This window comes from Arachis stenosperma, chromosome 8 (assembly GCF_014773155.1).
Source record: "Arachis stenosperma cultivar V10309 chromosome 8, arast.V10309.gnm1.PFL2, whole genome shotgun sequence".
NCBI lineage: Eukaryota > Viridiplantae > Streptophyta > Magnoliopsida > Fabales > Fabaceae > Arachis > Arachis stenosperma.
Window position 1 is genome coordinate 40,741,066 of NC_080384.1, and position 72,089 is coordinate 40,813,154.

At 32.3% G+C, this 72,089-nt stretch overlaps 7 protein-coding genes across 21 annotated transcripts; 1 reads left to right on the top strand and 6 right to left on the bottom strand.

The window, feature by feature from the left end:
• Positions 1-17,630: 17,630 nt before the first annotated feature.
• On the bottom strand, positions 17,631-20,435 carry LOC130945992 (uncharacterized). The gene has a single exon (XM_057874674.1). It carries the CDS (start codon positions 20,433-20,435, stop codon positions 17,631-17,633), a length of 2,805 nt encoding a protein of 934 aa, XP_057730657.1.
• A 2,716-nt stretch (positions 20,436-23,151) lies between these two features.
• LOC130943622 (probable ubiquitin-conjugating enzyme E2 25) lies at positions 23,152-27,633 on the bottom strand. 3 transcript variants are annotated; one of them, XM_057871579.1, is made up of 8 exons: positions 27,466-27,633; positions 27,175-27,283; positions 26,144-26,275; positions 25,040-26,056; positions 24,863-24,926; positions 24,650-24,789; positions 24,245-24,556; positions 23,152-23,640 (listed from the first exon to the last, which is right to left on the bottom strand). In XM_057871579.1, the coding sequence occupies exons 1-8, from the start codon at positions 27,543-27,545 to the stop codon at positions 23,356-23,358; spliced, it is 2,139 nt and encodes a 712-aa protein (XP_057727562.1). In that variant the 5' UTR covers positions 27,546-27,633; the 3' UTR covers positions 23,152-23,355. The 3 variants fall into 3 exon arrangements, with proteins under 3 accessions (XP_057727562.1, XP_057727561.1, XP_057727563.1); XM_057871578.1 differs by having other exon boundaries at positions 26,138-26,275; XM_057871580.1 differs by lacking the exon at positions 27,466-27,633 and having other exon boundaries at positions 26,138-26,275; positions 27,175-27,422.
• A 2,474-nt stretch (positions 27,634-30,107) lies between these two features.
• Positions 30,108-37,747, bottom strand: LOC130943623 (thymidylate kinase-like). 6 transcript variants are annotated; one of them, XM_057871582.1, is made up of 10 exons: positions 37,355-37,746; positions 36,750-36,906; positions 33,752-33,830; positions 33,593-33,646; positions 33,296-33,353; positions 32,601-32,954; positions 31,874-31,985; positions 31,660-31,719; positions 31,044-31,148; positions 30,108-30,608 (listed from the first exon to the last, which is right to left on the bottom strand). In XM_057871582.1, the coding sequence occupies exons 5-10, from the start codon at positions 33,331-33,333 to the stop codon at positions 30,489-30,491; spliced, it is 789 nt and encodes a 262-aa protein (XP_057727565.1). In that variant the 5' UTR covers positions 33,334-33,353; positions 33,593-33,646; positions 33,752-33,830; positions 36,750-36,906; positions 37,355-37,746; the 3' UTR covers positions 30,108-30,488. The 6 variants fall into 6 exon arrangements, with proteins under 6 accessions (XP_057727565.1, XP_057727564.1, XP_057727570.1 ...); XM_057871581.1 differs by having other exon boundaries at positions 32,601-32,957; positions 37,355-37,745; XM_057871587.1 differs by lacking the exon at positions 33,593-33,646 and having other exon boundaries at positions 37,355-37,747.
• A 1,630-nt stretch (positions 37,748-39,377) lies between these two features.
• LOC130945993 (uncharacterized) lies at positions 39,378-39,863 on the top strand. The gene has a single exon (XM_057874675.1). It carries the CDS (start codon positions 39,378-39,380, stop codon positions 39,861-39,863), a length of 486 nt encoding a protein of 161 aa, XP_057730658.1.
• A 3,404-nt stretch (positions 39,864-43,267) lies between these two features.
• Positions 43,268-44,003, bottom strand: LOC130946341 (cytochrome c oxidase copper chaperone 2-like). Of its 2 annotated transcripts, none has more exons than XM_057875037.1 (2): positions 43,797-44,003; positions 43,268-43,709 (listed from the first exon to the last, which is right to left on the bottom strand). In XM_057875037.1, exon 2 carries the CDS (start codon positions 43,684-43,686, stop codon positions 43,471-43,473), a length of 216 nt encoding a protein of 71 aa, XP_057731020.1. In that variant the 5' UTR covers positions 43,687-43,709; positions 43,797-44,003; the 3' UTR covers positions 43,268-43,470. The 2 variants fall into 2 exon arrangements, with proteins under 2 accessions (XP_057731020.1, XP_057731021.1); XM_057875038.1 differs by having other exon boundaries at positions 43,268-43,697; positions 43,797-43,990.
• A 2,787-nt stretch (positions 44,004-46,790) lies between these two features.
• LOC130944848 (uncharacterized) lies at positions 46,791-48,351 on the bottom strand. Of its 5 annotated transcripts, none has more exons than XM_057873407.1 (3): positions 48,109-48,351; positions 47,722-47,778; positions 46,791-47,464 (listed from the first exon to the last, which is right to left on the bottom strand). In XM_057873407.1, exons 1-3 carry the CDS (start codon positions 48,119-48,121, stop codon positions 47,079-47,081), a joined length of 456 nt encoding a protein of 151 aa, XP_057729390.1. In that variant the 5' UTR covers positions 48,122-48,351; the 3' UTR covers positions 46,791-47,078. The 5 variants fall into 5 exon arrangements, with proteins under 5 accessions (XP_057729390.1, XP_057729389.1, XP_057729392.1 ...); XM_057873406.1 differs by having other exon boundaries at positions 47,719-47,778; XM_057873409.1 differs by lacking the exon at positions 48,109-48,351 and adding an exon at positions 47,904-48,102.
• A 16,016-nt stretch (positions 48,352-64,367) lies between these two features.
• LOC130943584 (probable hexosyltransferase MUCI70) lies at positions 64,368-70,648 on the bottom strand. 3 transcript variants are annotated; one of them, XM_057871517.1, is made up of 10 exons: positions 69,875-70,648; positions 68,758-68,809; positions 68,519-68,676; positions 68,148-68,394; positions 67,857-67,966; positions 67,582-67,781; positions 66,871-66,974; positions 65,670-65,860; positions 65,331-65,530; positions 64,368-64,759 (listed from the first exon to the last, which is right to left on the bottom strand). In XM_057871517.1, the coding sequence occupies exons 1-10, from the start codon at positions 70,143-70,145 to the stop codon at positions 64,514-64,516; spliced, it is 1,779 nt and encodes a 592-aa protein (XP_057727500.1). In that variant the 5' UTR covers positions 70,146-70,648; the 3' UTR covers positions 64,368-64,513. The 3 variants fall into 3 exon arrangements, 2 of the variants coding, with proteins under 2 accessions (XP_057727500.1, XP_057727499.1); XM_057871516.1 differs by having other exon boundaries at positions 68,519-68,809; XR_009071854.1 differs by having other exon boundaries at positions 64,735-64,759; positions 65,639-65,860; positions 68,519-68,809.
• Between the last annotated feature and the right edge of the window lie 1,441 nt (positions 70,649-72,089).

Here is a 72,089-nt window from a genome sequence, read left to right on the forward strand (position 1 = left end):
TGTGTCATTATATAATTGGATGCATGTGTAAAACTATTTTACATTGTCAGTGCATCAAAATTAAATTCTTAAAAATATTTGTAATTTATATTTTAAGTTAATTTTATAAGTACGCCATTCCACAAGTCAAAGGCAATTCTTTTTAATAGCTTTGTAGAAGCTAATAGTTTTTATATTTAATTTATTTTGTAGTACAATAAAATTTATTGTTCAATCAAGAACTATTTGATAAAAATGTTTGAGAATAAATTAGTGTAAAAAGAAGGTCTATGTCTTCTCAAATTTTGAGATTGAAGAATCAAGCGGAATTTAATTTCTTATATTATTCACTCATTTGTTCTTAATTTGGTACTTTTAATTTAATTTTTTTTGTTTAATTAGATGTTATTGGACTCTTGAGTGAAAAAAAACTTATATCATGGTAAAAAATAAGGAGAAGTGACCAATACATTGTAATTGATCTTCATGATTTACATTACGTATGTAAAATTTTAATGTTTTAATGTGAATATTTTTTTTGGTAATAATTATGTGTTGTAGTGCAAAATCTTTTTTTTTATATATTACTACTTATTTCTCTTAATTCTCTCTTTTATTTAGAAATGAGAAAAAAAATAAAATGCACACTATGATATCAATTTACAATCTAATTAATTGATCATCTATGTGATCACTAAACAACCGAATACATAATTATTCTCTAATTTACAAAATTTAACAAAGACATCGGTAAGCATATTGGTTTAGCATTTATTTATATATATTATTTATTTATGTTATATTTATAATTATATTATATCTATTTTTATCAATATATGTTTTTTAAAAAATATCGTTAGTGTTAGCACATGATGTATTAAATAAATTGAATGATAGAAACATGTAATTATTTTTTTTCAGTCAAGATTCAGAAAAATATTGTAATGTAAACTTGCAATATTAGTATATTAATAGTGAAGTGGAGAAAAAATGTAATATCATATCAATTTTTTTTAATCATAATTATAATTTATGATTGAAATCATAATTTAAATATTTTAAATAGGATAATTTTATTTAAAAAATTCATAATTCAAACATAATTCTTATACACCTAATAGTTACATTTGAGTTAATACACTTAATATCATATTTAAAAAAAATGAACAATACACATCATATTACTTATTTATTAATTAAATAATTATAATTTAAATTAATTTTAATAGAATAATTTAAAATTATAGTTTCAATCTTATCACGTGCATAGCACGGGTTAATACACTTATATCATTATATATCCTGGTTTAATCATTTAGTGTAATATGATTTTACTATAATTTTAGAGAAATTATAAATATCAATTTCAAATTATTATAACCTAATTTATTTAGGAGGGTTAATGATTAAATTAGTCCTTAAAAGATAGATTATTTTCCAAATTTGTCTCTAAAATATTTTACCAATCAAATTAGTCATTCAAAGATTAAAAATTAATCATTTTTATTTTTCTATCACTCAATTAATAGTTTTCATCAATGATTGATGATATAAAATATTATCTGACAACATACATGATACCTAGCATGTCTAATTAAATGTTGAATAAATATGTTTATGAAAATCTATCAATTTTGTCTATTTTTTTCAATTATATAAATCCTAATCCAAATATAACCTAACGACACTAAATTAATAAATTTTCAAAAGCATATTTGTTCAGCATCTAATTAGATATACTAAATGTCATGTATGACGTGAGTTACATGTTCTATGCCATCAATCGTTTACAGAAACATTAATTAATGACTGAAGGATAAAAATGATTAATTTATAATCTGTGGAGAACCAATTTAATTGATAAAATCTTTCAAAAACGAATTTAAAAAATGAACAATTTTTTAAAAACTAATTTAACTATTAACCCTTGTTTAGGAATCACTTAAACTTTTTACTTAGCTTACTTAGCCTAACAGAATTCTCTGTGCTATCCTAACTTCCAAAGGAAATTTTAACTTAGGTCCATCATCTTAGAAAACATTACATCAAAATTGATATAAAAAGGCTTTTTTTTCTTAAAAACTATCTCTCATTGTATTTTTTTTTTTGTTAACTTTTTTAAATATCTCACATAATAGCTTTTTTTTTCATTTCACAAAAAGATAAAATATGAAAGGCATGATATTCAAACAATAAAATATGGGAAAAGATGAACGAGAGAATGCTAAAATATTGCTAAGAGTGTGCTCTCTTTCTTTTGATTTCAAAATCTAGCTACTTGCCACTTTTATATTAGAGGGAATGTTTCCAAAAATTAATTCTTGCATTTCTTTAAAATCAAAACGTGGCTACATATAACATCCTAGTTTTTGTGTTAAAACCGCATATGCGAGTTTTACGTTTTATTCGCGTAACGTCTATAAGACTATAATAAATTTTTCTGCGATGTTTAAATAAAATGAATAATAATGTAATATTAATATTATGTTATTATTTAATGAGTAAAGTGTTGTTTTTGTCTCCAACGTTTGGGGTAAGTCCTATTTGTGTCCCTAACATTTAAATCGTCCTATTTGTATCCTTAACATTTATAAAAGTGATTCAATGTTATCCTACTATCAATTATAGTAACAAATCAGATTATATTTTTCAATTATTCTCACTTGCATGTATTCATTCTCAATTAGGTCTCATTTGAATGTGTTCGATTTTAATATTATACCCACTATTTGTGTTTAAATTCAATTATATCCCTAGAAAAGTGAATTATGTAAATGTTGTAGGAATTAGTTTCAACTTTTGATGAGCTATTTTTCGGAGTGGATCATCGATTCTATCCCAGATATTTGTATTATAACTTCAAGAAGAGATTTTTAAAACTCAAACTAAAGCGTTCATGATGTATAATTGACGGCAGGATAATATTGAATCACTTTTACAAACGTTAGAGATACAAATAGGACGATTTAAACGTTAGGGACACAAATATGATTTACCCCAAACATTGGGGACAAAAATGATACTTTACTCTTATTTAATTTTGTTTGACGAAAGACGGTCACTTAATATTGGATTCAGAAGATTTAAAAAACTCGGCTTTACTAATGTCATTTACATTAGTAATTTACCCTATCTTTATTCTAATTAAATACCACCACTTAAGATAATTATTTAATTTTTTACCATGTCCAATTACTTCTTAGCCTGGGATATGAGTCAACGAGATGTTATTTGTGAGACAAATTGTGTGGAAGTGTTTAATCTTTGTTACTAATCACCAAGATAGTTTTGGGTTTATTGATCCATTGGTACTCAAAATAAGAGATATCATGCATTGGAATTGATGTGTTGACTTTTGTTTGATTATGGGAGATGCAAACACGATGGTAGCAGCTTAAAATTGCGACATGTAGCGCTTAATGCTCCACGTGTCGCGACGCATGCCTTCCCTATTTAATTAAGTGATATTAGTCACTAATTACACATTATATAAGCTTAAAAAAAACTCTCTCTCTCTCTCCCTCCCTCCTTCATACTTCAGCTGAAGCCATGCATGGGAAAACGGGAGAGGTTTTGTTAATTTTATAAATTTTTTAGCTTGATTTCTTGAGATCCGTGATCTCCACAAAAATTTTGATCCAATAGAAGTGACCATATCTTCATCCTCTACGCGATAACATGCATTTTGTTCGGTGAAATCGCGAAGTGGAGCTGCCTCTGCCAGGGACCAGTTCGGCCGAACCAAATGAGGGGAGAAACCACCGAGTTCTCGATATTTTTTCTCCGTTTGACCAATCAGAAATCTACTCCGGTAACTTGTGTATATTTTGCACTTCACAAAGGTAGGATTTGACTTTTTAATCGGATAAAATTATGAATTAATTGATATATGTGGTTGGATTATTGTCTATTGATGTCTTTTGCTCAAATTTGTGATTGTTGGCTGTTGAAAATTTAGCTGCATTGCTGTTGAATTTGTTGTTGTGTTTCAGCCATGATGAGAAATAAGGCACCGAGATGTTATTGTTGAATAATTGGTTAAAATCTGAGTTATATGATATTATGCAACTGAGTTCTGATAGTCGAATTTTGATTTGGAACTAATTATAAATAAATGAGTATTTTGAATGGAGATTTCGAGTAAAAAGGAGCAGAGGCTTGGCTTTTGAGAAAGATTTAATGAATAAAATTATTTATTTATAAATATATGAATTTTATTAAAAATTTATTGAGTTTGGGTTTTGAAGAAAAATAATGGGTTGCAATAAAGAGTTTCAAGTGGAAGACGGTTTTAGGAGAAATATTATTTTGATTCAACAAAAAAGGTTTTATTTTGAATCTATTATTGTGTGTTTTGAATTCATTCTTGTGGTTATATGTTATGTGCTATTTGCTCTTGATTGTTGTTTACTATATGTTCATTTGTTTTGGTCTGATTGATCAGGGATACGTAGTCAATTTATAAAAACCAACTTAACTTGTTTTACCATAATCCTACTAAGAACTCCTCAGTTCTTACTCCCTATCTTTCTACCCCTTTTAGATGGAGATGGGTGTCATTTTCTATGAGATCGAGCAGCCTTACATGTGTGAGGATCCTATCCTTCACATCTTCTATATGGTAGTCGTAGAGTCTCGAGTCCGTAAATACATAGTTAGAGATCATTATTTTCAGCACTCACTAGTTTCACCCCTCTTTGATCCTGATGCACCTTATGCTTTTTTGCTATCGTAGTTACATCCTGATTCTGTCCACCATCCTTTTGATTTCATGTATGGAGGTCCTATTCCAGCATAGCAGGATGGTCAAGCGGTGCCTGAACCTGGCCCTATCATCGATGACTACATTCCTGAGTCTTCTCTAGTGGATTTGGACATGTCGATAGAGTTTCTTTCTACTCACTCCTTTGATTCTTTCACTATAGAGCCTATTGGGACTTCAACCACAGCTTTTGGTCAGCCCTTAGCAGTTGCGCAGGTTTCTTCTAGTGGTACAACTTTTGCAGGAGACAATAGTGATGGTAGTCTCCAGAGTACATCAGAGGTCATCGTTATTTCTGACGACGAGGATGTCAACGAGATAGAAATTGTGGATCTAACTACTGAGGACGACGAGGATCCGGAGATGGATATAGATATCGTGAACTTAACTTCTAACACTGACTAGGTAGCGGCATCAACTTTTTTTTAGCATCTCTCCAATCTAGTGTTATTTTTAGACTCTCACTTTTGTTTCTCGAGAGATAACATTAGAAGACTAGGCTAGTCTAGGCGTCAAGATAGGGGCTTCTTATATGGACCAGACCACAGAGATATTTTGAGTTGTATATGTATATAACTATGAGTGAGTAACTAACTTTTCATCTTTTGGGTTATATATATATATATATATATATATATATATATATATATATATATATATTAGTTTACTATTCTATTTGTGTATGTATCTATTTATTGTTTTGGTTGCGATTTTATTTTCTTTAAGAAAGATTTTTCATAAAAATCAAGTTCCCCGCTAACCCGATTACAGGCTTGATATTATTAATAACAGTGTCAGTGTAACTTCTGGTATAAATATACTATACTAAAAATTATGTCGTTACACTACAAATCTCAACAAAGTGGTGCTAAAGAGGATGAGTAAATATCTTTTTCGATCTCTGACTATTTGCTTAAAGGACAAAGAACTCTTCCTAAATTCGAAAACTCTTAATCAGTTCCTAAATATTTAAGTAATTGGTCTAAACGACCCCTGTTATTGGTATAAGTAGTCCCTAACACATCAGTAAATTACCATTTTCAGGGGCCACTTAAACCCATAATAGCAGTTACTTAGACTAATTACTTGGATAGTTAAGAATCGAATATAGATTTTTAAATTGTGGACGATACTTTGTCCTTCGAACAAATAGACCAAAAAAAACATTTACTCTAAAATAATCATGTGAAACATTACATGTTATAAGATACTTAAAATAAGGGAATAAAAAAATATTATATAAAATTATTAACAAAAATACTAAAAAATAAGTTCACATTTAAAAATCATTAAAAAAAATAATATCTAGCTTAAAAAACTAATTTTTGAACTTATTCAAGCATGTTATTTTATTTTATTTTAATATTTATTATTTTAATTCTATCCAATGAAAATATAATTTATTCGTACTTTTCAAACCAGTTGATAATATAAATATATGAAGCTTTAATTTTGGAAATAGAAATTAATAAAGATATAACAATGCTAAGTGTACACAAAAAAAAATCAATCTGCATAAAATACATATTAAAATACAAAATACACATTAAGAATGAAACAACACAAGTATTTATACACAAATACATTGTGGTTATTTTTTATATAAATAACATTTTTAGTAAAAGTAGTCTTGGACATTATCTAAACAATTACGAGTTTTAAAAATTTTATAAATACAATGTATATTTTTATGTGATTAAACTTTCATTATTTTAAAAAAAATAAATTATTCATATTGATAATTACATATTTAAAATTATTTTATAATAATTATTTGTCGTTTTTATACTTTATTTGAGTCCGCATAACACGCAAGTCTTATCTAGTTTTAGTTATCTATCGTTAAAAAAAATTAATAGTTGCATGGATAAGACACTAATTTGTTATTGCATATGTTATGTTTAACGAACCATGATGATTTACAAAGGGTAACTAACCTATGTTACGGTTAACATATGTAATATTTCCAATATAATACAGGTGTATGTTAATTCAACAATATTCCACCCAAATACAGGTTAATAATAATAGTGAATATAATGTGTTACATACTCACATTGCTAACTTCCAAGGATAAAGTAGAATACCTACTTATCTATAATTAGAATAAACAACCAATATCTGAATCAATGTTTATTGTGTCAGAGTCATTAACCATACCGGTTTAATTTAAGAGGCATTTATATAAAATCCATGACATTTAATTTCTATCATCACACTCAGCAAAGTTTCTTCATTGCATAAGGATCTTCAAGACCAAAAAGAATAATATGGCTGAGTTCACAGAACTATTCCCAATGGGAAAACAACTAGATGAATTGAAGTATGTGTATCAATACATCTTCACAATTAATTTTCAAAGTATATTGGTTGTTTGTGTCATAGTCACATTGTTCTTCTTCATATTCTACCAAATATTCCATGGCATGTTCTTTTGGTTCTTGGAACTACGGTTGAATAACGAGTTGCTTGATCTTGAAGGAGCAAATTATCTAACGTCCGGAGCTGCACCCAGTAATAACCATGTTACCCTCTTCCAAGTTCTCCTCCATACCAATAGTTGGAATATGGCAGATATCTTAGAAGAAGGTGATTTCGACAAGGAGAGAGGACCAAAGCTTAGAGCTTTGATGAAATTGCCCCCATTGGTGAGATATGGAATGCATGGTACAACAAAAAATAATGATTGTCCCATTTGCTTGGAAGATTTTAATGCTGGCCAATTTTGCCAAATATTTCCATCGTGCAAACACATGTATCATTCAAATTGTATAGATAGTTGGTTGAAGAAGAAGCTAACATGCCCAGTTTGTCGTAGTTGCATTGTGTCGAGATGATGATTATTATTAGCATAATAATTGTAAAGAATTGTACATATTGATTACGATGTAAAAATATTTTTTCTCGGTAGTAAATTATTAATTACGATGTAAAAATATATATCTTTGTACAGAATGATGATAACTTCGTGTTCTATTCATGTATGTAACTTGTTTTTTTATTTGGTTAATAATGAAAGTGCTAGCAATTACGAAGGACCTAATAATGAACGAACTTTGCTATGGCCTATATATGTGATAAACTTAATCGAATGGTCATTTATTTAGTGTTCAATATATATGAGAAAAAAACAAGGATTAAAAGTTAAAATAATTATAGGGTAATTTATACTATAATAAATTAATTGGAGGCTACTATTAGGCAGATATTTTGAATAGAAATTAGTTACACGTCTGTTCTAAATAAATTTTTATGAAATAAATCAGGCAAATTTAATTTATGTATATATACATAAATTGAATCAATTCAATTTGATTTATACCTAAGCGTTCATATTTAGGTAAATCAAATTAATACAATTTAATTTGCTAAGAGAGAGAGGGGTTTGCATTAATATTTAGGATATGTGTGATTTAAGTATTACTTTTTTATTTAGATTCTATTTCTACAAGAATTAAATATACTCAAGAGATGGAAAGATAAAAATTAAAATGATAATATTTTAATTTCCTTAAATTAAACTTGTTTAAAAATAACTTTTTAAACTTTGAATTAAATATGAGAATATAATATTCTTATTTTAAAATTTTTATAAATTATTTATAATTTCTCCAATCACATACGCTCTTATGGACTTCTATATAGATTTGACCGAAGGGACAACTTAATATGGTTAGTAATAATAGAATTAATTGTTCCTTCTCATAACTTCACTATAACTTCAATTTAGGAATTTTGTAACTTCTCCCAATTTTTATTAATATATTTTATTAATTAAAAACAAAGAGTCAAATATGTGATCATCGAAGTCTTTTTTCTTTAAATTACTGCATAATAGTTAAGAGTTTATAATAACTATGTTGTATCTAACAAAAAGTAATGACTCTAATCCAAGATGTTTAATTTATTATACATTTTTATATTGATCATGTATTATTATTTAATAAATACTTTATGTTTAAAATGAGATTTATTTATTTATTTTAATTAATCTATAATTTTATTTTTATTGTTAGTTTTTCAAGATATTGTGGAGAATTGTTATGCCATTGTTTTTTTTATTAACAACAGGACGTACGGCCCAAAGAAAAACAAACTAAAAGACAACAGTTCTTGAAAATGAGATGCTAATAGAATCGACATGAAAACCTAAACTATCACTACTTGATTGATTCTCCTTCATCTTGGTTTCATTGTACCATCAGAAATGGCTATTGGAGCCTTTGAAAAATCCAAAAACGATGATGCATGCATGTTGCATTAAACCAGACATGTGGGGATTTTTCGCACACACAGAGGAATGTCACGCGCACGCGGAAAATGGTAGCTCACGTGGAAAACTCACCTAAGCGAGAATTGCTAGCCTATGCAAAAAATTCGCTCACGCAAGCATCCAGCAATCTCCACTCTGAATCACTTCCAGAATTTCCTTCTTCGCTCCATTCTTTTCAATCCTTTGAAGGTGTTGATGTATTTCAATCTTGAAACGCTTAAAGAAATTTCATCACGACATCAAATGGAATAAAAATAGAATTAATTTGACATTTTTATAGCATAAAAAGCATGCTTAATCTAGTAAGTACAATAAGGAGAAAATTCACAAAAGCATGCAATTTCAAAGAATACATGCAAGAAAAGTTGATAAATTTCACTCTTTTCAACCCAAAAATTATCATAAAATATGAATTTATCAATACCAATCGGATAACCCACTTGGGATAAAACTGCGCCAATTCCCGATGTTGGACACGTCAGTTTCGATGACGAAAGGTTGGGAAAAATTGGGAAGGAATAATACCGGAGTGTGAACCATTAATTGTTTCAAATGATTAAAGGCGTGATCAGCATTCATTGTCCAATGGAACGTATTTTTCTTTAGTAATTCGGTATGAAGAAACACTAACTGAGCATAGTTGGCAACAAACTTCCTGTAATATCTTGTGAGTCCAAGAAACCCACGTAGTTGCTTCAGAGTAGTTGGACTTGGCTAGGCGACAATTGCTTTAATTTTTTGAAGGATACACCCTCACCCCTTCCCCAAAAATCACATGACCCAAATATTCAATCTACCTCTAGAGGAAAGTGCATTTAGATTGTTTGGGAAATAACTGATGCTCTCTAAGAACTTGCCATATTTGAGCCAAGTGATGCAGATGTTCCTCTCTAGTGCGGCTATAAACTAGAATATCATCGAAGAAGACATCAATAAATCGTCGTAAGAAAGATTGGAAAATCCAATTCATAGTAGCTTGAAAAGTAGATGGCACATTTATGAGCCCAAATGGCATCACAACAAACTCATAATGCCCCATATGAGTTTGAAAGGTTGTATTATCAATATCTTCCTTCCTCATTCGAATTTGTAACCACTCCTGTATCTAAAATTTCATCAATGGTTGGGATTTGAAACTTATCTTTCACAGTAATTGCATTCAAGGCACGATAGTAGTCAAAACAAAATCTCCAGCCTCCATCTTTCTTCTTCACAAGTAATATTAGACTAGAAAATGCACTTTGGCTATCCCTGATTACTCCCGTTTGCAACATTTCAGCCACTAAACACTCCATCTCTTCCTTTTTGGAAGTGAAGGCACTTGTATGGTCTGATGTTAACTGTTGCGGCACCCGACCCGGCGCTAGGTGAATTGGATGATCAACAGCGCGATGCAGTGGTAATTGGGTGGGTTCTACAAAAACATCTAAAAAAGCCTCAAGCATTTCTTGAACAGCCCCATCAATTACTTCCAGAGCCCGGAATGCTACTGAATTGACCGTCTCTAGTTAGAACAGAGAGGCAATGTTGCCACTGCCATTAAGCTTCTTCACCTTTCTGAAATTCAATTCAGTGTCCCTTAATAGCCTCTCTCCTTTGAATGTGATCCATTTTGCCAAAACCTTGAACTTCATAAATAGTTCTAAGTAGTTAATTCAGATAGTGCCCAACCGCATCATCCAATATACACCCAACACAACATCAGCACTTTTTAAATCCAGCAAATAAGTATCTACTCTAAAGCTATATCCTTGCATTAGAACAGAAAAATCATGACATTTCACAGTGTAATTAATAGAATCCCTATTACCTACCATTACTTGAAGTGTTTGGGATGGGGTGAGGTTTAATTTCAATTTCTTAGCTACTGACTCTTTAATAAAATTGTGGGTGCTGCTGCCATCGATCAAGATTAGTAGCGGCCAGTTTCCGTGCATCCCTTTAAACCTTAAAGTTTCTGGATGAAATTCTCCTTTTAGAGCATTTAGACTGATGCGAGGTACCTGCCTTTTCCCGTAGTATCTTCATCCTCTGAATCTGACTCGGATTCCTCTTTTAGCACCAGAGGCTATCTGTGCATTCAACAACTCCTGAAGCTCCTCCTCTCCCACAAGAAGTTGGTAGGAGGCCTTACAGCAGTGTCCTTGTGTATAACGTTCATCACAGTAATAGCACAAGCCATTTTCTTTTCGAGCTCGAATGTCCGCAGTTGTTAATTTCTTGAACGATGGTGGTGGTGTCTTTGGCGTTGAGGGTATTGGAAAGGTATTGGAAGCTGCTGAACTTGTGGTGGTGAGGGGTGCCAAAGAGATGAGATTGAATAGGTTGAGGGTTTGATTAGGTGATAACCGGGTCGGGTTGTGGGGACGTTAGGGCTTAGTCATTCCAATGCGGATCAGGCCCAAGGTAGAAGCATTCTTCTGCTCATGCAGCTTGGCAATAGAGACTGCTTGGATATAAGAAGTGGGTTAGGCTAAGAGCAATCCCAGCTACAAAGAGAAAAATAATCCACTCTTCACTCAACCCATTGTCTCTATTAGTCAATTCTTCGAATTGGTTCTGGTACTCCTCCACCGAACCATTCTGCTTCAGTTCCTTGAGGGCAGTGCGAGGATCGTAGAAAAGATTCTTTCCGAACCTAACCTCCATTGCGTTAAAAAATCTGTCCCAGTTGTAGGTGATGTTATTGTTGATTTCCCACCAATACCATGCATAAGCCGCACCTACAAGGTGGAACGATAATACCTAGTTCCTCTACTGCATTGGTATTTTGAATGTTTTTTCCAAGTATTGGCGAGCGCAAAACACCCAATCTTCAACCCCATCACCATCAAACATAGGAAGATCAACAACTTTCTCCCTCATTCGAGGCCACGATTGCTCAACTCCCAGGCTGACCGAACCAGGACTAGCACCACCATTCGCGACATCGTCCCCGGTGAGGACGTAATCAGTGTTTTTCTGTTTGAACTTCTGATTCTCATGCAATATCTTGTCAATAGAATGTAAAGATGAATCCATGCTTGTGAGCCAGCTTTGCGTGTCGCAATCCGCTCATTTGCCTCTACAAGACCATGACTGAGTGTGGTGATCTATTGCTTGTTGGATAGGGTGAGTTCTTCCAGTCGATTCAAACAGGTCCCATCTACCATTATTTCAATTTACTCTCAACGAAAGCACCAAATTAATAAGGAACTACACAACAACAACTATCATAAAAATAGTAAGAGAAAGAATGTATGAATTAGAATAGGAAGCAATGAAACAGAAAAAACACCCCCTGAATAGCAGGTATCCCTGCACTAACAATTCATAATCATTATCAATAGCTACCTTCCATACAGTAACAATTTTCTTTTAACAACCCACTTTCCCAAGCCATTGTAATCAACTATGACCTCAGCACTAGCTAATTATCACCTGCGAGGCATAACAGTTATACTTACGGAAACGATTCACATATACCGCTGTACTTTAATAGAACATTGTTGTTCCCATCATTTCAACCAATAAGATTTATAATAAAATATAATGAAGGATGAGATGAAAGTGAGAATTTTGTATGTGGGATTGTTTGTTTAAAGAGTATAATAAAAAAACAATTTGCCCTTTCCTTCACCCACATAATGAGAGATAAAATTACAGTCTTGTCCTTTAATACTTTAACCTATTTGTGTTGGAAAGGGGTGAAGGTTGTGAACTTGTGATGGACTAACATGATAAGTGGGTCTCTTAGCTTTTTAAGGAAGTGAATCTTTTCCGGTGAAAAAAAAAATTGGATGGTGTCTAATATTTGATCTCACCCTTTATTATTCTCTCTCCTATTTATTTTTTGCCCTACTTATAGAATTAAATATAAGAAATTACACTTTATTTTCTCAAGTGTTAAAAAAATGGAGAGAATCTATTTTCGCTTTTTAACTAACATTTTTGTTACAAAATAATTATTATTTTATTTAGATTTGTAATATAATTGAAATAGTATTTAATGAAATATTTTTATTCAATAAAATGTTCCACACGCATATATTATTTAAGCTTTTTTAATATATATATATATATATATATATATATATATATATAATTTTTTTCACAATAGATAAATATTTAATTTAGGCATTTGTTATATTTTTATATTTTAAAATATTCTCTTTATAAATTTATTTTATAACATTCATTTCAATATAAATTTTTATATTTATCATCATCTAATAATCTCAATGAATAATATTCACCGGAAGACCAATATTCAAATTTTATTTTTTACCGAAACGTTTTAGATGCAACCATAAAAATATATGTTTTTGTTGTGTTTGAAAAAAATAATAAAATATAATAAAATTTTTTCGTAAAAATAATCTTCATATCACTTTTTATATACATGTACAAGGAAATCATATTTTTGTGATAGAATTTTTTTGTGTTAGTTGCAAAAGAAACTTTACAAAATTTTAATATTATTAAAAGGTTTAATACTTTTATGGTGGTGGGGATTATTTAATTCAGTTTATTTTAAAAATATTATATATATACTAAAAAATTAACTATTATATATTTGTATATAAATATATAATATTATTTTATATATTTTTAATTCATATTCTATATTTTAACATAAGTAATTTAACTCTCTTTTATTTTAAAAACACATTTAATAGTATAATAATTAAAAATTCTAATTTTTTTAATATATTAAATACATAAACAAATAAAAATATATTTTTTCATAATTTTTTAATAAAATATTTTTTCGTGATACTGTTAAAATGTATGTTTCCTTAAGATATATGTTAACAAGATTAAAATTATATTATCATTAAAAAATTTAAATAGAAAATTAATATTGTATAAATATTATAAATGACACAAATATATATGAATAAAAATGAGATAGAAATAACTGAATAATTCACATGTATTTGAATTTAGTTTGTGATGTATATCTATTAGGTTACTTTTTTGAGAAAAAATATTTAGTGCATTCTAAAAAAATGTTATCGTATTCTGTAAAAAGTAAAAAGTGCATCACTCTTTAAATTTTAAATCATAAATCCTAATTTTTGAATCTTAAATTTTAAATTCTGAATCCTAAGTTTTAAATCCTAAATCTTATTAAATTCTAAACTCTAAATTAAATTTGAAATGCTGATATAAAATATAATAATGAAAAACTAAAATTTGTTTAATTGACAAAAATTATAACACTCCTTACTTAATAAGAAAGGTTTAAAAATTACCTTTAAAATAATAATTTTAGTAGTCCAATTTGATGAAAATTCAGTAACAATGTATTTTACATTAAAAATAATATACTAATATATATGAATTTGAGAGAGATATTATCATTTTTTTTAAGGGGCGACATTATCAATTTAAAATTATCAAAATTAACTTGCCATTTATTTATGTACTATTTGCACAAAAATAAAAGATTACAATATAGAACTAAAACATGATCATCACTGTATATAAATCTTTTGAGTTGTAGGTAAAACTATTTTTATAAATTAAAATTGTAAAAATATATAAAATAATAAAAATACCTTGTTTAAATTCTTCTTAAGTAGGTTATATTAAAAATTAATTACTAGAGTGTATTTTTTGTGTATTTTAATTAGACTCTTATTGATAAAATTTAACATAATTCACATAAGAATATAATATATAATTTTAGTAAATGTTGTCCTATTACAATTTTAAAATAATAACATTTGGATAATATTTATGTATCATTTTATGAATTATTATATGTGAGTAAACATTTTCATCATATAGCAACAATATATACCTCCTTATGAATTATTATTTTTAGGTAATGTATCAAAACTATATTAATAATAATCAAGAATAAAATGCATACTTATACTATATGTATATTAAAAATTATTTACTAAATCGATATTTATATAAAATATATATTAAAATATAAAATATACAATAAAAATTATAATATTAATATACGCATTGTAATATATATTAATGTATTCTGCACCTATACTAAGTATTAGTAACATTAATAATTTTAAATTAATAAATATATTCTGTACATTAAGAGAAATACATAAGAAAGATAGGAGACTTTCTTATCGATGTTACTATGGCCGCGTTGAAAATGTGAATTTTTTTTACATTAATATATATATATATATATATATATATATATATATATATATATATAAAAGTATAAATTAATAGTTGACTTAAAACATTAAAAAATAATATTCAAACAATCATATATGTTTTACTTTTTTTTTGCGCATACGGAAAAATAAAAATATTCCAACGAATAAGAATTTTGTTTTTTTTTTTAAAATTTCTCAAACAAAATGATATATAATAAAAAATTGTTTTACACCTAGTCCACCCACTAAAAAAATTTTGACCCATTAATACCTCATAAAAGAAAAATATATTAGATAATATTAATTTAAAAACAAGACAAAATAAAAAAAATATGAACTCCTAAAATTTTTTATACAATAATTTTTTTTCAACAACCTTAAAAAAAACTACATATCAAATAGTCCCTTAAATTTACTGTAACGTTTCATTTTAGGCAAGTTCTATAGTGTCTTTGTTATGATGCCTAAATTACCTAACTTCTTTTTTAAAATAAAAAATAAAATATTTAAAATAAAAATAAATTATTTGAAATTTATTAAATATTATTTATTTACTTCTTTTAATAACTTAAGTACAAAGTGATAAACACTATAACATTCACTTTTATTTTAACACTAAGTTTTTTGCCGTCTTTATCGTTTTTGTCTTTTTTCTTTATTAGAAGACTATATTTGCCATTTAATAAAAAATTATAAAACAAATAAATTTACTTGCAACTTGAAGATACAAAAAATATTGAAGTTCCCAAAACGTACTATGGCATAGGTGATAATTTTCCTATACTTGATAGTATTTCATCCACACATGTGGTTTTCTGACTCTTACCAATTGGATCATTCTTTTTATTGGATTCCTCCGGCCCATTTTCTTTATCATCTTGGATGATCACTCCGACATTTCAGACTGTATCCCTTTATTAAGTTTTACTATTCTTTGTTCCTGCATTTTTTGTTTGTTTTTAGGTCATTTAGATATGCAAAACATGCAGTCCACGCTAGAGTTAGATGGCAATTTTGTTTGTCTGATATAGAGTTATATCGAATTTAAATTCTTTTAAAAGAATATAGAACCATATTAATAGTGTATATTTATGTAATATGTGTGAATGTATAGTGCATAAATATATAATACTTAAGATTGATGGCTGTTCAATCCACAAAAAAAAAAAATACAATAGAAAAGTTTAAACTCTTCTTAATGTATGTAATAACATTTGAAAAACAACAAGTGCATATTAATTTATATTGAATAATAGATATAATCTATTTTATATAGCATAGAAAAGTTTTTAAATGTATTTAAAATATCAGTATTTTAATAATTTTAACAGTTAATTTCAATTAATATATTACATATTTTTTTTTATAATTGAAATCAACAATTAAAATTATTAAAATATCAGTATACTTCATATATTTAAAATTTTTCTTATAATATATGTATAATATTTTTAAATCATAAATTTTAATTTTATATAAAATACTGATTTTTTTCTGTTATCTATTATTTTATATTAGAATTTCATACAATTTTTTGTTTTATTCAGTGATAAATAATAGATAAATTGATGTGATGTTTCTTATAAAACTAGTAAAATAAAAATTTCTGAAGGATTCTTTTGTTTAGAAAAAAAAAATCATAAACTTGGGTTCAGCGGCAGCAAGTCAACAACCATAGATTGGAAGGAACAATAATCCAAGAAATATTTCTAAATACTTTGTATTCTTTTTTATTTTTATCTTTTTGGCTTTAAATTAGTTTTGGAAGAATGATAAAGGTCAATACTTTTAGTGAAAAAAATAGATGACTAATTTGTATTAGTTAATTGCCTTTTCTTTTAAATAAATATAAAATAAATTTTATTAAAATAAATTTCAAACTTTTTTCAACTATACAAAAGCTTAGTTGTAAAATCACTTTCTTAAAAGTAACAAATGAACGCTACTTTTAAAGTCTGTTTGGGAAGTTTTATAAATTATTTTTTGAAGTTTTGACTTATAAAAAATAGTAGTATTAATTTTAGTGTAATTTTTAAAATTAAATTGTAACCTTTTAAAAAGCTATTTAAGTACTTAATTGAAAAAATTAAACAAAAATAACTTCTCATACTAAAAATTTTTTTATCATATTTTTTTAAAAATAAGCACTTTAAAATTTAAAAACTAAATACAAAAAAATTTAGTTATAAACTATTTTTAATATAAATATTTATTATTTAAACTATTTTTAAAAAAATTAATTAAACTGTATATCTAAACTGAATCTTATATAGGTTCAAAATTTCATAGTATACATGGCTAGCCAAACTCATCAGCCACATGAACAGTCATTTTACAATACCAAATTTATTTTAAAAAGACTAACAGTAAACTCACAACAAAACACAATTTCATAACCACAATAGATTTGTAGAGAACTCTGCTTGTGTTCCCCTAAATACATTACTAAGAAAAAGAAAAACTATAATTCACATTGGTTTCAGAAAAGTGCACATTACATGTTTGTTGTTTGTACTTCTCCTTCTAATTCAGTTTCTGCAGGCACCTTATCATATGCAAATGACCCTTTGAATCTCTGAGGCATTACACAAAGAGCATCAAAACGTTGCTGCAAGTATACAATGATAGCAAACAATATACCCCCCAAAGGGATCACAATATCCCAAGCAGTTGAGTAAAAATCTGTATCAGGATCTGCATACAGGTATGCAAAATTATCTACTTCAGCATAATTGTGAGCCCTGTAGAGATCATAGGCATGTGGCAACACTCTCACAAATGTAGTTCCAATGTAAAATGAGCATGAAAGAATTTGTGCCCTCTTTATGTTTGAGAAAATGTTCAAAATTATCTGTGGCAAGAGAAAACCATCCATTACTAAACCACCATAAGACTTGAAGTTTTCCCAAGAGGAAGGTTCTCGGTTGTAGTACCCTCCGGCGTATATAGAAGCTGGAGCTCGACCTTTCTTCAATTTGAACAGGAATACGACCAATAAACCGGCTGCAAACAAGGGTAAGGCGACAAATGTTGCCTTCTTCTCGGCATTCCAGAAACCTTCCTTGCTTCCGTTGGTCTTTCTTGATGACCAAGTAAGGTATAGGAGCCGGAACTGCAACAAGAAAGCTACCATGGTTGTTAGCCTCACCGCGATTTCATTGACTTCAAGCCATCCAACAAAGCCATATACAATGTTTTTGTTGTTAGGATTTTGGCTGAGAAGAGCTTCAAGGTTCAGAACAAGAGGAATCATGTAGCCAAAAGTGAGAATCGACATCATCATAATTGAGATGAAGGGTAGCACATCAGGGTTCCTCTTTACATGGTAGAGTTGCAATCCAACAAAAACACATGCTAGAGTGGTGGATATCAGTGCTATGATGACCTCCATATCCATTCTCCAAGCATTCCTTCTTAATGATATCACGTAATTTGTTGATGCAGATAGGTCTAAAGGCTTGAAGTAAAGAGGATCTGACTTTTTGCGCGTGCTTTCGATGCTTCCCCTGATGCGCCTCCCATCGATTGTACCTAATGGTGGAAACTGAAAGTTCACCATAATCTCACAGTCCAAAGAATGCGTATTTGTAGCATTTTTTGAGGAAACTTCGCGGCAGCCTACCATACACAAGGTTCCACCTTGAGCATCATAAATTCCTTCGGCAGTGAGCTTCACCGACTCAAATGACTTATTACTGAAGAAAGAATTCTTGTCATCTATCCCTGAGAGAGACAGCGGTGTGAGGCTAATCTTGTAGCTAATGTTGAACAAGCTACCATTATTGTTGCTGTGGATATCAGGATGAGGAACTTGATCTGAGAAGCTTGAAACAGAATCCAAAAACATAGGCATCCCCAAATCATAAAATTGATCAGCAACAAATAAAGGAGCTGAATAACCCCAAGCTACTCTTTTTCTTGACTCTCTAACTGACATATCAAATCTCATATCATAAGAATGTGCCTCTGGATAGCTTTTCCCCTGGCCTTTAACAGGTTTTTGGTTGTGGCATGATTTGTTAGCTATTTCTAGTTGGCTGTACTCATACTCTAAGCCATGACCAACCACCACCGATTGAGCTTCATCATTTCTGAATTTGATCCTCTTGAAGTAGCCTTGTTCATTTGCAGTCTTGTTGCTCCAAATTTCCCCAACTATGCTACTAGTGTTTTTGATCGACCAAGTCGAGGGGAACCTCAATCTTAATCTCACTGAGCAATCGTCAACACGAGTGCCATCCACGGAAGATGAAATTCCCTTGATATGGCAAGCTACTACACACAAAACATTGCTCTTCTTATTCCACCACCCTTCACCTACTAATATGTTTTGGGGAATTTTTCCTTGGTTCATACCATAGTAGTAGTAACTATTATTTGAAAATTCAAGAAGAACCCTCATCGTATGCTTCGGAGAATGAGAACACTGAATGGCTTTCAAAGACATTAGTGTTGGCAATTGTCCAGAACTGCCATCAATAGGAGTGCAATTCTTAGTTGAATTGCATACATCAGAGTAATCCAATGGGAGCATAGCAATGGCTCTTGAGATTGAATATGAGCAAAAACTTAAGGAGTTTGAATCCAATGACAAACCTTGTTCAGCATCAATTCCAGAAGAGCATTCTTTATCTGCCTCTGTGGAATCTAAGGTATACTTGTATGCTTCTTTTGGGAACATGAACACAGAAATTGGTTCAAAGTAACTCTTATCATTCTCAGAACTCAAGCTCTCCAACTTTCCAATGACCATGCTACTGATATTACTTGAACTGAACACATTGTTAAGCTTAAACACAGCTTCAAGGCCAATAGATTCACCTGTTTCGGAAAAACAAGTGCCTCTCCCAACCATGCAAACCTTCCCTGAGGATTCAGACCAGAACCCTTCAAGCTTAAAAGAAGTTACAAGATCACTACCGTGACGAATACTCCTCGACCGGTGACTTCGGCTTTGAACATAGGTGAAGTTCCATGCAAGAGTGCTCCTGAATGAAACAAGGCCTTCAAGTTTGAATAAGTGAGAGTCCTCAGTTGTTTGGATTCTTCTTGGTTGAAGGTAAAAGGAGAATTGGCTCCATGTTTCTCCATTTCCAAGGCCAGTGATCTTCTTCCCTCCTTGGAAGTAACCATTGTGAGTATCACCAAGAGGGAAAGTGTTCACCCTTTTGTTGGAAGGTGTTGAGTATGAGACAAAAGAGTTACAGTGGTTGTTATATGAGAGTTCTGAAGCAGAACAGGCAAACTTGATGGACAAGAAAGTGAAGAGAAAGAAGATAACTGAGAGAAGAGGATCCATAACAATGATCAAGAGTTTGTTTATGTTATGAGAGAGGAGTGGTTGAGGGAGAAAAGAAGAATTGAGTTTACTTATATAATCTCTCTATGTCTCTACTACATAGTAGTAGTTACCAAACATTGAGTTTGAATCCTTTGAAAAAAAAAAACTAGTTAGATAGATTATTATTATTATTAGAGGTATACATGGCTCGGCTTGAAGATTCGCTTCGGACTCGAACACTTTTGGCGCGAATTTGATGTGATTTTACCAGGATTAAGACTGGATAAAGGTCTCAAGAATAGACGCGATCATTATTTAGGACTGGGTCCGAGTCAAGGCGAACCCGGCTTCACTCGGTTCATGTGCCCCCTAAGGGGACTGAAAAAGGGATATATGTTTTAAATTAATTCCAATATTATGTTGTATTAATTATAAATTTATTGGTTTATTTTTAATCATATTTGTTGAATTAGAAAATATATCAAAGAAGCATAAAATTAAAATTTATAAATAAATTCAAGTTTAAATATGGATATCAATTTTTCAGTAACAAATTTTTTTTTATAAATAATTGCATCATAATTTTTTTACATAGAACTTATCAAGAATGAACTTTACCAGTTTAGACCCGATTTTAGTGTGTCTCGAAAGTAGTAAGATTTTACCGGATTTAGAATCGAGTAAGAATCTCAAAAATAAATTCAATCATTATTTAAAGTTTGAGTCAAGATAAATCCAATTTTTATCCGATCCATATGTACACCCCTAATTATTACAGTTATTTAAAGTTAAATTAGTCCATCTCATAATCTACTATAATAATAATCATAATAGTTCTAATCACTAACCCCTAAGCGGTCTCTAATTCACGCCGTTTACTGATTTGATTCCTAAGGTTTCAATTGCATTAGCTCCAAACACTATGGCGGTCCCTCGACCCCAGCAATGACTCAGTAAACGGAGTGAGCTAGCACTCTCTTGTCGTTTGTTTTTGACATCCAATAAAAACAGAACGATTTCGTTTTTATATATTTCCTTCCGAAGTTATCGAGTTCCCATGATTGTGATTTGCGTTGAAATTTGTGGTTCTTTTTATTGGTTAGAGATCACTAGGAGTGGATGTAGTATACTTAAGATAGAGTTGTGACGTTGATTCGACCATCTTTCTACTCATACATTTTCAGGGAAGTTTCCTTTCCTTAGAGATTTTCAACCCATGCATAGTAGAATACGAAAAAACAATTTCTTGGATATTTCAAATGTTATTATTTATTTATTTATTTATTTATTTGTCTTCCCTAGTATGGTTGACCACAAAGACTTTGAATAATTCTTCATCACTCGTTAATACTTTTTTCAATATATTTTATAATATAAGGGTAAAAATTGTCTTTTTATACCATTTCTTTTTTTTTATTTTTCTTTCATCCAAACACATTTAAAGAAAATAAAAATCTACTCAATTTCTTTTCTTTCTTTTCTTTCCTTTCTATTTCTTTTCTCTTTATTTCTTTCCTTCTAATCAAACATAGCCTAAGGCAGAAGAATATGGAGTCAAAGACCAAAAAACAAGTTAGCAATGAAGACTTCTTAGTGCATTCCATCTATCCGTGAACAACGGATAAGATGTTGCCCCCTAGGACAGGGTACATCAGGAAAAATATTATAATTTCATATTAAAAAGGCACGGAACATTATACACCATACAAAATTATATACACAATTTCTTATATGTATATATATATAAAACAATGATTAATCACTTGGACCCTTAAACTTTTAATTAAGGGTTAAAAGTCTGGCTATAAAATGATTTTCATTCGCAAGAATGAGGGATAGAATCTACATCACTTAGTTAATAAGAGACCAAGTAAAGTAACTATTAGATCACATGTTCATGGTTATAAGCTAACAATACTCATTTTTTCTTAAACAAGTCTCGCAATTCTAGTGGGAACTGGGAAAAGAAAAAAAGAACAGAAACTTAACCTTATAATTCAAGTCAAATTAATTAGAATGAGAGGTTATATAGTATACAGCCGGCTATGTTTGAAAAGTCACCAAGAGTATTAAAAACTTTGAATAGTTTGTAACTTAGTAAATACATTCTATGATGATTATGATTAAAGTGGTTATAAAATTTTCACAATACATAAAAATACAATGAAAATTAAAATTCTATTTTTTTTATTATTTAACAACACTTCTTTATTTAAAATAAAAATAAAAAATGCAATCAAATTAAAAATAGGATAAAACACAAAAAAATACACAATCAAATTATTTTGTCTCCAGCAAAAATTCTCCAAATTTTATTATTGACAAAAATATTCTCATTGTTTACAAACGTAAAAAAATGATGTGGCAAACAGTTTTTTGTATAGCAAATGAATCACATCACACATTTTCTTTAATGGAAAAAGGTTTTTAATCACAACTAAGCACTTTTGACACGTTTTAAAATGATTTAAAAACATTTTTATCGATAACAAAATTCGAAAACATTTTTATCAGTGTCAAAAACACTTAAAAATATTACTAAATAGTAAAAAAAATATTGCCTTAATTTTAGTTGCACTTTTTAATTGTTACCAAAATATTATAGCCATCATAACCACTTTAATCATAAACACCATAAAATTCACTATCTTAATATCTTATGTAATGCAGTGTTGTCAACGTAACCCTAAAAGAAACATAGGAAAAAGTCAAAAGCAACCAGACAGAAGCCAAATTGAGATCATGAATAGACATATTTATCTCCTGTGACCTTAGCAATGTCCTTTAAATATTTATCTGCAACTGTAACTATATACATCATCCAAGACTATGTGCAGAAAGCAGTGCCCTGAAAGTGTTAGCCACATAAACATAAACCTTCTATTTAGTTAAGCCTTTTGTATCAAAGTCTCAAAATTGGTAATCACAATGAGAATGTTCAGGCTGCAGGCAAAGACAAAGGCTTGTTCACTATTTTTTTGGTGGAGAGGAACTTCTCACAGTCCTTAACTCCAATTTTTGCAAACTCTTTGACAATCATATTCACATATCCAGTTAGAGATTCCTTGAACTGCTTCGAGCAGCTTTTGTCGCCTTCGTCGACATCCTGAACCCCACCTTTGACCAAACATCCAACTTGTGCACCCTCCATGTACGCTTTGCATGCCACTAGAATATCATGAGCTCGGCTATAGAAATGCCCCGTAACAAAGTTCTCAAAATGCTGAAACCAAAAATAAAATGGACAGTTGAACTTCAAAACCTCAAATGGGACAAACACAAGTTCAAGGAATCCACAATAGAAAATTTTCCTATTCTGGCACTTGCTGGATTCTTCTTCATTGACATGAATTCCATTTTTCGAAGTATACTAAACTACCTTCATCGCTACGTATTGTGAACTCCAGAAATATCATTATAATATAGTAAACATAGCAGTTTCTCAGATGTAGGTCATAATTATTGATGATTCGGAATGGTAATTAAAGGTCAACAACATAGAAATATAACAATCTTCAAAACCTGTCAACCGTACATAAAGTTGGGATGAAGTTCCTCTAAAGTGAGAATATTGGTAAATTGAAAAAGTAAGTATTTAATCACCCTTTAATTAAGATAGTGGGGCTCACTTATGATGGAAGTTACAAATTCAAAGGTGATTAACCCCTCACTTTATCACTATACCAATTTTTCCACTTTAGAAGAACCAAATTCATAAAGTTGAGCTTGATACAAAGACGAGAGATGATACAAGTAAACATGGCAATCAAACTTTTGAAGACAAATATCTTGTTTGAGATATAAGATTACCAAGACTAGAATCATACCTTTGGGGGCCTTTTCATCATATACATCATTGTTCTTAATGAAAGGATGAATGTGTCCTCATTATACTGCAGGGACTTTGTTTCACCATTTGCGGAACCACTCATGTGTGCATATCCAGGTTCGTTAAAGTAAGGCTTCGTATTCAGAATTAGACCTTGTATAGAGACCAGAACCTGCAGAATTGTTGAAACACCTGGAAGCCACTTCTCGTTCTTGTTGCCAGACCAGGTATTAAGCAGGCTAAGGCATACTTTGCCACAATTATACAAGTTCGGGTTGAGTCGAAGACCTCCAGAGTGGTAGTAAACTTGCTGCAGTGAAAAAGTCTCTTGTCTAAGACTTAAATTAAAGAGAGTAGACGACAAAATAGTGTGAACTAGATTTGCTTATCATCAACCACTTACCGGCGGTACATTGGGATAGCCACTGGGGAAGAAAACATCAAAGAAGAAAAGACCATCATGATAAGGAGTCCCCACTGCTCCAATAATAACGGCCCTCAAAAGATCCATCCTTGATTCATAAACTCGGACAAATATTGTATCTGATGAGGAGAAATTGAAAGAATCAGAATATATAACATCCATTTGGAAACTGGAACACAGTAACAAACTGACCTGGCAAATCCTTCTCCAAAATCTTCCACTCGTCCTGGATTTTTTTAGCCCAATTCTTTGGATGCTGTTCAAGAAATAATCAATGGCAAAACAAAATAGTCAATTCATGGTACTATCAAACAATTAACCTTAGAAATAAAACAAAATGTATATCAAAATGCTGACTAAAAAGTTTACCTGCTTCAAGGAAGAGTTATAGCCAACAAAGCGATGATCTGATGGATCTTCAACAGTGTCAAATTGTTTAAAACTTCGAAATTTCATCATGATTTCATCCCGATCCTCATCAGAGATGGCCACAACTGGGCTATCTCCACTATTTCCTTCTCCGGCAGAATTGTTAACCGATGTGTTAAACTGCATATGCCCAGGAGGAGGATGAAGAAAATCAAGTGGACCATAGCTAGTTGAATTGGCATTGTAATCAGAAAAAGTTGGCATAAAATTCTGAAAATTTGTTGACCATGGGCCTTTTGATTCCATTCCTGGTGGATGAAATGATCCATTCTGTCCAATGAAACTTGGATGGTACAAACTGCTACTGCCACCTAGCTTCTTAGCAGTTTTAAATTTCCTCCAAAATGGTGGTGCACCTGCCGGTGGTGGTTTCACAGCCTCTGAATTGCCGACGAAACCAATAGCAGGCGTCTTTTTAACATGGAAAGGTCCTGAAAACCATTGAGACTTAGATGAGTGGGGTCCTGATAACGTGTGCGAACCACGAACCCTGCGTTGTGAATTAGCTACTTTCTTCTTACTAGGAGCAGATTGAGAAGCCAAATTTATTCCAGAGGAGTGATCAACATCACCCATGTTCATTTGAAAATTAGAAGCACCTGTTGAAGATCCTATGATTTTAGATTTAGCTGACTCTATCACCTGAGGAATTTCAGCATCCGATTGTGTAGGATACCAAGGATGCAAAGAACTATTCCCAGTTTGCTTCAAACCTTGTTCATATTCTGGCAACCAAGTAAACGGTGCCTCAATTCCGGGAGGTATATCCACATTATCAAAGTGTGCCTGTAATAAAGCATACTCATCGACTTGTGCGTACTCTTCAGAAATAAAATCAATGTAGTCATCATCAGCATCCTCGTCATCATCATATGATAGATCCGCAACATGAGCATCAACACTTGTTAGGTTATGTGGTACCGAAGAATGACCAGAAGAAGTCTCAAACCCACTTTCCTGGAAATGATTCCAAGCAAAATGTTATACTCGTGTTTCATCTTGGAAAAGATAAATATAAAGAACAAATGTTATACAAACCACAACTTGATTGCCATAGCCATTGTGAATAGATTCAATTGTCTTCCCCTTGTTACTTTTACCAACTTTTTCACCAATTATCATTAAATCCTCGCAATCATCGTCGTTGTCAATTTCAATCACATCCTGTGGAATGGCCTAGTAAAGTAAAATAGAATTATTCTATCTGAGTAAGGAAAATGCAGACCAGAAACATTCATATATTCAAACACAAATTAAGTAGCAAACATTTGCATCAAACATAGCTGCAGTGCCTTCACACCTAAGTGTTTTAGATTACAATTTTGCCATATTTAAGTTATAGCATGGATCACAGATTTCTGACAGGCTTCCATAACTTCACCATGCACGTAAAATTGTTGGCGTTAACTAACCATATTGTCTACTACAAACATAACTATGTAAAAATGAAATAAGATCATCACTAAAGTTTATGTAAAGTCCAAATAGGAAAATCTTAACCAAGCTAAAGGTTGTACAAACTACAAAGCATAGCATAGCCATTATCTGTTTTCAAAGCCCCTTAACTTTCAATCATTATTGAAGACCCAAAAGAGCAATAGAACATAACAGGAAGGCATAATCAATTCCAAAATTCGATCTAAAAAATTGGATACAACCGCAAAATAGCAATGACTCACAACTGAACGTTCTCAGTAAACACAATCAATTCTATGCTCACACACAGAAACAATAACGAAGGGTTACCACTTACCATAAAGTGGCATAACGATAGCAAAGAGTTATGTCATAATAAAAACATGAACAACAGAGCCAACTAAAAAAGGGGCAAAAATGTCGAGGAAAGAGAAGAGCAACAAAAAAACAAGTAAATCCCAAAGAGGACGAAGATCTTCCAATAGGGGATCATAGGTGATCATGGCTGACAAAATAAGCACCCAGATGAAATAATATTAAAAAGATGCAATCTTTGATCAAATTCAGAAAACCTCGCAAAGCCAAAATTATATTTTTAAAAAAATAATAAATAAAAAGGATAGTGGGAGCAGGAGCAGGATCATCAACAAAGTAAAAACCTGATTTTGCTTAACCAATCTGGAAGTTCGGTGAATTGGGGGAAGAATTTCAACAACGTCAGGGTCCATCTCCATCTTCGGAGAACAAGAAGAAGAATATGCTTTCCTTCTGTTATTTTAATTTATTCCACGGCGAAACAAGGAAAATGAAAAATACAAGAGAGCAAAAGAGAGTGAGTATTTTTTTTGTTTTCTTTTTTTCTTCAAGGTGTTTGTTTAGGTAAGCGGAGTAAGGAAGTGAAATAAAATTAAAAACTAAAAAGAGAAAAAACGCAAAGGATAGAGAGAGACTTGGAGGTGTCGGGGGACGCATATTTGGGGATGCACGGCGGCTGATGACACGGCGGCTCCAATTTCGATCGGCTCATCATCGGCGGCGAAGGAGTGCGGCAAGATCTAATTTTTTTTATTTACGATTAGCCAATTTTTTATGGTTCCTGACTCGCTCTTGGTTTTTTGTGTGGGGATTTATGCAATTTTAAATTCAAACTTCGATTTTGAAACCCTATTTTCATTATCAGTATAAAATCACGTGTATTTAATTACATAATATCATATTAATAAAAATAATTATTTTTTATAATAATTATGTAAATAATTAAATAATTATAATTATATGATTAATAAAATATTTTATATTATTAATATATTAAAATTTTAGTCATAAAAAAAATATCAAAATTTTAAAATTAAACTATTTTATAAATGAAAATTCGTTGAATCTCGCATTTTTATTTCTTTTGGTGGCTAGAAAAAATATTTTTGTAAAGACAATAACTAAAATGTATTATATTAAATTATTTAATATTTTTTAATTATTTTCTAATAAAAAGACATTTTTGTGTAAGTAATATTTTTTTTTCATTTATTCTTTCTTTAATTTTTTAAAGTTTTGTAAATAAAATATGTGATGAAATATGTTTTTACAAAAATACTATATAAACGTAAAAAAGTAATCATCATATATTTATATATAAATATATATACAATTTAATTTATTTTATTGTGTATTTTATATTTTAATATATATTATACACTAATAATTTATTTTATTATATATCTAACATAATTGATATTTTTATTAGTATTGTTGTGATATGAATTTTTTAAATAGGAAAAATAAACCTACATATATATATATATATATATATATATATATATATATATAATTGTGACGTATTCACAAGTGAAATAAGAACAATTATGTAGTTAACTATTTTTTAACTTTATTTTATTTATACGGTAAATAGATAAAAAATTTGTCTTATTTAACTCACTCGTAGAGTTGTAGTATAAATGAAATATGATATGAAATACAAAATATACATTTTTTTATAATGATATAATAAAAGAATTTTATTGTCAAATACGAATTTTTATATAATAATTAATTAATAATTGATTTTTTATGTATATGTATTATGATTGATATAAAAAAATAATAAATAAATACAAAATTAACTATCATAAATTTATATATTATTTTATATATTTAAAAAAAATTAATTAAGTACCAAACTAATCAAACCTGTGTTACTATAATGATATGTGAAAAATCTGGTTGCTCAAGATAGTCCCTATTTTGATAATTTTTTAATTAAAAGTATCAATTTCTAGGAAGTGAATAGTGACATATAAAAATTAAAAATAAGAAACCTTTTAGTAGAGAGTAGAGACTCTACCTCCTCAATTCTCGAAGACAATAATTGGATTTTATCAGTCAATTGGGGTAAAAAGAATAATTAGATTAATTCTAATAAATTATTTTTAATACTTTGGTACCATAACTTTTCGTTTTATTAATCATTAATTGATTATATGTTACATACTGTATATTGTATATGTGACGCTTGATTTAATCTAGTCATAATAACCGTCAACCTAGCAGTATTATAAAAGTTTAACTTGAGGATCTAAATTCATTGTTATATCGATAATTTTTTAAGTAATACAAATGACATGTGTTTAGTAAATCAAAAAACATTACCAACGAGCTGGAAAAATAAGAAAAATATTGTTAAAGTATACTTGAAAAGGGTGGGGAATAAAAAACCCTAAGAATATTTATATAGGAAATTTATTAATGGAAGGTTGAAATCTTTCAATTTTCATGGCTTCGCGCCTTGTCAAAGGAGATTAATATAGATTGCCCCAAAGCCAATCCTTTTTCTTCCTGAAATGGACATAATTTTTGCTATATTTACCATCTTGTCACTAAGTATGGAATTGGAACCTTACGTGTCTTACTTGTGAACTTTGAGAGTTGACTGTATTTACTATTTAGTGTCTTCAAATGTAAGATTCTATGATCTATCTATCCGTTGCTTGATAAACAAAATCATCCAGCATTGCTTATGCCACCAAATTTAACTTTTTAAAGCTTTCTATCATGGATAACTAGGGAGAAATTTATTTGGAATTTATTGCACCAAACTTATGAGATTATTTTAAGAAGAATATTTTATATATACTAAAAATAATCACCAAATTAACTATTATATATATATATATATATATATACACACAATTTTTTCAACTAAATAATTAATTATAATAATTAAATCTATCAAAATAAAATAACTAAATTTATAATAAATAATTAAACTTGTTTAAATAATTTAATAAAATATTAATAAAACATCAAATATATATTTTTATTTGCATTAACTATGGTTACTGATATATATATATATATATATATATATATATATATATATATATATATTTGGTACACAGCCAAAATTATATTAGTATATTGATTAATTCAATTTTGTACAGGAACAAAGAAAACATTATTTTAAATGTTGTCAAGAGGATAAAAATGAGAAGAAAAGGCACTTTCATAAAAAGTATAGAATATTGACATAAATGACTAAATGAGACATGAAAAAATGATTTTAAAAAGCACAAAGAAAAAGTAGATTCCAGCCTTGACAATTTGATACCGTAAGCATGTAGATAAATACATACATAATAGTAGGAAAAAGTTCTGGGGACAAAAAGGCCAAATTGGTGGATATGAACTTCAATAGTTCAATACCATAGCCAAGAAACTCTATTGTAGTGTATAAACTATAAAGGTTTCTGACCAAAAAAAAAAGAAAACTATAAAGGTTAACTTACAGTGAAATTTAATTATACAGTGCTCTCACCAAGATTACAAAAAGCCTATTTGCCATTATATATATATAGAAAACAAATGTCTAACTAATGATACATAGGAAATAAGAATGAAACAAACACAACCGAATATTGTAAGGTTCATGATTGATCCTCACATATTTGTCTATATCCCTTTCAAGAGTATAACAAGTCTACTTTGACCACAAGAGGGAGAGCGGCTTCTTCCCCTTCTGACACTCTGCGACACACTCAAATACAATCTCCTGTAACTGTTTCTCCACATCTTCAATGGGTTGGCAAGCATCTACAGACTGCACCAAGCCAGTGGAAAGAGAAAAAAGAGGAACAAAGGCAAAAACAAGAACAAAAGAAGAAGGTTTATTTAGAATTAAATTCCACCCCCTTTGCCAACAAAATAAAAAGCCAAAAAAGTGAAACACAGAGTGACAGTCAGCTAAAAATCTGTAGGCCTTGATTGGTAATAGTCCTAAGAAATACCAGAGACATTTAAAGACACCAACGTGTCCAAAGAAAGAAACAGATACAAGTAAAGGAACAAGTAAAATATCTCCTCTCTAAAAAAATTAACCAAATTTTGTCTACAAAAAACTAGGAAGAGTTGTGATAGACATTATCTTCATTGCCTAATGTCTATATTTTCTTCTGTTTTAAGACACTTATCAAATATAGCCTTAATGTCAGAACTGTTAATTCCAGGAGCAGTGGTCATATAAGCAGCCAATTACCTTCCAGGAGACATCATGAAGAGCTTTGTAACTTTCAGCAACTTTCTTCTGAAACTCCAACTTTTCATATCTTTCACCTCCATATCCTCCTCTTTCTGCGGCTTTCTGATATATATGGAATGTATGGGAAAATACAAATAAACAAACAATGGTACACCAACATGAATGAACCAATACTTAAATATGCTAGCCAACAACACCGAAAGAGGTCGGAAAACCCATGTGCATGTAGTGCCAAAAGCTCATTCAGGTTTATATCAAAGTGTTAATTTTACAGACGAAATAGCAGTACAGCACAACACATCTCTATATTAAGAACAGAACACCCTCTTGGAAAACGGTAATACATGTATGATGTAACTATTGTCCCAACTTCCCACGCTCCCTTTACTTCAAAAAAATCTGAGCAAGATCGAACAAAGCCGAGAAACACTTCAGAAAAGAAGCATGGATTTCTTTCAGTAGAATAAAAATCTTGTTTTCCCAGCATGAAAGAAAATAAAAACCAGTGGAAAGTAAAATTTTATTTTTAATAAAGCAGATATTGGATTGAGGCTTAAAACTTGCCCAAAACAGAACTTTTCTATTGGCTACACGGAAAGAAGTTTCATATTACCTCCGGTGGAATATCAAGGTAAGCTACCAAATCCGGAGCAAGCAGCCCAACCTCTGGAGCCTAAAAAATGTGTTCATGATTAACTAATAGAGATAGAACCTATTAGTGTAGTTAACAGAAAACACATTACAAAAACTCTTAACTAGAATGGAAGCTCTCATTTGCGCCCTTGATTTTTTCACCGCAACAGAAAACAGATTACTTAAGAATTTACCTTACACCACTCAATATCAAGTCCCTTGGCAGCGGAGAAAGCCACACCAGAATATGAATAGCGGTCAACAATGAGAGTTGTTCCAGATTTGAGTTTGGTTTCCATCAGTGACCTACAAAGTCAACACACACATATTTGAATGTAAGATCTACGAGTTCAAATATGTTTACAAACTACCTTAACTTGTAAAAATACTTAAAACTTTATAAGCAACAGATAGTACTAGTCCAAACTAACCATCATAAATACATAAAAACTGATTTGATTTAAGATATTTCAAAGTAACATTAGAATTTACTTGTAACCAAAAAACACTAGCAAAAATATACAGATAACCCAGTGCAACAAAATATCCAGGATATACATCTTGTTACAATATCAGCAAAGTCATATCAGCCATATTAGTGTAGTCATGAGAATCACTCAGATACATTATCAGATTTCTTTGATATGCTTCCCTCAAAGCTAAAAAACCTGCATATACTTAAGATTGGTATTATAACATCAAGCTAAGCAGCAGTTATTGATTTTTTTTGTTATCAGTTATGCCAACATAATATGGTGTAGATTACAAAATGCACAAGTTTATTGGAACCATCAACCTGAGCTTCCTAGTTCCTACTTCAATAAAGGTCCATCTTATTGTTTATACGCGAAGTCTTCAATTATACGGATAACAATGTAAACATTTATTAATCATCAGAAAAGGGTGGGGGAGACACAAAACCTCTTCTCCCAACGATTGGCACTAAAGAGGAGATGAATAGTATGATCATCCAACTGTGAAGTGTTAGTAAGATAGGCAGATATCATTTTCCCAACATCAGTGTTTCTGTCAGGAAATCTCCATAATTCAGCAGAAATTCCTTGACCCTCAAAATAATTGACTAGTCTGCTACACTGAGAGGACTTCCCAGAACGATCCAAGCCTTCTAGGACAACCAAGGCACCTCTACACACCTTTTTGTTGCCCTCAATGCTACAATTAAGATTACTATCCATTCTTAGCTTCTTAGGGGAGCAATTGGAGAAGAACTGAACCCGAAAATTGGATGATTTCTGCAACAATAGTGCTTTGAAACTTCTACAAAAGAAAAACCAACCCCTTAAATATTAGTACAAAAATAAAGATAAACACCAAGAATAGAGAACACGGTATGAACACAAGAAAAAAAAGAAAGATAAAGAAAAGAAATCAAACATTGCAAGCCTTTGCGTTCTACCAAAGAAAACTTTTCACTGGTTGAACTGAGAACTATTATGGATCGGGTATAATTTTCAAAGAGTATAACTGAAAAGAAGGTTGGAAAGAAGGGGGGGGGGGGGGGGGGGGGGGGGGAGGGGATGGAGAGACCCATACTTAAATTTTGATGAATAAAATAAGATTTGAAGTTAAAAGCTTAAGAAGAAAATGGTTCTTACAGTGATTTAGAAGCTGTGGTACAAGTGCCACAGATCATATCCTCGCCCAGCACTTAAACTGAACCAAAATAGTAACGTATAAAATTAAAGCATAATCATGAAATTCAAGAAGAAAATGGGCAAAAGTGGAGCAGAGGTAATAAACCAGATATGTAAATTATTTCATGACAGCAATTGAGTAGTAATTCTTCAATATACATAGAATGCAAGAGAGTTATTGAAACACTAAACTGGAAGTAATTAAACGATTCCAATTTCTAAGAAGCAAAATAACAAACACATAGAGTGCATTATTACTAAATGTTTGTGAATCAAATTCACGCCGCCATTGATCCGTCCTATGCATCATTCCTGCAATTTTATGATTGACAATTGAAGATTATCAAGCAAACAAGAGGGAAGACATCAGAAAAAGAGACAGAGAGCAGAGCGAAGTTGAGAGAAAGAGCAAATCACCGTCAGAGAAGGAGGCACTGAGAACTTAGGGTTTTCGCGCCTCTCATATCACTCACTGTATTCACCCACTTTTCGCGCCCTTCTTGAAATTAATAAATTTAGCTAAAAAATAAATTAATAATGCACTATTCCTAAAGTACTAAAGTGAGAGATTTTTTATTTAAATAAATTAAAAAAATTATTTATTATACGTAGCATGTTTTATTTTATCTGGTCATAAAAAAAATCTTATCTATTTATAGTGTAAACGAGATTGTAAACGAAATAAGTTTTGGCGAAACCTATACATACATATCATTCACAACGAAATTTTGATATCTATCCTTTTTTGACCATATTATTTAGTAACACTAAGATAGCGCACATGATTCAAACATCAATCGACTGAATGCGACATGACACCCCGACTTCGCAGTTAGTTTTGTTATCTTTACGTTTATGTTATCGCATATATGTATATCCATTAGTAAGATATTTGCCAAGAACTAGAATACAATTTATGATTTAGGTGGCTAAATGTATCATTAGCAACAAGTCACTCATAAGGTATGATTTTAGGAATATGGTTTTAATTTTTGTTGTGATTAAATTTTTAAATACATAATTATTAATTTAAATATTAAATATTGAAGTAGATTTTTCTGTGAACAATTATATAATTTTGTACTTATTTAAATTAAATTATTAAGTAAAAATTTGTTAATTAAATTATTAATTATTTTACTAAATATTTTTATTTTAATTAACGTATTAAGAAAATATTTATTAACTTAGTAATTATTAACGTAAAAGATTTTATTTAAATAAATTTAGTTAGTATATATTTATAAATTTCTGTTAAATAAATGTATATAATAGTTAACTCAGTTTGTTATGTCAATGCACGTATATAATATATTTTTAATTGTGATTATTTATTTGTTGTCAGAGACCTCGTCTACTTCTTTCTCGGCGAGTGAGTCACACGCTTTCACCACTGGACGTCATCACTCTGTATTTATGGGAGGCTGGCTTTGGCTACACAGTGCCTCTCAGGGACTTCGTCTTTGACAATTCTCTTATCATGGCATTCATGGAGCGCTAGCGTCTGGATACCCACACATTTCACTTGCCATGGGGTGAGTGCACCATCACCCTATAAGATGTTGTGTACCACCCCGGGATACGCGCGCATGGGAAGCCAGTGGGGGTGCTTCCGTAATTTCTACATATGGTACAACACTGAGGCGTGGGAGTTAGTGGAGCGTCTACTTGGTGTCAGGCCTCCAGTGGTTCAGCAGCAAAGGATGCAAAGGAAGGAGCCTTTCTCGTTGAAGCTAACATGGCTTCGGGACCGAGTTCGACATATGCCTGACACCACTAATCCAGAGACACTCTGACAGTATGCGAAGTGTTACATCATGTTACTGATTGGGGTTATCTGATGACGGACAAGTCGAACAACCTGGTCCATCTCCGATGGCCGCCACTACTTGCCGACTTTCAGCCGTCCCGTGGTCTGTCTTGGGGTTCAGTGGTGCTTGCATGGACCTACCATTCACTGTGTTCTACAGCACACCGAGATACGACAGACATAATTGACTGCACTCCAATATTGATGTTTTGGATATATCAGAGATTTTCGATGTGGTATCCACCTGACCGACAGGTTTTCATATATCCTATGGCAGCGAAGTAACCATCCTTTATGGTTTGCTTGTGTTCCGAATTTGTAACTCATTATGATGTTCCGTAAATTGAATTCGTGTTATTGTTGCAACTGTTGACAAGTTGATAGGGTTGACGCAACAGAGCAAGAACCGGCACGAGCAGAGGGTCCTTCGATGGCGTTTGTCGCTAAATCAGTTACTGATGAATGAGGTTAGCACTAAGATTTAACTCTCCCATGGATGTCAAACATGAGTCGCACATGTTTGTCATCCTGGAGGCGAAACAGACGAAACCGAAAATCTCCGTTTTTCAATAGTGCTAGCAACCTATACCTAATCCTCCAATCTTTTTTCTCCCTAAACCACCAAGATTACTCAATATCAAATTCTTCAACTTGGATAAGGAACTTACTCGCCGAATGCGTAACAGTAAAAGATTCATACTCAAATATCACCCAATTGTCACTCTTTCTCATACGACAATTGAGATACACACAGACAACCACATATCCATTACTACTGGATATTTTTATTCATTTTTTTGGAAGAAAAACGAAGAAGAAGAAGATATGAAATGTATGTGGAGAATGCCAAGGGTTGCACATCTGTTTATAACTGTTAAAAATTTGTCTTACTATATCTCGCTTACACTGTAAGTGAGATAAGACATGCTACGTATTTTTGTAATTATTTTTAAAATTATTTATTTCAATAAATAATTTTTTAATTTATTTAAATAAAAAACTCCTAAAGTGAGTGGCTAATGTATTTGAAGTTTGAATTAATCATTATTTTTTGGCAGTGCTTCTCTCAACTTTCTATTTTCTTTTACCAATCTATTTTGATGTATCGGAGAGTAAATTTCTTTAAGCGTAAACTTATATGTATTATTTAATTTAATTTAGTAATTTAGTTAATGCATTTGCATAATTTCTTTATACGTTTTTATGATTTTGGGCCAGTTTAAATAGTCTATAAATATTTTTTGTTTATTTTTAATTTATAAAAAATTATAGTATTAATATTTATGTGTAATTTTTTAAATTAAATTATCACTTTTTAAAATGTTATTTAAGTGTTTATGAAAAAATTAAAAAATAACTTATTTTATAATAAAAAGTTTTTATTATTCTTCTTTTAAAATAAATTTTTAGGATTAAAAAACCAAATACAAAATAACTTATTTATAAGCTACTTTTAATATAAATATTTATTGTTTAAACTTTTTTTTCAAAAGAAACTTAATTAAGCTATTTACCTAATGTGGACCATATATAATTTCAATTTTTTAACATTATTTTTTATGAGTTGAGTAAGACTTAATATCATTATGAAGAATATTAGTGTACCTGTGTTGAAATTCCTCTCTTTCCAATCCCAAGGTTTGCTTTCTTAGGGTTTGGGAAGTGTAGTGTTAAACATCTATTTTGCTATAGTGAAAACCTCTATTCCTAACTGTGAACCACTCCAAAGCAGCAATTAAGAAAGGGTAACTCGGCTTCGATCCTGAAACAAAACATGACAGGTGAGGAAGAAGAATAAAATCGTCAAAACACTAATGAAACGGTGGAAGAAGAAAAAGCATGGATAATATATGACTATGAAGATATCTCTGAAGGAGTGAGATTCTAAAAGAAAAGCATAGTGAAAAAGCTCATTACCAACAAACACATTAATGTAGCCTGGATCCAAACTACTATGCCTAATATTTGAAAAAATCCTAAGGGATTCAGAGTAACAGAAGTAAGACCTAAACTCTACTAGTTCTTTTTGAAAAAAGAGATAGATCTTAAGAGAGTTTTAAAGGGAAATCTATGGATGTTTAGAAATGACTAGCTACTAGGGAAGAAAGTGGAGCAAGAAAAACAAGAAAAAGAGATAAAACCAGAGCACGACAAAAAATAGAAAATTGAAAGAAAACCTCACTAAAAAACTTATGGACAAGTTGGCTAACCTGACAATGTTGGACTCGAGTGGTCATGATATTGGAGAAGGTTCTGGCCAACCTCCTGCGCCAACAGCCCAAGCAGCCACCCAACTAAGAGTGGATCTAGGACATGCTGACAAAAAAGGGATAAAACAAAAAGAGTTTTCAATTGAGCTAATATAAAAAGAACTAGAAACAGAAAGAGGAATTGAGAGAAATGGGAAGACAATGAAAAAAGAAGAAGAATAAATCAACAATAATAAAGAAGAATAAGTGAAGGAGCTAGAAACCAAAAAAGAAAATGATATGAAGATAACATACAGACTCTATGACTTAATAAATCAGCAGCTAGAGGTAATAAAAAAAGTAGCAGAAAATAGAAGAGGCAAGCCAGGAAATCAATCCCTAGCAAGAAAAACAAAACAAAGCTGGTTGAAATGAACCTGAAGAGGAAAAATGGTGGAGGTGAAGAGGAGAAAGGAGAAGGAGCAGAGCCATAGGCAAAGAAGATGGCACTGAAAATTGAGAGCACAACGACGAAAGCTGCTGGACAGCCCTATTGAGCACCATGAAAATACTAAGCTGGAATTGTCATGGGCTTGGGAACCCATGGACAATGAGAGCTTTGCACAAGCTCTTAAAACAGAAAGTTTCCAACCTTGTCTTTTTAATAGAGACAAAGAAGAAGGCGAATGAGATTATGAGCATGAGATATAAAGGAGAACTACAAAAATAATGTGGGAGTCGGTTATCAGGGAGAGGGAAGGCAAAGAGGAGCGGGGTGGCTTGTCTATGGGACAATTCTTTGGAGGTTAATATAATATCTATGTCTCCAAATCATACAGACATGAAAGTCAAGATCAAGGGAATAAATAAGTGGTGGAGAACGACGGGTTTCTATAACTGTATGCAAAACCAAAATAAACGTACAAGCTGGGAGCTTCTCAGGACATTAGGCCGAGTTACCAACAGGCCATGGATGGTATTTGGAGATTTCAACCAAGTGTTGAGAAAGCAAGAAATAAGTGGAGGAAACTCGGTTACGTTTGCACAGGTTAAAGGTTTTTAGGAAGCGGTTCAAACAAGCGAGTTGCTCGATTTAAGCCTTGTCGAGCACTCTTTTACATGGACAAATAGACACTTAGAGGAGAACAATATTCAGGAAAGACTAGACCAAGCGTTTGCAAACATGGATTGGAAATAAGTGTTCTCCAAAATTATTGTCTATCACCTTAATAGGTATAAACCCAACCATTGTCAAATTCTTTTAGTTCTGGAAGGTGATAAAAAGAAAGGTAGAAGTGGAGTGCACAAAATTTGTTTTGAAAAAATTTGATTAACAAATGATGAATGCCAAAAGGTATTGGAGGAAAACTTTGGGTGAAGGAAAACTTTGGAAATATACCTAAGAGGATAAAGCTATGCAGAGAAAAGCTAGACATTTGGGTGACAAAAAACTTTGGAAATATACTTAAGAAGATTACAGAGGCACAAAGGATCCTAAACCAACTAAACACTTTACCACAAAGTAAAGAAGTTTTGAGGAGAAAAAGAAGGGTAGAAGCATATTTGGATGGGCTCTTAAAGGTGGAAAAGGTGTGGTAGAGTCAACGATAAAGAACAAGTTGGCTAAAACACGGGGATCGAAAAAAAAAATTCTTTCATAACAAGGCTTCATAAAGAAGGAGGAGGAACCAGGTGGATGAAATTGTGGATAACGAATGCTTTAAGCATATTTAAAGAGTAATGTGTGATTTCTTCGAGAGGCTGTTTACATCAAAAAGAACTTTGGAGGTATAGGAGGTTGAAGAGGTAGTGAAGAGGAGAGTTGATGAGGATAAATTTAATATTCTAAATGCCGACTTCACTAAAGAGGAGGTTTTTTAAGCCTTGCACCAGATGCACCCTACAAAGGCACCCAATCCCGATGAAATGCTGGCTTTTTTTTTTATCAAAAGATGTGGAATGTCGTGGGAAAGGATGTCACGGGAATAGTCCTAAGAATCTTGAATGAAAGGGAAGATCCGAAACTCTTGAACCACACACACATATGCATGATTCTGAAGATGGAGAAACTGAAACACACAAGAGAGTTCAAGTCTATTTCTTTGTGCAATGTGGTGCTGAAAATAGCAACCAAGACAATGACAAATATGATGAAACTCTTCTCCCCCAGATTATTAGGGAGAACCAGAGTGCTTTTGTTCCCAGGAGGTTGAAAACGGATAATGGTTTAGTGACTTTTAACATCTTCTACTACATGAAGAAAAAGGTGACTGGCCAAAAAGGATATATCGGGATGAAGCTAGATCTGAAGAAAGCTTATGATGGAAATGAATGGGAGTTCTTAAGGGAGGTTCTACAAGCTATGGGGTTCCCGAAGAGATTGACGCAAACAATCTGGAATTGTATCAACACAACGTCCTTTTCCATTTTCATAAATGGTAGACCTAGCAAACTATTCCAACCATCAAGAGGACTAAGTCAAGAGGATTCGTATCCCCTTATCTATTCATACCCTATGCTGAGGTTTTAGCAGGAATCTTGAGGAAGGCACAGAACAGTAAGATCATACAGGGAATAAGGATAGCTAGAGACAGCCCAAAAATTAATCATCTTTTTTTTTGCGGATGACAGTATACTGCTTACTAGAGCATCATCCAAGCTATTTAAGCAGTTAAAAAAGCTTCATTTTTTTTATCAAAGTGCGTCGGGACAACAGATAAACCTTGAAAAGTCGGAGTTGTCTTTTAGCCGAAATGTAACAACTAACAGACAAATGATCATTCAAGATTGAGTAGGGATAAAAGCTGTAGAAAGGTACTCAAAATACTTTGAACTACCAACCTTTGTTGGAAGATCGAAGAAGCATGTTTTTTACTATGTCCAGGAGCGATTTTGGAAGAAATTAAAAGGCTAGAACGAGAAGTTGTTATCGAGAGCAGGGAAAGAGGTGTTAATAAAGTCAGTGGCTCAAGCGACCCCAAGGTACATAATGGGCTATTTCAAACTGCGGACAAGCCTATGCCAGCACATCAGATCAATGATAAATATATTTTACTAGAGATCAAAGAATGGAGAACGGAAGATACACCGAGTCAAGTGGGATAAGCTATGCAAGCCAAAGCAATAGGGAGGCCTAAGATTCAGAGATATTGATGCTTTCAACATGGCTCTCTTGGCGAAACAAGGTTGGAGATTAATGAAGAACCCAAATTTCCTAGCTACCAGGACTATTGGGGGAAAATACTATAAGAGAAAGAACTTTTTTAACTCAGACTTAGGCTTCTCACCAAGTTATACTTGGATAAGTATATGGCAAGCCAAAAGTGTAGTGGAAAAAGGAGGATATTGGAGGATATGAGATGGCAGAAATGTGAGGATATGAAAGGACCCTTGGCTACTCAAACAGAATGGCTCGAAGCCATGGACACTCCAAATACACTGGAAGCTGAGTCTACTGTGTCGGAGCTTATAAATCAAGAGAAGAGCTAGAATTGGAAAGCAATTAGAGAAATTTTTTTACCATTTGAAGCTCAACAAATTATTGAAATCCTTATTCCTAGGATAGACCAATAAGACATTTTCATATGGAAGAAAGCTAAGGATGGAAACTTCAGAGTCGAAATTGCATATCATGACATTAAAGTACATAATCAAAACCATTCAGCCAACCCAAAAACAGAATCCCATTTGGCTGGAGACTGCCCCTTTGCTCGAAGATTTTGGTTTGCATCCCCTTTTAATTTGGTTCCTGCCCAACATCTTCTTCATCATCTAAGTAGACAACACTAGTATCACCTTCTAACACTTCAAAAAGTGAGACACCATGCTCATAATATACTTCAACCAACCTTTTGTTTTTTTGAGCATGGTAACACATTTCCATAAGTTTATTATTGCTATCTATTCTTCAAACCAACCTCTAAGTTCTTCCCAGGCATAAACCACCAGCACTTCTGTATTTTACTATAACTAAATTTTTTGTAATAGTTCCTCACATAAAATACGTCCAGAGTTAAATATTTAGGAAGCCCTGTTGAGATCTTTGAATTTCTAATTGATATGTTAGATATTTGTATCTTCCATGGATATTTTATTTTTAACTCAATTGAATTATCACAAAAGAAAAAATGCATTCCTCAAGATTAAAATTAGCTCGTTTATGGATGAAACTATCTAACCATTAACCTTGTAGTCATCACTCCTCCACCTCCTTATAATAATTATAATATCATTAATTCCTCCATTAATATTATCCATGAGATATGTGCTTGTATTTTATGTGGAGAGCCCACCTTCCACTGTCAATGAGACCGAAAACATGGGAAAAAAATTTTGTTTCATTTTCACTAGCAGTATATGCAAAAATAAGCAATTTATTATGTCTTATTTTTGCTGTTACTACTAACAAAAATTATGTAATTTTAATTTTGCAATTTCAGCCAGCGAAAATATAACTAAATGTGCATTCTAATAAATTCTCAGTCTGATTTATTTGAGTAAATAATGAATTTTTTATTTAAATATAAAAAAAGCCATTTAAATTGGTTTATGTAAAAAATGGTTTTCAACCAATTTATATATGTCATTAGCTTGAACCAATTTGGTTGATGTTATCTGGCGGTCAGCCATTGGTTAGCAGACTATATCAGCCAATTTAAAAAAGTCTTTCAACAGTTTTACTAAACAAAACAACATAAACTAGTTCTAAATAAGGTCTCTTCTACCATGTATATTTTCTTGAACTACCTAACACAAATACAAAAAGTGGGATTCACCTTTCAACTCTCATGTTTTAGGCAAATTAGACACAAATGTGTTAGGCACCATAAAATTTCCCTTTAAATAAATTAGTTTGTATAAAAACTATAGTTTCAATACTGCCTCTACTATTAATTTCTTTACAATTATTAGTTATTCAAACAAATTTTACAATTTTACACCTCTCCATCTTAAATCTAAATTACCCCCAACCTTAACTTTACGCCAAATCCATCTTCAACCTTAAACTCATATCCATCCGATCCCCAACCCCAAACAGTCACAACCCTTCAGCCCTCATCCTTATCACCACAATTTTAGCTGCCACCCGCAACCCCAACAGCGATCACCCCTACACCACTGCCACTGCCACTGCCGCCCCTTAACCCTAACTAGAAGAACCAGTTCCAGAGTAAAAAAACAAAGAACAAATAAAACCAAAAGCAAAGGAGCAGAGGCAGAGCAAAAGAAGAGTGGTATAATCTCTTTGATTTTATCCATTACTTGGATTCCTTCAGATAATAATTTACTTGTGCACAATTTCATTGAACATAATTGAATCATACATAACTAAAGAACCACAGGAACGAAATATAAGCATAATTGATTCTAGAATCACATTTTAAGAAATAAAAATTGTTTATCCAACACAAATTTGAAAGGCTTACCTACTAGAATAATTTCTAAAAGAGCTTCCTAAAGCTACACAGAATCAAGTGTTCTAACGTGTGCACATTATGACAAAAGTGAATGAGGAATTCTGCTGGATTAAGGCATTAACTACTCCTTATTAGTATCTTCAAGTTCATTATTAGGTGTGTCAACTATGCAACATCAAAACACAAAAGGCATTTATATAAGGATTATCTATATCTCACCCTATTGCTTTTGCATCAGTTCTGCACTAAGGTTCAGCAGAACAAACCAGAGCTAATCTCTGTCCATGAACTAAGAAAAAACACAATATCACCGTTCACCACATAAACAACATAAAGTGAAGAACCAAGCTAAACCTCTCTACTACTCAAATTTCAGAAATATGCGTATCTATGTCTGCTTGCTACTCCTCAGTTGGAGAGTCAAAAGAGAAAAACATCATCACCTACCTGATTTACCAATTGATTCAGGTTCTACAATTCAAAACACCATAGCCACCGGAATTTGACAAGTGGAACATATCAACCAGTCATTTCAATTTAAAGTTTCAGCAAGAAGATTAACCAGGACAAAACCTCCTGATTCATTACAATAAATTATGAAACTATGAATTCCATTCCTTATACTAAGATTTTAAAACACAATAATGTAATTTCAAAACCAATTATCCCTCCAAAATATCCCCTTTTTTTAAAAAAATTTAAAAATAAAAATTACCACAATCAAACATTGAACCCCTCAGAACGAAGACACAAACGGTGAGCTTCAATCCATTTTGTACAAGAGTCTTCACCATGCTGAACTATGCATTCATCTCTGAGCCTCTTGGTTTCAGGGCAAGCACAGCAGATTTTCTTCCTCGGTTTTGGGGCTTCAGAACTTATGGTGCTGCTGCTGCCATTAACAGAAGAAGAAGAACATTGCTTTGCTTCACCCATTGAATCAAAGTCTTCAGCCAAAACTAAAAAGAATTCAGAATTCAGCGTTTAATCCTACATATTCGAAGATTTAAAGAGAAAAAAAAGAGAAGAGTTTGTAAGAAACTTACTTGTCTTAAGGATGGTTAGATTGGATCGTATGAGACTTGGCGTTGCGTTGTTTTTGAGTTCAAGGCGTTCCCTAATTTATGCGTTCAAAAAGTTGGATTCCAAAGCTGAGAAATTTGCGGGGTCCGTTTTCACGTTTTGTGGCAGCTACCAATGGGTAGTGCAGCTGCTTCTAAAACACGCTATGAACTACGGAGGTTCGCGGTGCTATTTGGATGGATTTTGAATTAAAAATTTATTTTATTTGTGGTATAATTTAAGTTTGAATTTTTAATTTTGTAAATTAAAAAAATTATATATATAAAATAAATCTTCACATTAAATTTTAAATAACTAACAATCATATAAAATCAATAATAATATAACAATAAAAATAAAATTATAAATTAATTAAAATAAATAAATAAATTACATTTTAAATATAAAATATTTATTAAATAATAATACATGAATAATATAAAAATATATAACAAATTGACATCGTTTGATTTTTTATATGAAGAAGAGAATATAATAATACAACAATGTGGAAAAGAGAGATGTTTTACATATACATAGTGTTAGCAGAAAACGGACTTTCCGTTTTCAGTTTGAAAAAAAATAAAAAAAAGTTAAAAATTTTAATCTTAGGGTCCGTTTTGATTTAAAAAGGAAAAAAAAAGAAAACAAAACTAATCGGACGGTCCGATTTGTAATTTCGAAAATAAAAAAAAATTAATGTTGAAATCGGACCGTCCGATTTTCATTTTAACAAATTAAAAAAAAATAAAAAATACAAATCGGACCCTACGATTTGGTGTTTATTTTCTTCTTCAATCAAATCGGACCCTCCGATTTGTAATTTATTTTTTTTATCAAACAAATCGGACCGTCCGATTTGAATAAAACACCATATAAAAAAAAAACACCTAATTTTCCAATAACAATGTATTACACATATATTTAACCAATATTAAAAAAAATAGGCCACAAATTGAATATGTTATAAATATGATTGTAAATATAATCATTAAATAATAATAATATCGCACATTATGCACTTTAGATCGAATTGAATCGGTTATAAAAAATAGATCTAAAATCCGATTCGATCCAATCCAACGATTTTTAAAAATAAAATTCAATTAAATTTAAATTAGTATAATTTTAATCAATTTTTAATTTAAATTAAATTAAATGAGCGGTTTAATTTTAATCGGTCTGAATTTAAATACTCCTACTATAAACATTTGATAAATAAAAAATAGATCATGTTAATTATTAATAAAAAATTATCAAAGTTATGAAAATTGGACTAGTTAATAAATCGGTCAAGTTTCAAAGATTTAATAATTTAATTGTAGTCGAACCAGTTTAAATAAATAAATAATAAATTAATCAAATTATCCATATAAAAGTGTTTAAATATTCAAAATTAATAATTTAATATTTAAAAAAGTTTAAAATTTCATAATTTTTATATAATAATATATCTATTTTTACTAATGAAATTTCAATCAGCAATTACTATTTTATTAGTCAATAATTTTGTAAATATTGGTAGTACTTATCTTTATTTTATTTATTTGAGAAAAATAAAAAAATATATCATTAGAATGAGAAACATCATGAGTTGGGTCACAACATTGTTTTATGTTTATGTTATTGGACTGTGATTACATTTAAACTTTACCCATAAAATTGTTAACTATTTGAGTAGGCCCAATTGTTAAAAACTTAGATGATCTGAGGCTAGCCAGGCTGTGAAGCAGCGACTACTGAATTTTATGAGATCTTTGTCAGTAGTAATTTCATTTGCTTACCGTTTATCAGAATATTTGACTCTTGGAGAAGCATGCATGGAAGAAATTGGAAATGTTTATAAATGATTTTTTATTTTTATTTATTTATTATTAGTTTATGGTATGACTATAAGATAGGATTTTTTATTTATATAAATAAAATAATTATATTAATTACTGATTTGCGTAATTTGTAGCATTTTTACAAAAATGTGTTATATGTCATATTTCGTTTACAGTATAAACAAAATTACGCGAACAGTAAACAAAACAAGGTTTAGAAAGCGCGGTCCTATGATGTTTGCACACGTGTTCGGTAACGTCGCTATTTCGTTTACAGTGTAAACAAAATACATGCTCGGAGACGTCTATTTAAGGGATTTCGTTCACAGTATTAGAAGAAGTCAAAGTTTACTGTATTCTCGACACTTTTTATCCATTTTATTCCTGTTTGGCCAAACCGGAGACCCAGTTGAACATTATAGCAGATGATGAGAACATTAACAGGCTAAACGCCACGTAGCATGTCGCCGGGGCAGAAGACTTTTAGGTTGGTGTTGTTGTTTATTTTATTACGTAGTTTTATAGACATGTTGCCATGTTAGCCCTAAACGTAGTTAATTGTAAAAGTATTGTCTAAATAGATTCTAGTTATAGCAATATGTAGTTGTAAGTAAGTTGAATGTCTTTGTAGGATGTTAGAGTAACTGAGTTAGGAATTCGATTGGTATATGCTACTTTATCACATGGTATTATGTATGTTAAACTTAAAAACCTTTGACCAATGTAATTTATGCCACTAAAATTTAAAGTAACTATAGAAAAATATTTAATTATGTTATGTTCCATTTAATAAATGTAATTATTTTTTTATTAATAACATATATAATATGCAAGAATATATTATCTAATGATTATATAAAATATCTGAAAATTTTTATATACTAAATTTAAAGTGACATAAAAATATACATTAATAATAATGGCCGAAAGTGCCGGATGTAATATTGTTTTATAGGATTGTAGATAACATTCGATCATGAATGGCTTTTATTTATTTATTTATTTTTTTTGTTTATCAGTTGGGACGACTACTTCTATTCTAGAGAGTTAGTCACAGAATCCAACCACCCGATGCCATTCTTCCATTCCCGAGGGAGGCTGGGAGCTACTTCTGTTTTTGTTTATTGAAATAATTAGAAAAAAAACGACAGATATTAAGGATCCAATAGAGGTAAGAATTTACTAGGTGAAAATCTGATACACATGACCACAACTACCAAAAGTAGCCTGTGTTTCCCGACCTACCAAAACAGCAATTTTCTTCCTCAACCTCAAAAACATCCACAACAATAACAAAGATAACTTGCACTTAATTCTTCAAAAACTAAACCCTTCTTAACAACACATATTCAAGTAGTATTTCTTAATTTACAAATTACAAAATACTTACTCATCTATTATTGACAAACTACATAATTATATTTACAACAACAAAAACAACTAATCATATTTTTCACCCCATGAGTAGACAAGAAAGAAGACCCATGAAATGGCCAAAGCAATGTCTCCAACAGCATGCCTTGGCCAATCATATGCAAGATCTTCAACCTCCCTCTCAAAGCAGAACCTCCAAATAGCCATTGAAATGTGAAGGAGCACACACCCTTTTGCAAAGAAGCTTTGGAACTCACTGTCCTTCACACTAGAAACCATGAACACAAGGAACCCAATTGTGAACAGCAGCAACCCTGAGAATGAATCTGAGGTTTGAATCAGAAGCTGATCATGGGGTGTTGACCCTTGAAGCTTGCTTGCTGTTTCAATTCCATGCCCAATGATAAATATCTCTTTGGTGTAGAATACCATTAAGGCCCCACTGGTAAGTGCTATTGCAGAGTGAAGAACACAGATCAAGAAAAAACAAGAATAACAGCCCATATTATTGATTCAAAAACAACAAAGGTTCTTTACCAATGATACTATATTCAAAGTTTCAAACTTTTACTTTGTAGTAGTAGAAAAATGATGAAAAACTCATGATCAACCTTCATTCTAGTTTGAAGCATGATTGAGAGTTGAACTTTTTTATAGTATCTACAAATTAGAGTTTAGAAGCAGCAATTGATCATAAAAGTCTTACAACCCTTAGAAATTCTGAGAACTATCTTCCACCACTGATAAGTCACAGCAAATTTGTGTCCTGATTCTCACACAAAAACTAAGAGGTTAAATGATATTAACTCTGTAAAATTCTATCTCCTAATTCAAGTAAGTAGTAAAAGATAAACTATATAGTTCAACACAAGAAAATGAGTAGATAATTACTTGACATATATATACTTAGAAGATGTGATTATCCAATAAGATTGAGCAAATTGAAATAGTGACATAAAAGAAAGAATGGGTAGTTCTATTTTTGCCTCAAAAGAACCTCTTGCTTATATATTGAATTATTGAATATTGCATATAATTTACTGAACAAAGGTGGATAGTGGTTATGCCATAAATAGTTTATAAATTGCTTCCATACCTGTAGCATCCATACCCTATGCAGAAGATGGCATGCCTTTTCTGGCTTCTTCCTTTCTTATTCAATCAAGAAATTGAAGGATTTGTGGGCCATGGAAATGGATTTATGTAAAATTATTTAAAAAATTGTGAAATCATATTGTCGGCTAGATTGAATAGAAAAAATTAGAGGACCTTTACTTTCAAAAATTACAAAAATTTGTTTGGGCAAGTCAGAAAAAAAAGGTTTTATCAAAATATAATTAGATTAAAAATAGTCTAGTAATTAATAATGCAAGAGACTTAAAAAAATTTCAAGTTAGCTTATCAATATAAATTTAAACACAGACAATTAGTTCAAATATAATTCATTAATAGAATATAATAACATATTAACATTATTCAATCTACATAACTGATCCAATAGAAGAACAAAGTTGTGGTGTTGTTTGATTTGATCAGTTTCTCTCTCAGAATTTGATGAATTTAATATTCTAGTTCATATGCTATGAAGCACGGACACTTCACTGAGTTGTCGTGTCTGCGTATTAGACACATTTTGTACACGACACTCACCGTCACTTATCGGACACGCGTCCAACTGTCTTAATCAAAAGCAAAAAAAATTTCTTCGAACACGTTTGAACACACCTAAATACCATCACGTGTCAGCGTGTCCAGTTTTATTTTTGAAATAAATTTAGATATAGTATATATTATTATTTATTAAAATAAAAAATATTTTAAATACTTGATATAATTAAAATAATACATTAAAAATAATTAAAAAATTAATTTATATTCTAATATCAATAAAATATCAAAATATCATTACAATTTATTTAAAAAATAATTTATATTTTATATGTATGCATGTTCTCGTATTTTATAAGATTTTAAAATTCATATATCTGTGTATTTTGTGTCGTGTTGTGTCCATATTTGTGTCAGTGTCTCGTGCATCATAGTTCATATGATAGGTTCAACTTTTTTTACTAAATCTGAATTTATAAAATTGAATGAAAATAAAATTATATTCTTAATTAAGAGCTATAATTTTTGGTTGAGTAAAAAGACTTATCAACACATATTTGATATTTCCCATTTGTCCTGTGAAGCGTGTGGGGCCTAATTTGGACTTTGGAGTTCCATCTTGCACTTGATTGATATTTTTTTCTTTTTTCATTTTTTTTATACGCTCTTTAGCAAGATTAAAAAGATCCTTTTGTGTCTCAATCAGATGATAAATTTGTGTTTATTTGATGTTTGGATAAGCATAGGAGAAAGGGCATTATCCTCCACCCAAATTCTTAATATCATGGATATTTGTATTTATTCATTATTGAGAAAATCAAATTCTGGCTCTCTTTTCAAATTTCGGTATAGGAATTCATAGATAGCTAACCATCCACTTTGAGAAATTCCTTTGGCAGATTGGTGCTCTTCAGAGTATCATAAGTTGACATGTGTATGAAGAGAATGCAGTCTCATTCAAAATATCAGATGATTTTTACTATCTATCAAGACCAATAAAAACATTTATTAGAGTATATCACTATAAATATCTCCAAATTATTGAGTCCTTCATAAAAATATGCTTAAAATTTATTCGTGTTAAAAGTACACAATCATTAAAAATATTTCAAGAAGACTTTAGAAATTAAAATTTAACATTTTTTTTAAATATAATTAAAAGAATAAGATTTTTATTATTCAAATTTGGTGATATTATATTAATTACATATTTTTTCTGATGTTATTAGTAAATGAGCAAAAATACTTTTAAGAATAAAAAATTTAAAAATTGAATTTTAATTTCATTTTTAATATACACTTTTTAAATAATTATTCAACTATTTCCACAAAATTTTGGATCAAATAAATAAACAATTTACCCACTATAAAAACCATTTGCCGCATAAAAAATATATTTTTTGTTATTTTAGAGTATTTTAAAATACTATAAGAATATTTTAATCATTAATAAATTTAAAATGTTTATATTAGTAATTTAATAATTCAAAAACATTTTTAACAGTTTATTCTTTGATTTATTATAAAAAAAATTAACATATAATAAGACTATGTTATGATATGGATGTCTATATCTATTCAATGTCTACTCAGTAAGTACTATTGAAAAGTACATGCATTAAAGAATGTGCGGTACATGCTTTTCAATCTTTGAAAATGTGAATCTTGGAATGATCTTAGGCTTTATATAGCAGCAATAATAAAAAACAAAAACAAATGCTATTATCTCTCTCTTTATTTTTTATACTCTTTTCTATCTTTATATATATATTTATGCAATTCTCTCTCTCTCTTTACTTTTTATACTCATTTCTATCTTTATATATATATATATATACACATTACAACACACACACACACACATATATATCATTATTGAACTAGTTATTTTAATACTAGAGTCTTCTATCTATATATTTTTATTTTATATTTAATATATCTTTTATTTATTTTACAACACGTTATCAGCACGAGACTCTGATCAAATTTTTAGGAAGGCTCAGGTAAAATTTTTTTATTATGTCGAAGCTCTCTCATCTTGAATTCAATGCTCTTGATATATCTGGAAATAATTATTTATCATGGATATTAGATGCTGAAATCCATCTTGATTCAATGGATCTTGGAGATACCATTAATGCTGAAAATAATGCATCCCAGAAGGATAAAGCCAAAGCCATGATTTTTCTTCGTCGTCATCTTGACGAGGGACTGAAAAATGAATATCTCATATTAAAATATCCTGCAGATCTTTGGAAAGACCTTGAAGAAAGATATAATCATCAGAAAACGGTGATACTTCCTCAAGCCCGATATGAATGGACGCACTTGCGTTTACAAGATTTTAAATCTATAAATGAATATAATTCTGCAATATTTCGAATCACCTCACGAATGAAATTGTGTGGGAAAAAAATAACTGATCATGATATGTTGGAGAAAACTTTCTCAACCTTCCATGCCTCGAATGTGCTCCTACAGCAGCAGTATCGAGAGAAAGGGTTTAAAAAATATTCTGAGTTAATTTCTTACTTTCTTGTTGCTGAACGCATGACAAACCCCAATTTGAGGGTTTGTCTTGTATTGAATTTAGAGTATTTTGATAACCTTTTGTCACATTTAGCCTAGGAATTAGCATGATTTTGTTGTCTCTCCCGTATTTGTGCTTAAGTGTAAAAACATGCTTTTTAAGCCTTATTTTGATGAATTCTAGTTCTTCTTTGATTCCATAAGATGCCTTGATGTGTTTGCTAGTAATTCCAGGATTGAAATAGGCTAGGCATGGATCAAAGAAAGCAAGGAAGGAAGCATGCAAGTGGAGAGAAGCACAAAAAGCCAAAGAATTGATTTCGGCCAAGCACGCGTACGCGCACAAGGCGCTCGCGCGCACATTGCGAGATAGGCCAAGGACGCGCACGCGTACCATGCGCGCACGCGCCGATGATGGCACATGACCTCATTAAGGCAACACGTGCCTGGCGATTTTGGGAAGGTTTCAGCAACCAACTTTGGCGCCAAAATGCATATAAGAGCCAAGGATTGAAGGGGATTGACATGACATTAACACATTCACATCCATAGACTAGTTCTAGATCATTAGGTAGATATTTTTAGTTAGTTGCATTTGTAGAGAGAGAAACTCCAACTTCTCTCTAGGATTCATCTTCATTTTCTCAATTCTCAACCATTCCTTGGTGAGATCTATTGCCACTCTCAATTTACTTTGTTCATATTGTAGATCATCTTCTCTAATCTCAATTAGTGTTTGTAATTGTTCAATTCTTGTAGATCTTAGAATTAGCTTTGTTGTTTTGGATTCTATTGATTCATTAAAGATCTCATTTTCATTGTTGTTCATTGTTGATTGTTGTTAATCTCTTGTGTTGAATTGCTTTAGTTCTAAATCTCTTCTCAATTGTACTATGTCTCTCATTCTTGCTCTCCAAGTGTTTGAGAAAATGCCAACTTTAGATATGGAGTAGTATTCCCTCACTTGGCCTAGTGGTTGAGTCATTGGAGACACTTGAATAATGGATGTCAATTGTTGATTAAGAATTGAGGATTGCTAATTGACTTAGAGTGTACTAAAGCTAGACTTCCCTAGGGTAAGACTAGGACTTGTGACTTGGGTTAATTACTTTTACTTGACTTTCCTCTATAATTAGGGGTTAACTAAGTGAAGCAACACTCCTTTGTTATCACAATTGAAGGAAGCTATAGTGATGGGACTTCCAATGTTCAACCTTGGCCAAGGCTTTTAATATTGATTGATTGTTGTTTTCTTTTATTAGCACTCTTATGTCACACTCTTCAAGCCACAAAAGACCACTTAACTAATAACATGCATCCTTGTAGCATTCCTAGGGAAGAACGACTCGGGACTAATACTCTCGATTATAGATTGTAGACTTGCTTGATAAATGGATTTTGCGTCGGTTTAGACTATACTACGATTGATTACTTGATAATTTCTATACCGGCAAAAATCCATTTGTCAAAATGGCGCCGTTGCCGGGGAATGCGCATGAGTGCCATGTCTTTGGTTAATGTAAATATGTGAATATTGTGAATATGTTTGTCTTTTGTTTGTTTGTTGGTTTCCATTAGTTTTAGATCTCTATTAGTTTTGTTCTTATTTGCCACTATGAATTCTCATCCTTGTGGTTTTGGATATAACTATGACTATTTTGTAGGCGATGAAAACTTGAATGAGGGCTCACATTATGGGAAAGATGAATCCTTAGGAGGGGAGCCATATCCATATGAGCAATCATTATGACCACCTTCCCCTTCAAGTTACTATGATGGTAATCCTTCCTATAATGCATATCATTCCTATGAATATGATGACTCTTATCATGGTTATACCACTCAACCACCACCATTCTATGCACCATATTCTCAACCCACATCTTATTTCCACCAAGTGCCCACATATGATCCAAATCTATATTCCCCCTATGCATACCCTTGTGACGATTATGGACAAGCAACCCTTGAATCACCACCACTCCAACATTTTTACCCTCCAACCCAAGTCCCCATGGATGAAGCACTTGGAATCATTCTTCAAGAGCAAGAAGAGCTCCAAACCGCCTTCACTAGTTTCACCTCTACCCTCCAAGAATTTACGTCCCGTATAATTTCACCCTCTACCAATAACCAAAATGACTTCCCACCTCAAAGCTTTGATGAATCTTCTTTCCAACCATATTATGATTTCCCCTCTCCGCCACAAACCTCCATGGAAGCATATCAATGTCCATTAATCCAAGAGCAATATGATCCTACTTATGTTAGTAAAGCGGAACAAGAATTAAGGGATCGTTTCAAGGAAGAAATGGATCGACTTCAAGCAACCATCCGTCAAAAGATAGATTCTTGGGATTCATATCACAAGCGAAATGAGTTCACGGATGATTGTGAGAAAGCAACCAAAGAGGGTGGTATGAGGGAGACTTTAGAGTCTCAAGTTGAGCACAAGGAAATGGAGTGTATGTTGCAACGAGCGGAGGAAATGAAGATTGTTGAAGATAAAGAAGTGGAAGGAGACCTAGAGGAGGTTGAACAAGAAGGAAGTTTCATCAACGAAAATAACTCTACATCAAGTGACAATGGTGATCTTGTTGAAGCTTCCCCCTTCGAATGTGAAACCAATGTGGAGGAAGGTGCGCAACCTCCAACACATGACTTGATCAATGATAAAGGTTTGAAGGAAGTTAGCAAACAAGAAGAATTTAAAAAGAGTTATCAAAAGATGGAAAACATCATGGAGGAGCCAAAGGAAGTGGAACCTACAATGTCAAGGCCATTGAGTATCTTCCGTGCCAAGTCGCCGCCCCAATCACAAATTGAGTGGGTAATCATCTCATCCTTTAATTTTCTTGGCCCATATCAATATGCGTTGTTAGAAACGGACGGTCAACTTAGAACTCTTTGTGGGCTAAAAAGTAAGAACGGATTAGATGTTGGTGGACAATTTGAATCAAGGAGCATAAGGGATGGAAGATCAAACTTAGAGTTTCAAAAGTGGAGTGAAGCCAAATTCAATGGAACTAGGATGATGAGTATGAGTTACAAAGAGAATTCAATAAATTTGTCACCCTATTGGAAGCATGAAGATCAAGAAGGAAAGGGGTTGACAAATAAAGTATGGGACCCCGGAACATACATAGACCACTATCAACTTAAGGGCCTCGTTACTTGCTTAGGCCCCCTTGAAGGCCTTGTACGTTTAAATTGGGAACCCGGAGGCTATTGGAAGAGCAAACACTGGTGGGAATTCAAAGAAGAGTACAAACATAAGCCACCATGACAACAAGCATCTCAAAATGTCCAACTTAAGGACTTTAACTAAAAGTGCTAGGTGGGAGACACCCCACCATGGTAAACTCTTTCCACACTTTTTTTAATTTGGTTTAATAAGTGATTTGAGTTACCATTGTAGGTAGTTTTTCACTTCATAATTAGCTTGTTTGTGTACACTAGTTGCTAGAATATTAACATGTATGTTGTGCTTAGTAGAAATAGAATAAATCTCAAAACCAACTTGCATTTTAGAAAGTGTGTGATTTTGACTAAATAAGGAGTTGTAGGCACCATGGGGAGTCTTTGGGCAATTTAAAGCTTTTAGGCATTTTCTGTTCAAAAAAAAAAAAAAAAAAAAGAGGAGGGTGGACGCGCGCGCACACTCTACGCGCACGCGTCCCTGTGTGGATGCACCACGAGCCACACTCCCGAGAGTTGGGCCTCCCTTGGGCAAACATTATGCCTTGAGCCCAACACGACCCACGCGGACGCGCACTACGTGCGTGCGCGCCGTTTATGAGGACATGGAAGTTCGCGCGGACGCGCATCTGCCGCGTCCGCGCCGATTTGCTACTGCAAATGATTGAGCCAAACCCCAGAGAGTTGAGCCATTTCTGGGCTAGCTTCAGGCCCCAGGCCCAACTCGATCTGCATGAGCGCACGCATCGCGCCAGCGCGCCATATCACAATTCGTCCATGTACGCGAACGCGCACTTGCCGCGCGCGCGTCCTTACGTGTTGCCACCAATCTAGGCTTTTAACCCGAGAGTTGGGCGTGCCTCAAGCCCACTCTAAGCCTCAGGCCCAATCTATTGTACGCGTGCGCGCGCTGTACGCGCACGCGTCCTTCCCTGGTTTGACTCATCCACGCATCGGCGCGCTGTACGCGCAGGCGTAGGTCCCAAGTTTCCTCAATGGGCGCGGACGCGCATGGCGCGCGCCCGCGCCGATTCAAAAAAATGAGAACCCTAAGACGCGAAGAGCGTTGCGTCGCAGCACACTTCCTTCTTCTCCCTCCCCATTTTCTTTTTCTTCTTCCTACCCTCCATAACCGCCGCTGCTCAGCGTCGCATCCTCCGCTACACCACCGCCGGCCACTCCCCGCCACCGTTCACGGCGGCGCGATTTCTGATTCTGTTGCCCTACTCCCCAGTTTTCTTTCCATTCTTAGTTCTTCTCTGCTCCCAGGTTCCTACTCCATTTCTGTTATCTTTTTCTGTTTTTCCTTTCTATTATTCGTTTATGGTTAATTACTGCAATTGCATATTAGTTAGTTAGACTTAGAACTTTGTATGTTAGGTTAGATAGAAATAATTGCGGTTAGGTAGCTAGGGCTGGATAGAGGATTCTAGGCCTGATAAGTGCTCCGTTCGTTGTACCTCCCACTGATCCTCCGGTTTAGCATCGAGGACGATGCTTGGTTTTAAGTGTGGGGAGGGCACCGGTAGCATTATTTGGGAACCGGTGAACTTTTCAGCCTAGTTATCTTATTTTGCACATTTTGTATATATTTTGATGCATTTCTAGTTTGCCTTGGATACTTTTATCGTTTATTTTGGATTTTAGATATTTTGATGTTTGGATATTTTTAGATGTTTTTTATGATAGATTTCGTGCTTTTAGTTAGATTTTTCTTTATACATTTTGTTTATCTTTATTTTTAGTTTGTAGTTGTGATTAGAAAGCATACTTTGGATTGCAAATATTTAGTCACCCTTTTTGCATAACATATTGATTTTAAGTGAAAAAGGAAAGGGTGAACTAAGAAATTTTTGAACTTTTCAATCACAACAATGCTTAGTCAAACATTGAGATTTTTCAAGAAGTTTAAATATAGAGCATTGACCCAATTGATTGAAAGAGAATTTTTGAAAACTTGCTTGAATTTCATACCTTGTGAAGCATGTATTGAACTAAGAACACAAGCTTGTGAGACTTGAGCCTATTGATGTGGTTACATTTTATAACCACCTATTTTCCATTCTTGTGTGAAATTGCTCTCTTTCTATGATTGTGATCCTTGATTTGCTTGATTCTATATATCCATCTAATTCTTGTATTTATGCATTTGTATGATTGAGGCCATTACTTCCTTAGCCACTTGCCCAAATAGCCAACCTTTTACTCTCCATTGTTAGCCAACTTTGAGCCTATGCTTAACCAACTTGTTCTCAAATTAGCACATTACAAGCCCAAGGCGGAAAACCAATAAAAGTCCTTATTTGGATCTTTGATTAGCCTAGGCTAGTGAGAGTGTTTATTATTCAAAGTTGGTGAGGCTTGGGAACATTGGATGGGATAAAAGGGGTAGTACACTTTTATGTTTAGGAATTGGGTACATATTCTTGTATTGATTAAATGAATAGACCTTATGCATTGATGTTCTTGTATATAGTTTGAAAAAGAAAAAAAAGAGAGAGAAATGAAAAGAAAAAAAAAGGGAAAAGAAAAGGGGAATAAAAGTGAAAATGAGAAAAGAAAAAGAAAGAAAATAATAAAAAGGGGACAAAATGCCCCAAGGTGAAGTCAATAAAAAGGAATCAATGCATAGGTGTTATGAATCAAATAAGAATGCATGAGTATGTAAGAAAAAAAGTGAAGAATGGGTAGTTAGGATAGCTTGCATTTGTATAGGTCATTAAATAGGTTAGGTGGGAAAGTCTATGCTAATCAAAGATTCAAATCCTAGTCCACTTAACCATAAATGATCCTACCTTGACCCTAACCCCATTACAACCTAAATGAAAGACCTCATGATGAATGTATGCATGCATTGAATAAGTGTTGATTGTTAGAAGAAAATCAAATTTTGGAAAACATGATTAGAAGAGAATTGAGTGAATTAACCCTTAAACACTTGAGTGAATAGAGCGGATACACATCCGGTGAGGGTTCAAAAGTTCAATCACATGTATTCGCCCGTATTATCTATATTCTTGCAAGTTTGAACTCTTTTTGATAATTCAATACAATTGTGGTTTGGACTTAATTCCTATTGCCTAGCTCTTGTGCTTACACATGCTCTCTTGAAAATTGATTTGTTTGAACTAAACATTTCCAATTGCTTTAGGTAGTTGCATGTAGATAGGACTCATATAGTTTAGTTGCATTCAATAAATGTCATAACCCTTAGCTCCTTCTTATTTTAGCATGAGGACATGCTAAGGCTTAAGTGTGGGGAGGTTGACAAACCCCAATTTGAGGGTTTGTCTTGTATTGAATTTAGAGTATTTTGATAACCTTTTGTCACATTTAGCCTAGGAATTAGCATGATTTTGTTGTCTCTCCCGTATTTGTGCTTAAGTGTAAAAACATGCTTTTTAAGCCTTATTTTGATGAATTCTAGTTCCTCTTTGATTCCATAAGATGCCTTGATGTGTTTGCTAGTAATTCCAGGATTGAAATAGGCTAGGCATGGATCAAAGAAAGCAAGGAAGGAAGCATGCAAGTGGAGAGAAGCACAAAAAGCCAAAGAATTGATTTCGGCCAAGCACGCGTACGCGCACGCGTACCATGCGCGCACGCGCCGATGATGGCACATGACCTCATTAAGGCAACACGTGCCTGGCGATTTTGGGAAGGTTTCAGCAACCAACTTTGGCGCCAAAATGCATATAAGAGCCAAGGATTGAAGGGGATTGACATGACATTAACACATTCACATCCATAGACTAGTTCTAGATCATTAGGTAGATATTTTTAGTTAGTTGCATTTGTAGAGAGAGAAACTCCAACTTCTCTCTAGGATTCATCTTCATTTTCTCAATTCTCAACCATTCCTTGGTGAGATCTATTGCCACTCTCAATTTACTTTGTTCATATTGTAGATCATCTTCTCTAATCTCAATTAGTGTTTGTAATTGTTCAATTCTTGTAGATCTTAGAATTAGCTTTGTTGTTTTGGATTCTATTGATTCATTAAAGATCTCATTTTCATTGTTGTTCATTGTTGATTGTTGTTAATCTCTTGTGTTGAATTGCTTTAGTTCTAAATCTCTTCTCAATTGTACTATGTCTCTCATTCTTGCTCTCCAAGTGTTTGAGAAAATGCCAACTTTAGATATGGAGTAGTATTCCCTCACTTGGCCTAGTGGTTGAGTCATTGGAGACACTTGAATAATGGATGTCAATTGTTGATTAAGAATTGAGGATTGCTAATTGACTTAGAGTGTACTAAAGCTAGACTTCCCTAGGGTAAGACTAGGACTTGTGACTTGGGTTAATTACTTTTACTTGACTTTCCTCTATAATTAGGGGTTAACTAAGTGAAGCAACACTCCTTTGTTATCACAATTGAAGGAAGCTATAGTGATGGAACTTCCAATGTTCAACCTTGGCCAAGGCTTTTAATATTGATTGATTGTTGTTTTCTTTTATTAGCACTCTTATGTCACACTCTTCAAGCCACAAAAGACCACTTAACCAATAACATGCATCCTTGTAGCATTCCTAGGGAAGAACGACTCGGGACTAATACTCTCGATTATAGATTGTAGACTTGCTTGATAAATGGATTTTGCGTCGGTTTAGACTATACTACGATTGATTACTTGATAATTTCTATACCGGCAAAAATCCATTTGTCAACGCAACAATGAGTTGCTATTGAAAAATCATGAAGCGCGCCCAACTGGCGCCGCCCCGTTTCCTGAAGTAAATGCGGCAAATTACTCCAGAAGAGGTAAATGGCAAGCTTTTAATAACAAGAAAAATTATGGAAGGAAAAAGAATTATATTCAAAAGAGAGGATCTCACCAGAAGTGGGATAAAGAATGAAATATCGGACAGAATAAATCAACAGAGGATAAGTGTTTCCGGTGTGGTGGAAAGGGTCATTGGTCACGTACCTGTCGTATCCCAAGGCACCTAATTGATCTTTACCAGGCATATTTGAAAAAGGACGACAAGGGAAAAGAGTCAAATTTTGCTTCAAATGATGCTGAAAATTCCACCACTCATTATGATGTATCTGATTTCTTTGAGGATCTTGAAGAAAATATTGGACATTTGATCAATGATCGAATAGTTTAATATGTGAGACTGTTAAGTATCCATGTAAATAAATAATGTAAAGAACTTATTATTAAGTTTTATTTTCTATGTATTTAAGTTTCAAATATGATGTATATAAATAATAAAATATTAATGTTTATGAATTTTGATATATAAATAATAAAATATTAATGTTTATGAATTTTAAAATCATTAAATGTCTCATGTTTTAAAATAAAATTTTAGTATATGACATTATTTTATGTACAGTGTTTCTTAGAAAAATAATTCTGATCAAGTATTCAATTTAACTGTGCATACTACTCATTTTATTATTATTTGTCTTTGAAGAAAATGACAAGGATATGTAATGAAGATATATGCCTTGCGGATAGTGCAAGTTCGCACACTATTCTAAAAAATAATATATATTTTACCCATCTTGTGCCAAAAGAAGAATGTGTTAATACTATTATTGGCTCAGGCAATGTGATAGAAAGCTCCGGAAGAGCTATAATTTTGTTTCCCGGATGAACAAAATTCATAATAAGTAATGCACTGTTGTCTACCAAGTCTCGAAGAAACTTGTTGAGTTTTAAAGATATTCGCCGAAATGGATATCATATTGAGACTATAAATGAGGAAAATCATGAGTATTTATGTATCACAACTCATGATTCAAATAAGAAAGTTATATTAGAAAAATTACCCTCACTTTCATCTGGGTTATATTATACCAAGATTAGTGCAATTGAATCACATGCCACTGTAAACAAGAAGTTTACTAACCCAAATAAATTCATAACTTGGCACGACCGATTGGGTCATCCGGGAACAACCATGATGAGGAGAATTATTGAAAACTCTCATGGGCATTCACTAAAGAACCAGAAAATTCTTAAAACTAGTGAATTTTGTTGTGCTGCATGTTCTCAAAGAAAGTTAATTTTAAGGCCATCACAGTAAAGATTGGATTTGAGTCCCCTGAATTCCTAGAAAAGATTCAAGGTGATATATGTGGACCTATTCATCCACCATGTGGATCTTTTAGATATTTTATGGTCCTAATAGACGCATCTTCGAGATTGTCACATGTGTGCTTATTATCTTCTCGCAACCTGGCGTTTGCGAGATTACTGGCTCAAATTATTCGATTAAAAGCACAATTTCCAGAGAATCCAATAAAAGCAATTCGTCTTGATAATGTTGGTGAATTTACTTCCCAAGCTTTTGATGCTTATTGTATGGCTAATAGTATAAGTGTTGAACATCCAATAGCTCATGTTCACACACAAAATGGGTTAGCAGAGTCACTTATTAAACGCCTCCAATTAATTGCTAGACCCTTACTTATGAGAACAAATCTCCCAATATCGGTTTGGGGGCATGCTATTTTACATGCTGCAGCACTTATTCGTTTGAGACTAACGAGTTACCATCAGTTCTCTCCTATGCAATTAGCTTTTGGCCAGCAACCAAATGTCTCCCATTTAAGAATATTTGGGTGTGCGATATATGTTCCAATTGCACCACCTAATCGCACCAAAATGGGACCCCAAAGAAAATTAGGGATATATGTTGGATATGATTCTCCCTCTATAGTGTGGTATCTTGAAATACAAACGGGAGATGTATTTAAAGCCCAGTTTGCGGATTGTCATTATGATGAATCAAAATTTCTAATATTAGGGAGAGAGAATAAGCTTCCTGAAAAGGAACTTAACTAGAATGCATTATCGTTGATGCATTTATATCCTCGATCAAGGCAATGTGAACTGGAAGTTCAAAAGATTATACATTTGCAAAGAATAGCAAATGAATTGCCTGATACATTTTCCGATATAAAGAGGATAACCAAATCTTATATACCAGCGGAAAATGCCCCAATTCGAATTGATGTCCCAGTTAGACAAATTGCCACCAAAGCAAATACACGCCAGAAGCGTGGCAGGCCTGTCGGTTCCAAAGATAAAAATTCTCGAAAGAGAAAAGAGGTAAATACTATTCCTGTTGAAAAAGACATAGTAGAGACACCTGCAGTTGTCCAAAATTCTAATATAACGCCAGAAGACGTTCAGGTACCTGAAAATTGTGAAAATGACGAGATCTCGATAAATTATGTCTTTACATGAGAGAAATGGGACCGAAATAAGACAATTGTCAATGAAATATTTGCATATAACGTGGCATTAAATATCATGCATGAAAGTAAGGATCTTGAGCCAAGATCAGTCGAAGAATGTCGACAAAGGAATGATTGGCCAAAATAGAAAAAAGCCATGAAGGCTGAGTTAGACTCACTTGCTAAACGTGAAGTCTTTGGACCTGTAGTCCGTACACCAGAAGATGTAAAACCTGTTGGATATAGGTGGGTATTTGTGAGGAAATGAAATGAGAAAAATGAAGTTGTGCGCTACAAAGCCCGACTTGTGGCACAAGGTTTTTCACAAAGGCCCGGTATAGATTATGAAGAAACGTATTCCCCTGTAGTGGATGTGATAACATTGCGTTATTTGGTCAATTTATCTGCATATCATAAACTGCATGTGCATTTAATGGATGTGGTAACAGCCTATTTATACGGCTTATTAGATCGGGATATCTATATGAAAGTCCCTGAAGGACTAAATATATCTAAACCACCCAATGAATATTCGCAAGGATTATACTCAATCAAATTGCAAAGATCTTTATATGGTCTAAAGCAATCTGGACGAATATGGTATAATCGTCTTACTGAGTATCTGACCAAAAACGGATTCAAGAATGATGATATCTGCCCTTGTATTTTCATAAAGAAAATTACATCTGGGTTCATTATAATTGTTGTGTACGTTAATTATTTAAATATCATTGGGACTCCTGAAGAGATTCCAACAATTATAAAAACTCTAAAAGAAGAGTTTGAAATGAAAGATCTTAGAAGGACTAAATTCTGTCTCGGCCTGCAGATCGAGCATATAAAAAATGGGATCTTTATTCATCAAACAACATATAAAGAAAAGATCTTGAAGAGATTTTATATGGATAAGTCACATCCCTTGAGTACCCCAATGATCGTAAAATCTTTGGATGTGGAGAAGGATCAATTCCGTCCTAAAAAAGAAAATGAAGATATCATTGGTCTTGAAGTACCATATCTTAGTGTCATTGAAGCGCTAATGTATCTTATTAATAATACGCGACCTGACATATCATTCGCGGTGAATTTACTAGCAAGGTATAGTTCCTCTCTAACCAGAAGACATTGGGGTGGAATCAAGCAAATCTTTCGATATCTTCATGGAACGGTTGATATGGGATTATTTTATCCCTACGGATCCAAGTCACAACTAGTTGGCTATGCAGATGCCGGATACTTGTCTGATCCACATAAAATGAGATCTCAAACAGGATACCTGTTTACATATGGTGGAACAGCTATATCATGGTGGTCCACGAAACAGACGATTGCTGCAACATCCTCTAATCATGCCGAAATACTGGCGATTCATGAAGATAGTCGCGAGTGTTTTTGGCTGAGGAGTCTGATTCAATATATTCTGTCATCATGTGGACTGATTGATCATAAAATAGCTCCAACTGTCCTGTTTGAAGATAATACAGCATGCATTGCTCAACTTAATGGTGGATACATCAAAGGTGATAGAACAAAGCATATTTCTCCCAAATTCTTCTTCACTCATGATCTTCAAAATCAATGGATAATTGATGTCCAACAGATCTGCTCAAGTGACAATCTGGCAGATTTATTTACAAAGTCACTTTTAAAATTCTCCTTTGAAAGATTGGTACATGAGATTGGGATGCGCCGATTTCGAGACATTAAATGATGTCGGCAAGAGGGGGAGACTGTACTCTTTTTTCCTTGGTCAAGTTTTTTTTCCCATTGGGTTTTTCTCGACAAGGTTTTTAATGAGGCAGCCCCATCATTAAAGGATATTGTACTCTTTTTCTCCACTAAGGTTTTTTCCCACTGGTTTTTCTTTAGTAAGGTTTTAACGAAACAATAATTCTGAATGGACATCCAAGGGGGAGTGTTACGATATGGATGTCCATATACATTCAATGTCTACTCAGCAAGTACTATTGAAAAGTACATGCATTAAAGAATGTGCGGTGCATGCTTTCCAACCTTTGAAAATGTGAACCTTGAATTTGTATAAATAGAGGAATGATCTTAGGCTTTACATAGCAACAATAATAAAAAACAAAAAGCAAATGCTATTATCTCTCTCTTTATTTTTTATACTCCTTTCTATCTTTATATATATACACATTACAACATATAATATTATTATATATATATAGATCATTATTGAGCTAATTATTTTAATACTAGAGTCTTCTATCTATACATCTTTATTTTATATTTAATATATCTTTTATTTATTTTACAACAGACTATATATAATCCTCACAAGAAAGAATTTATATTTTTACATTATGGTAAACTGAAGTTGTTGTTTATTAATTTCAATTGATAATAATCAATTGTTTTTGGCATAGATTTGTCTTTGGAATCAGGCGACTTATTATAACAATACGTTAATACTTAATACACAAATATACAGTTATTAACTTAATAGGTGTTTTTTTTACATAAATATATACATTATCGTTCAATCAGATCCATTCTTTTAAAAGATTATTATTCACACCGTTAATATAAAAAAAATTATTTTTGCTAACACGACATTATTTAATTGAATGCACATATAGAATTACTTTATACTATCAGTGTATTAAAATAAAATTTTTTTGTATATACGTAAATTTTTTTATATACTTATGTCTTTTTTAAAAGATAATCACTAGTAAAAACCTAATTACACTTTTTTATCTAATTATAAATATTTAAATGGCAATAACCTAATTAAAAATTTAACAAAATTACGGTGCCTAGTTAAAATCCTTTGTATTAAAAAATCCATCCTAATTTATAACTAAAACAAGAAAAGGAAGCATAATTCAGTTCATCAAAGCTCTTGTGATGTATATATATTACCTTGCAAGAAAGAATGCATTTACAATTGACAAAACTTTGGTTAAGAAAAAGAAAAAAGAAAAACTGAAAAACCTCAAATTAAACCTCAAATTACGGTGCCTACTTTATGATGACGCCTTGAACCTGATTTCCTATCTCTGCCACGCCTAGGGTTCTTCTTAATCTGAGGCCTATTATTGTTGCTGTTGTTGTTGTTATTATTATTATTATTATTATTATTATTATTATTGTTATTGTTATTACTATTACTATTTCTAGCAATGGCAACAACGGGTGGATTTCTTCTTACAACTGGTGGAGGCATGTGCTCTAGTATGTCTCTGTGGTAACCCTGATCATCACCATCATCATTGTTTGTCACACAAGAACAAGAACCAGAATCATTGTTAGTTCCACATAATTACTCAAATTCAACAACCTTCCACAAACAATATATCAAGATAGAAAGAATATTTATGTTGTTCACACTGGTTTTTGAGTCAACAGAAAATGGAGCAAATTGTCACTAGACACATTTTCCCTATTTTTTCTCCAAACAAATTTGTGTTTCCCAGTGTCCATGTATTTTTTTTCATACTCACATTATCTCCCAATCCGATAGGCCAACGACTAATCCATTACGGATTTGAGTTTCGTTTAAGGATTTGTTGCTGACAATAGGTTGCTGCATGTACAAGACAGGATCCAAATCCCCCAACACTTGCTTAAGCAAAACGAGTGACCTACCACTCAACTAACCCAACCCAAGTTGGTTTTTATTCTTTATTTTTTTGTCTTGAGCAAATTACTAAACTGAGATTTTGGGAGGCAAATATTGAATTCAAAAACTTGTAGCTCTAAGTCACTGGGATCATATTGGTTTTAAAATCTAGACACAAACATGGAAACGTGAGAATACTGACCTGTATCACAAAGTTGCGCCTTTCGCAATCCAAGAACATATTAATACTCCAGTCAACTTTTGCCATGATTTTGTCTCTGACAGTAGAAAAGCTTATCTGGTCCCTGGAAGTAAAGCGATCAACCTCATTGAACCATAAGCAGGTAAATAGATTTGTAATTGGAATGTGTTCTCTTATGATAACACAACCTTCTGGGACATCTGCAGAAAACTCAGCCACAAGAAATACTTCAAATGTTAACAAGGAATCAGCAATCACACGCAAACACCAAAAAAAAAAAAGGTGCGCATATAGTCGAATTTTCTCACATAGACTAAGGTATATCAACATTGTTCCTACCACTAGTTATAGGAAGCTTATCCTTCGAATAATGGGTTAGTCCGTCGTGGTATTTGTAAAATTGAACCTGATGATCAATGGAAGAATTTTCATATTTCCCAGCAGCTTTATTAGCTTCAGCTTCAACAAAGACATCAAAGCGTCTATAGTGTCTTGAAATTGCGAAAGTTGCGTTTGGGCGCCACAAGAACCTGAATGGTACAAAAGAAAATCATAGTGAATATACTACAGATATAAAGCCAAATGATTAAAACATTATATTGTATACATGCATGAAAATTGTTAAACTCAACAGAAAAACTACCCGTGAAACAAAATAAATTCACATTTCTCTAGAAAGCAGAATGTGCAAAAGCCATCATATAGTTGGCTTAGCACCTTTCATTTAATTCCCATAATAAAAGTGCCCTATGACACTCCAAGGTCTTCTCGGTTAGGCAAGCAACTTTTACAGTAGTACGGGTGGAAATGAGCTGAGCCTGTCCTATATTGTGAATATAAAGCCCAAGCCTAAGCATGTTATCTTTCCCAGGCTTTTTTCAAGATCGAGCCCGGCCTGTTTAAAAGCCTGACAAGCTCACGAATCTATTTGAAAAGTCTATTTCGTGAATTATAACTCAAAATAAAAAATTTTAAAAATCTAAATTAACGTTAAACGCATTCTATAATTTATAATTCATAATTTGTAAGTCACAATTCGTTTATATATCAATCGTTAATTACATATTATAACCATACTTACAATTCATAAGCATAAACTTTTTCTTTGAACAAAAACAAGCTAGAATCTTAGCTAGTCTTGACTAATATTTTTTTTTGAAGTGTTGCTTTAGATTTATTATGAGTGAATAGTTGAAAGTTCAAATTAAGAATCATTTATCTTTTAAAAAAAATATTTTGACGAGTCAGCTTGACAAGCTTTATAGGCTTTCCTAAAAGCCTATGGCCTGGCCTTTTTTACTAACAAGTTTTAGAAAAAGCCCACGCCTGACCTGTGTAAGAAAACAAGCCGAGCCGAGCCGGGCCTAAAACAAACCGAGCCATGAGCCCCGGTCGGATAGCTCGGCCCACTTCCACCTCTACTTGCAAGTGTCATTAGATCATCATAATTTTTAGTGAAACTATAAACAAACAAGTAAATCAATATGATGATGAAAGGCATAAGAATACGAATACAATTTAGAAAGATAGAGAGCTTAACCTTTCAAGGACTTGGTACGGGTCCACAACAAGTTGAAGCTTTCCATCAATCCATATAGAATATCTGACATTGGGGAAGATTCTGTGCAGAAGAAGCTTAGGAACCTGCATTAAGTGTAGAACCAACATTAAAACCATAAGTATTATCGTACACACACATTAAATTGTAAATTTAGGCAGGGGGGGATGTAACCAACAGTCTTAATTCAACTTCAGTACAAATCAGATTATTGACATATTTAAAAAGCAAATTATTCATAAAAAAACCAATTATTAAAGGTTCTTTCTGGTGAGATTGCAATTTTAAATACAATAAATTAGTTTCCACCAACATCTTCAGCTTCACTTGAACGATCCAAATTTTTCCCCATGTGACCAAAAAGCAACCCTTCACTTGAACAAAAGCCCTTCATTGGATGATACAAACATACTAAGGTAGGTAAAGAACCAAACTCAAGCATAATTGACCAACTATAATATATACACACACACTAAATTATAAGTATTTTAATTGAACTGCACGTCTATTAGCTTAAAAAATGCATCTAATGGCAAAATCATTTCCCAAAACACACTCAATGGTGGAATGTCGACAAAAGAGAAAACAAACAAAATGATTGCAATGTGACATTATATATGCTCAAAATGGTAAACATTATATGAAATGTAAATGAAAGAATTATAATTAACGGACAAAATGTAAGGCATAAACCTTTCCGTTTCGCCGAGCATCAGTATAAGGAATATTACGGACAACAATGATTCTCCACAATCCAACCCTCCTACTAACACCTAAAATACTGGCATTCTTCATAAAGGACTCTGTTTCTTCATCAATAAACATATAGAAAGGGATATTTTTCTTTGCTTCTTCACTGATATTCCTCGGCTGCTGTATGAGATCATAGTTTCCTGAAATGGAAGAGATGGAACTATGAGAAACATAAAATCAACAACAAAAACATGCCTAGAGCACATCAGTCATACCAAATATGGCAGATGCAACAATGACGTCATGGTAGTGATCCAACTCGAATAGATCTGCTTCGTCAAAGTCAAATCCTGTTTGGCGACCAGGTCTGCTTCCTTTGACAAATCTAAATATTTTAACCAGATATGAAAATTGATGATAGGAAATCAAAATGCATTCAATAAGGAAAAAATTATAAGGGATCATTGGACACTAACATGGGGATTGAAGTATCATGAATTATTTCAAGAAAATCAATCTTCAAACATTAGGGATGAAAAAAAAAGATAAAACAAAAATGAACTAACCCGCAATACACTGTCATGGCCTCTTTTATATCAAAAGCAGCATCCCTTTCTTGCAGAGTAGGATATCCACCAAAATCGGAGCCACCATCTGGTTGAGTTTTAGTTGGATCATCATTTTTTTGCATAAAAGTTTGAATTGGAATTTCATCTTGCACATAAGTCAAACTGTGAAGCACAGGAGACACTGATGGGGAGCTCGGCATACTAGCTATTGCTTGTTCCACTGGGATATAACACACAGGACATGCTGAAAACAAGGTGACCAAGAACCTGATTATCAGCATTCTACATTGATAATAATTAAACGTGCACTTTCTTCACATATTTAAATGTTTAAATCAAAGGCCAGACAAAAAGAACAAAAAGCTTACGACGCGGTCCAGGTCGTCTTCTATCAGCAGGAGGGGGAGGAGGGAATGCAAAATGGTCACATTGATGGCTCAAGGTAGGAAAATATCCCTTTCTTCCTTTAGACTTGGACAAAGATGGTGGCCCAAGTGCTCGTGGTGGCTTTAACTTGCGTTGCTGCCTAGTAGTCAATGAGGTCACCCTAGAATAATTACTATCTCGTGACTTATCTCCTACTTCATCAGATTTTACAATTTCATACCTAGTAACGGTATAAGATCTTGTATCTTCAATTTCACTAGAGATATTTCCACCTAGTTCATCACAGTACCAAAAGCACGCCGTAAAACATACAGATTTTGAGCTGCATATAATAAAAAAGAAATGTATGCAGACAAATACATGCTTAAGAATCAGTGATAGTCCCAAATGAGAACACATTATTGTGAAGTATATTATTTAAACCAATACAACTCAACAGCATAACTTTGTTTTGGCAATGGGTGAGTGTGTGAGACCCTCTACAAGACGTAAATGACACCATTATTGTTTTGTCACAAACCAACTCTCCAAGAAGGCCATAACTATGATAGTGAGCTACATAAGAAAATAACTGAATTGAAGCCTAAGATTTTGGTTCATCTCAAGACCACAACAAAGAAAGTGCATTGAATGGTTGAAACGATTAGATATTAAATGGGTAAAGTAAGCGACCAATCAAAGGAATGTAGATCCCAGACCTCCTCAAAACTCAGTAAGGAATACTATCTGCTGAAACTACATTCAAATAAACTCAATAATCAATATACATTCCTAATTGTAAACAGATTGACATTCCTCCTTAATACCTCCAATTCCAAGTAAACCAGCTACCGACTTTACTTTAAACAACAATAACAACAGTTGAGTATTGTCCTAATAGATAAAACCGACTGCATTGGCATCCTCATAGTGTGTTGTTGAAACTTGAAAATCATGTCTATAGTTAATCCATTGAAATCTAAAACTTGCACATAGGTTGTGTCCGGAAAGTGTCCCAGGAGAAAAAGATAGAGAGAGACCAAGATTGAAACATGACAGAAAGTTGCCACTATCATTGTCCCCAGTTTAAATTGAGCAAATTTTGTTCCAAGACACATTTTGCCTGTTTCTCTCTATCTATCTGGTCCTCCAAACAAGTTTGTGCCTCTCATTATCCCTGAATTTCTGTCCTGAGATACTTCCGACGAAGTTATCGAACAGGGCCATGATGTCCCATTGGAAACCATATCTAGTCTAGTCAAGTTATAAACTTCTAAAGCTTTTCTATAGTGTCATATCATAAACCAACTTCCATTTACTCAACATAAAAGAACAAAAGGGAGACTTGAAAGACTAACCACTGTAAATCATAAAGCAACCAAAAACGAAAACCAAGAATCCAAGACCAACCAAAAGCAGCATTGCCACCTTCCCTCTCCCAAGTTGCCGGCAAATCGAGAGGCACACCCTCTCCTTCTCCCTCGGCGTGTGGAGGAGCGCCTTCGAAGGCCTACGAGGGAGCGTCGCAGCCGGCGAAGCCGTCAAAACGCCACCGTTTTGCAATTGCAGCTGCTGCAGCGAGTTGAAGCTCGTGGACCGTAGACCCAATGCCAATGGCACTCCCGTCATCGCTGCAGATTCACCTTAAAACACTCGATCCTACCTCTCATAATAAAAATCCCTCCCAAAACTCCAAAATCCAAATCTAGAATTCAACAAAACACCAGAAAATTTCATAAAAAAAACTTAAGCAAAAGATTATATATATTACTACCCGCCAAATTTTCAAATCCACTTTGGATTCTCCACTACATTGGGTGACCCATTACTGATTTTGGCGGAACCATGCTATGAGAACCGAAACCCTCGGTTCATTTGTGTTGATGAGGGTGGTGGCCACGTCAAAACGGCACCTTGATCGAAAATGCGAGAGGGGGCGTCGAACGCTGTCGTTTAGAGATTCATGCGATTGAGAAATCCTTGAAACGACAACCTCGGCGGTGGACAACGTTGTCGCGGTTGGGATTCGAATCGGAGGCCGATTTGGAAATGTGGATTTGGGATTTCGGAGACGCTGATGATTGAGAAGTAGACCGTGAATGGAGGGAAGTGGGAATTAGCTTATTTTTTAATTATTGTTACAGCAGTTTTAATTTTAATCCTTTGTTGTTACAATAATTAATTACTAGTTAACGTAAGTAATAAGTGACCGGTTGGGTCAAGAAAAGATGGATAGCAAATTAGCAATGCTTTTTGCCCTTTTGAATCAATTAAATTCTCTGTCACATATTATCTTTTTTTATTTTTTCCCTCAGTTTCTATTTAAATCGTTTTAAAATTATATTATAGGAAGATGTTCACATATACCACTACATTTACTTGGAATATGATATTTCAACTTTTATAACCATTGAGATTTATATTAAACAATACTTATGGTCAAGATTTAATGAATAAAAATGTTGTGTACAGCAATCATAGAAAGTCCACAAAAAGCCCGCAACAGGTTCTTCCTTTTTTCAGTTGGGAATGGATTAAAATGTCCAATCTACCCAACTTGTATTGGACTGGTGCATCATGATATATGTTGAGTCAATAACTTCTGAGTTATGTCAAGCTTTTTTTTCAAGACATGAGTCCTCAGCTCAACTTAATTCACAGTGAGTTTTATTTTTTTTAAATTGGCCTCTTAAATACATGTATCATGTATTATCATGAATGTTATGGGATTAAAAGTTTATTAAAAAATCTTTGAAAAATAATATTAAAATATTTACTTTTATTCTTTTTTAATTTATTTGAAATTTTTAATTTGTGTCAAATTTTAAAAAATTTATTATTTTATATATCATTTCATATTTCGTTAACAAAATAATAAAATATATAAAAAAAATTGGTTATAATTTGTAATTTTATGCATGAAAAATATGTAAATATTTTGCTTTTATATAAGCAAACTATACACAACTGAATCAGACAAAAAATTTTGAAATAAAGAAAAAATTATTTTGGGTTTCACTATAAAAAAGTATATTCCTATGTTAAATGTAATTTTTTTTAGTTTAATTATTTTATAGATTTTTATAATTTTATTAAATTTTTTATTAAGTCCAGGAACGAATCTAGAAGGGGATGAGTAATGGCTTCGACACTCCAAAATTTTAAAAGAATTATACTTATACATGATATATGTATTAAATAAATAAAAAAATATTGGATAATTTAATATTTTATATGTATTATTTTTTATTATGTGATAAATTTATGTCCCAATTATTTAGCCTATTAATATTTTTTCACTTATCCATCATACCCTCAAGTCTTTATATCTTTTAAATTTGTTTTTATATAATCATCTCTATATCTATTTTGAAAAAAAACATGTTTTTTAATATTAATATATTTAAATTTATATTATCATAAAAAATATTAATCAGAGTTAAGTATGATTTTGGTCCCTACTGTGTAGCACAAAATTTTTTTTCTTTCTCAATTTTTTTTATACAAAATCGTCCCTAAGATTTAATTTGATTTTAAAATCGTCCTTTTATTTAAATTTTAAATTTTATTACC

Excerpts from the sequence above, each read along its gene's own strand:
- LOC130945992 (XM_057874674.1), bottom strand. The coding sequence starts at position 20,435 with ATGGATCCTCTTCTCTCAGTTATCTTCTTTCTCTTCACTTTCTTGTCC.
- LOC130943622 (XM_057871578.1), bottom strand. The coding sequence starts at position 27,545 with ATGATGAGCCGATCGAAATTGGAGCCGCCGTGTCATCAGCCGCCGTGC. Across the intron at positions 24,927-25,039 it reads ATAACTCTTCCTTGAAGCAG|CATCCAAAGAATTGGGCTAA; the intron begins GTAAACTTTTTA and ends TTTCTTGAACAG. Across the intron at positions 24,790-24,862 it reads TTTGGAGAAGGATTTGCCAG|ATACAATATTTGTCCGAGTT; the intron begins GTCAGTTTGTTA and ends TCTCCTCATCAG.
- LOC130943623 (XM_057871581.1), bottom strand. The coding sequence starts at position 33,333 with ATGATCTGTGGCACTTGTACCACAGCTTCTAAATCACT. Across the intron at positions 31,149-31,659 it reads ACCTTGATATTCCACCGGAG|AAAGCCGCAGAAAGAGGAGG; the intron begins GTAATATGAAAC and ends CATATATATCAG. Across the intron at positions 30,609-31,043 it reads TTCATGATGTCTCCTGGAAG|TCTGTAGATGCTTGCCAACC; the intron begins GTAATTGGCTGC and ends GGCTTGGTGCAG.
- LOC130945993 (XM_057874675.1), top strand. The coding sequence starts at position 39,378 with ATGCATGATTCTGAAGATGGAGAAACTGAAACACACAAGAGAGTTCAA.
- LOC130946341 (XM_057875037.1), bottom strand. The coding sequence starts at position 43,686 with ATGGGTGAAGCAAAGCAATGTTCTTCTTCTTCTGTTAATGGCAGCAGC.
- LOC130944848 (XM_057873406.1), bottom strand. Across the intron at positions 47,465-47,718 it reads TCTCAGAATTTCTAAGGGTT|CACTTACCAGTGGGGCCTTA; the intron begins GTAAGACTTTTA and ends ACTCTGCAATAG.
- LOC130943584 (XM_057871516.1), bottom strand. The coding sequence starts at position 70,145 with ATGACGGGAGTGCCATTGGCATTGGGTCTACGGTCCACGAGCTTCAAC. Across the intron at positions 68,810-69,874 it reads TTGCTTTATGATTTACAGTG|GTGGAAATATCTCTAGTGAA; the intron begins GTTAGTCTTTCA and ends GTGATGAACTAG. Across the intron at positions 64,760-65,330 it reads GGCGCAACTTTGTGATACAG|GGTTACCACAGAGACATACT; the intron begins GTCAGTATTCTC and ends GGTGATGATCAG.